We start from the raw sequence: 71,027 nt of genomic DNA, 5'->3' as shown, positions 1-71,027 counted from the left end.
GGTTGTTGTAGAAATTGTAATTTTAATCCGCGGCGAATTTCACGGTCTGTCAGCCATGAAGTTATATCTTGTAGATCTAAATGTATGCTAATCGTCCAAGGCGTTATCACTTTGGAACGTTTCTTTCATCGGCGCGTTGCACAGCACACTGTACATGATGTGGAAGGATAAACGGCCGTACATTGTTATCCTTTGCTGTATGTACTTTCTTGATCACAACAATTTAATAGGTCGGAGAAAATTTTTATCAGTATATTTCTATAGCCGTAATAAAAAGACTCTACATCTGATACAAAATGATCGTGTTCTACCTGTCTTGCACGCGCCAGTTCTTGGCCATCACTCAAAAAACGCCGCTGTCCCTTTAAAATGCCTGGATACGATCTAAACTATTAAACTGTCCATTTTAAAAGTGTCATCTCCATCAGATGAAGAGATGTACGTATGATGATCGGGACAGAACAATTGTTACGATCACAATACCTGACAATTGTCTTGACGATAAGTCGGCCGATTGGACCCGATACACATCTATTGCGTTAGGATTTGAAAACGAGCCAAAAAGAACATTTCAAGAAAAAAATATAGTTCTAAGATATATGCAAATTTGTTCAGATAAAAACGTCTTCCCTTTTTGCTCGTGGTGTAGATAATTTGAAAAAATGCCAAAGCAAAACGTCTTTTGGTACAAAATTAGACAAAAACGGCCGCCTGTTGCTAGATTCATGCGTCCTGATACACTTTTTATCAGCATTAACACCTGACGGACTGGCCATCGACAGACAACGTCAGGCCTTGATCATATAATCTTATTCTAAATTATAAAAAAAATAAATCTCTGAGAACTGCTTAAGTGGAAACCAGGTAGATTAAGCTTGTCAGCGTTAGAAGTAGTGAAAAGACTTTGAATGACTGATGTTAAAAATGATATTGGAAATGTGAAATGTCTTCTGTCTAAATATTATATCTGTTAGCTAAACATTTCATGTGTACGTATTTTTTAATTGATTTGGAAAAAGTCCTTTTCATACATTGATATGCTTTTGTTATGAAAGAAAAACAAAGAAAAATTAACATAAGAAAATTTTTTGAGAATCCTCAGACGTTAAAAGGTTTTTAAACACCAACATTATGACGTGTCATATGCGTGCCCGCATTGGGTTGTAGGGTTTCACATAAGCTTCCTGCTGGGAATCGATCTGTGGAAATAAAGGGGTGCTACCCCAGCTGAGGAGGAAAATGGATACGACTCTCGTCACTAGAAGCATCCACTGTTCAAATAACAGCATCTGTCGGTAGCTGGAATCCCCGACCCCAAGACGAGCTGTCGGATGGCAGAGGGGGTGCTGAAGGGAACCTTACGAGTAATACGAAATAAGGTTAACAGACGGATATGATAGGATATCTGACGGATACTAACCGGATATCGACCGGGTATATACAGTATAGCTGACGGGTACTTATCAAATATCCGAAGAGTATCTACAGGATATCTGATGGATACAAAGTGGGAATCTGACGGGAACATAAGACTATCAGACGGACACAAACATGATACCTGATGGGTACTTACTGGGTATCTTACAACTACTAAACGGATATCCGACGAGTTCTAACAGGGATATCTAAAAGGTACTAATAGAATATGCGACTGTTACTTATAGGATATTTGACGGGTTTTAACAGGATGTCTGACGGGACGAATGGGATATCTGACGGATACTAACCAGATATTTGTCGGGTATTCACATGATACCAAACGGGACAATTGGGATATCTGACGGATACTAACTAGATATTTGTCGGGTATTCACATGATAATAGACGGGACGAATGGGATATCTGACGGATACTAACTAGATATTTGTCGGGTATTCACATGATACCAGACAGGACGAATGGGATATCTGACGGATACTAACTAGATATTTGTCAGGTATTCACATGATACCAGACAGGACGAATGGGATATCTGACGGATACTAGCTAGATATTTGTCGGGTATTCACAAGATACCAGACGGGACTATTGGGATATCTGACGGATACTAACTAGATATTTGTCGGGTATTCACATGATACCAGACAGGACGAATGGGATATCTGACGGATACTAGCTAGATATTTGTCGGGTATTCACATGATACCAGACAGGACGAATGGGATATCTGACGGATACTAACTAGATATTTGTCGGGTATTCACATGATACCAGACAGGACGAATGGGATATCTGACGGATACTAGCTAGATATTTGTCGGGTATTCACATGATACCAGACAGGACGAATGGGATATCTGACGGATACTAGCTAGATATTTGTCGGGTATTCACAAGATACCAGACGGGACTATAGGGATATCTGACGGATACTAACTAGATATTTGTCGGGTATTCACATGATACCAGACGGAACGAATCGGATATCTGACGTGTACTTAGAGGATATGAAATATTCGCTCACCGAATATCTAAAGGGGACATGTTATTTCACGGATGCTAATAAGATATCAGACGAATACTTGCTGGTTATCTGATTTGTATTAACATAATATCTGACGGGTTCTGACATGATAAAGACGGATACTTAAAGGATATATGATGGATGCTAACAGGCTATCCGACAGGTACTTACACATCTGAGGTGTAATGACAGGATAACTGATGTGTGATGACAGGATATCTGACGTGTGATGACAAAATATCATGATGAGGTGTCTGATGACAGATATCTGATACAGACGGGACTATAGGTGATATGACATGATATCTTACGTGTGATGACAGGAAATCTGACGTGTGATGACAGGAAATCTAACGTGTGATGACAGGAAATCTGACGTGTGATGGCAGGATATCTGACGGGTGATGACATGACAATATCTGACGTATGACAGGATATATGATGTGATGCAGTATATTTGAGGGTGATGTGACAGACAGAGGTGTAATGACAGGATATCTGACGTGTGATGGCAGGATATCTGACATGAGATGACAGGGTATCTGACGTGTGATGACAAGATATCTGACGTGTGATGACAGGATATCTGACGGGTGATATCTGGCGTGTGATGACAGGATATCTGACGTTTGATGACAAAATATCTGACGTGTGATGACAGGATATCTGACGTGTGATGACAAAATATCTGAGGTGTGATGACAGGATATCTGACGTGAGATAACAGGATATCTGACGTGTGATGGCAAAATATCTGACGTGTGATGACAGGATATCTGACGTGTGATGACAGGATATCTGGCGTGTGATGACAGGATATCTGACGTTTGATGACAAAATATCTGACGTATGACAGGATATCTGACGTGTGAAGTCAGGGTATCTGACGTGAGATGACAGGGTACCTGACGTGTGATGAAAGGATATCTGACGTGTAATGACAAGATATCTGACGTGAGATGGCAGGTTATCTGATCTGTGAAGTCAGGGTATCTGACGTGAGATGACAGGGTACCTGACGTGTGATGAAAGGATATCTGACGTGTGATGACAAGATATCTGACGTGTGATGACAGGATATCTGACGGGTGATGACATGATATCTTACGTGTGATGACAGGAAATCTGACGTGTGATGGCAGGATATCTGACGGGTGATGACATGATATCTTACGTGTGATGACAGGAAATCTAACGTGTGATGACAGGATATATTTGACGTGTGATGACAGGAAATCTAACGTGTGATGACAGGAAATCTAACGTGTGATGACAGTATATTTGACGGGTGATGACATGATATCTTACGTGTGATGACAGGAAATCTAACGTGTGATGACAGTATATTTGACGGGTGATGACATGATATCTTACGTGTGATGACAGGAAATCTAACGTGTGATGACAGTATATTTGACGTGCTATTTACGGGATATTAGTAAGTATTCAATATGTTATTACAATATCTAACAGAATACTTTACATATATGAAAGGTTCTTTGACATGTACTTTACAACAAATTGCTTCCAGCGACGGTCGCTGTACCAATGTATCTGGTAATATACTTCAAATGAAAAGGTTGGAGGTTTTAACATGTGATATATATCATGCAGTAGAGTTATGCGGCCGTGTAATGGCTGCATCACTGTAAATTTGGTGGTAATATGATAATAGCGATATCTGGCGATGTTAGTACAATGCGTGACTCTCATAGATACCCGTATCTAAAATACCCCAACTGGAACCTCGTGGAAATAGTACGTAAATTATATCAATATTGATTATCTTCTAGGAATACCATTGTTAAACGGGCGCTACTTTCTTGTGCATTTATTTAAACAAACCATTAAGTATTGGCCGATAAGAATTCTCCAGTCCTGGTTGTGTTTACAGTTAAATGGTCCTAATTGCATACTGGAACTGTCGGTCCCACAAGAACAGCTCTTCAACTCGATTATCTCGCCACAATGGCCAACCGTGTCGAATGTGTCCCGTACATATAGGTGTCTATGGAAAATCGTACACCTGATAAAGTCGCTAATGGCTTCTATTAATTACAGGTAGTGATTTATATTGGTTCAGGTGACCGTTTCCGTTGACGGATACACCTGTATCATTTCAAGAGGGCCAGTGACTGCATGGAATGTATCAGGTATCGATTGGACAGGTATTTTGCTATTTACAGGTAAAACTAATACCGGTATTCAATCCTCGTTGAAGGCTGCGGTCCCGCATATTGATACAGTTACCAATGTCCTATTTAGAGCGTCATTGTTTCTGATCTAACGCCAGACTCGAACGATCTCTGCCTCCGGAAGTGAGATGAACACAAGAACTGTCGGTCTAAAATAAAATTCTTAGTAATGTCAATATACGTTTGTGCTTAGGTATGTCTGTAAGCATTAACAGCGTGACAATGTACATACCTTTCCTTACCACTGGGTGCTTATATCTCCATCTAAACATATATATCGATAATAATTTAGCTTGATCAAACCTCAGATAAACCCAGCTACAAAGATATACATCCCTTGACAGGAAATCCGCCGTACTAAGGTCTCAAGGATATGGTCTTCAGTTCGTTTGACAATATTCGCCTAATCTCAATATCGAAATAAGTTTCCAGAAAATCTTTAAGGAAATGGCAGGTCGTTTGCCAACGTGTTAACTCCATTTATCGACGGGAAACCGTGCTGACGTCTTGTTGCTGTAGACGGTATGAAAACCGGAAATGGTCGCATAATTATAGACTTCTTACCTGATGAATATAAGTATAAAACTGAACACCAGTTTATTGACCGAGGCGGATCCACAACAGTTTATAAAGAATAGAATCTAACAATTTAATCTCATTCTCTGTCCGTTTCTGTGTATGAGAACCAGAATGCGGGTATTCCAGTTTTATTGTTTTAGCACTAATGATTATCACAAAGTATTCAATTAACACTAAACTAGAAATATAGTATAAGGTCCCATAAGGTTCACATCCCTAACCAGTTTGGGCATCCGTACATCGAACTACTGGACTGTTGTAATGTGACATTTCTGCCATACCAAGACGGTTCAGTGATTATATCTGCATTCACTTCCCAATTTATTGTGTTGTACCGATTATATCTTGATTTACACAAAAATACATGACACATAATCAACTATATAATCCGTCAGCCATTTGGTGCTTAACAGTCCCTGTTTCCATATCTGACGTTATTGTCATAGTGGTCGCTCGCTGGATGGCATTTATCGTACCATGAACAACACTTTTTTCTGGTTGCTACACTATGCAGGTCTAGAAATCATATTCAGTCTTTCTGAAGTGACCAATGTCCGAATTAGGGATAACTTATGTACATGTATAAGCAGAGATTCGACATGATAAAGGGGTAAACCTGTACCCCAACCACCAAAATGTCTGTCAGTGATCTAGCTCGGCGTTAAACATGAATTCATCGAGATAGCAATTGATCTTGAAAAAAGATCGACTATGAAAATGAAGATCATGAAAGATATAAGAAAATTTTCGTTGAGAAAATGTCGAACATATATGCGAGAGAAAACAAATAAAAACTGATTTCCACTTATAAGGAAATAGTGATTCGCATTTTTTATATTAACATTCTACTTTCATGTGTTTATTTTATTGGAAAATGTCAAAATTAAGATTTATGATTGATATTATTCTATAACATGCATGTTACGTTTAAATTAATTAGAAAATCACTCGATATTTGTACTGTATAGTGCACCTTCCCATCGAGATTTTGTCCTTCCTCGCCAATTTCGATTTTCTGCATTCTCCTCCTAAATTTCAACACGCCATGCTATTGGACGAGTTCTTGAATGAGAAGAGTATTTGGCTCTTCAATTTGTACCCGTTACATAGTCCTGAATATGCACTGATGTATGACATTTTCACCCGGAGCATTGGAAGTCAATCATGTGTCAAGACCGAATGTAACTTTTAAAAGTAGCTAATTATTGTGATTTTATAGTGAAATAACGAGACGGCAAAATCAACCGTATTGGTTTCTATGCCAATTGGTCTCATTTGATACCGGTCAAAGTTCAACGTTTCTTAAATGACGTAGCCTGTCGCGGTAAATCATATTTTACTTGGCATTCTGGGCGAAACATTGTGTTGACTACAAAAGTATTGGCGTTTGTTTAACATAATTTAAATATCAGTCTTCAGTCTTACGTTTAATATGTTAGAGTCGCGCGCGCGAGATCAAAGCCTACATCAGATTGAGGATACGGGCTGCACGGATCATATCAGCACCAAGTACCAAGACTAATCAACCGTTCATTACAGCGCAAATTCAACATATTGGTTGATGTAAAATTTTAATAAATTCATATTTGATATTTCAAAGTGAAATTCGAACGTTGATGAGCAATCTTTCTTTGAAATAAAAACTCTTTTTAAGCGGAACATTATTTATGGCGAGTGTGGTAGAACCGATGCTTTAATACCGGGTAGAGGGTCCCAGTGGACTCTACTTAATTGTCATAGTCCTGTCTATCTCTTTCCAATAAAATGGCGGTCTAATGAAAGGGATGCCTCTTGTTCTTTTTCTTTTTTTACTTTTGGCAATAAAAAAATGAACATAAAAAGCATCTCTCCTGATTTAAGAGGAACACATCTGTGTACGTGATCACTATAACAGATGTACAGATGATATCGAACGACTGCTATGTCCTGTTGGCTGTCCTCTCCTATATGGTCCAAGTGGGAAATCAACATTTATGTTCATCATGATGTGCTTGCATGTCATATAGCCTATTATTATTAAAGATTTATTGTCCGTTTATAACACAATTTGAGAGTACCATTAAAGCATGGATTAGCTATGTTAATTATTTTACCTTACAAAGTGACACACGTTAATCCATTTAGTTACAAATAGTAATTATAAAAGAAATGGCCGATGCACCTGCAAACTATCACCGTACACCGTGAAATAATGGACAGTTCTTCTATCGACCTATTCAGGAGTTTGGAAATGTAGTTATCAACCTTCGCCAATTTGTTATTTGTTTCTATATCACGTACTATACCTGAACGACTTTCAGAGGGATAAACAAAGGGCGCGTATTACAGACTTTATGTTTTATAAGGTAAATTTTTACGTGATTTTTATTATCATATTTTTGCCGTTTGTGTGACTGAGCTATGCGGGCTGGTTTTTATGACCTCTCCGATAACAATCGACAACTCTTAGACATGCGGGTTGCATCAAAGTTGGAATATCAATCACAATTTGAAAGAAAGGAATTAAATGATTCCTAGATCTCAAAAAGTTACAATAAAATAAAAATACTAATTGAAGTAGACGCTTTGGTAACAAATCACGCCACCTGCGGCGGTTAATCAGACTCTGAGCTGAACGACATTACCGTTTAATTGTATCTTCTGTCAGTCCATCAACGTCGCGAGTTTGTCATATTTTATCAAGTGATGCTACACTGATACCGAGGAGCTGTCGGACCGATTCAGTCTCTTGATTTCTTTCTCTTTTTTTTTGCGATACAAAGGTTTTGTGGTATCCTTTAGATGAATAGAAAATCACTTATTTTTCACGCTATCGTTTTCAATTAAAGGCGAAGTGAACCGGAACTGTATCCCGAGGCGACGTGGCTCACCACACACCGTTTATCGGAACATTGCTCTCTTTTATGCCGAACAGAAGCAACCATGAACTGTTAACGAGAACCGTGCTATTTCCCCCCTTCCAAATACATATGATTGCATTTATTGATAGTTCGTCACGGAGTGTGGTTACGTCAATACAAGTACAGTCTACAATCTCAGGTCTTGTCAATCGTATCATCACTCAATTATTTGTGTTTGATCGTTACGCTTTTCATTTGCAATGTAACAACGTCTTTTTAAAATGAGATCACTATCTGTTTTCAACATAACTCAAGTAAAATACTACATCTGGATAATTACCCATACACCGATGTGATAGCCATTTAAAATGTTTTTACTTTCATTCCAGAATTTAAATTTGAAGTCAGTATGTACAGGAGATGTACTCACTAACGATTTCATACCTGAGTTCAGTATTGGAGTTTTTACCCTTTTTCAGCTTAATAAAAGATTTTTAAAAAATGACTTTTTTAGCTTAATAAAAGATTTAAAAACTAACTTTTTCAGTTTAATTTTTTTTAAATGACTTGGTTATATATAATTTGCATTTTAAATCATACAAATAAAATCATTTTATCAAGAAATTAATTAGTCTTGGTAGTACGTTCGTAGTGTTGAGTGAGATGAAGCTTAAGGTACGAATGATGACGTACCACCCGATAGTGAGAAAAACCAAATCAGTATCAATATTTCAGCCGAAGTTCCTTTTGATGTCAGTTATGTGTAAGGATGTTGATCAACAACTGACCAAACGTGCTATTACCTCCGACCACGATACAAGGTAGAAGTCTTACAGAGAATAGGATTCGCAATGCTGGCTGAATCTTCAGAGTTCAAATATACTTTTAATACGTGTATTGATACTTCATTGGACATTTACACAACATTTATTTTACCAATTATTAAATATGGCCTTTACTTATGAGATTTATCTACTTTTATCTTGAAAACTTGAAAAGGCTCAAAGAGAAGAGTTCCGTATCGTTACTGGTCTTCCATCACAGGGAACAACACTAATTTGTATATCAAAGCAGGGTAAGGAAATAAAGAAAGTGCAGTTCTTATTCGAGATTAAATACATATATATAACCCCCTATTTTCTAAACGATCTTTTACCGCCTATAGTAATTTTTAATTATTCACTAAGAAACAGAAGGTGCTATCGTTCCATAACATAGGCTTTCCTCGATCTTTGTTTTTATCACTAACAGTACTTTTTTGGAACATGCTAGACGTAGAAATAAGATCTTCCCTTGCAAAGTTTTAAAACGCCATTTTCACAACTAATTTATAAACAAAAACATGTGTATTCTAAGCTTTTGAGAAAGAAATATATATATTATGTAAACTTTGTTTGTTTTACAACAATTGATAAACAAGCTCCAAGATTATTCCAAGTACGCTTGTTGGCTCAGACGGAAGCGCGCGAGGGGTCTTACTGTAAGGGGAGACCGGAGCACCTGGGGAAAACATTCGTCTCAGACAGGTGACCATTTTCACGTCCGCACCGGGAATCGAACCCCGGACGACTAAGTGAAAAGCGAGTTCATTATCACTGCGCCAGCCGACCACCCAAAATGAAATTTTGCATACTAAGTACAGGTACAAACACCGTCCGTTAAAGTACGACCTTTTCAGACTAAATCTGAATGATAATACTATATGTACTTGTGGGGATCATTGTTAAAATGCCTATTTATTCATATGCTTTCTTTATAATGTGCACAGATGTACTGTGAAATAAATCTGCATGGTGTTATTGATTTAACTTTACTATACCGAGAGAATGAAAATCTGTCAGTAGATACAAACATCACAATTTGTAGAAATGTGTAAAGTACATAAAATCCAGCCAAAGGTATAGTTAAATCTTCTGCATTGTTATACTTATTGTAAGATGAAATGGATTTGTTGTGATCTGATAATACTATTTCACAGTTGTTATACAATGTGTAGTGGAGAGGTCTCTGTAATGATAAATGATCTAGAACCTAATCCGTTTGCTACAACACTTGTTTAATACGACCAATCAACTCCTGCTTATGTACTGTGGCAATCATGCTTTTTCGCCGATCGCTTAGTTTGCGTGGAAAATCGAAAAAAAGCAAGTTATATATAAGTTATAAAGAACATTTGTTGCGGTAAAAACTCTTCACAAAAAATATTTTGTTTTTTTCCGGTACACATGGTCTAATCTGTCTCCTGTAGAAGCAGTGTGTGTCTCTAGAAAATCTTTCTTTTGTTCCTATGTTACTCAGTTGGAACTTGAATTAAGATTCGGTTGAAATTTTGGTACTTTTTCCTGTTTTATTTTTATTATTTATTTCTTCATTTTGTTTTATATCGTTTTTTAACACTTGGAATCTATTCATTCTTTTACGACCTTAAACTTATTTTCTTTGTCAAAGTACATACGGAAACCGACCCTACTAAAACCATCAGTAGCGGCAGTATATGCCATCAATTTGATACGTATAGATATCGTACACTAGAACTATCATATCACACTATCAATAGCGATGTCACGAAGTTGAATCTGTAATGTTAATTAAACGTAAAGTGAACCCTAAGTGCAGATGCTTGAACGATTTTCACTGTTCCCTGCTTTGTCTACAAGTGTTTGGTTACGACAGATACTTTTATACTGATTGGACATTCCGTGTCTTGATAATGTCTCCCAGATCGAAGTAGACAGCGAATTTTTTTGGTAGTGTGCCATTTAAATCGGTTGTAGTAGGAGTATAAAGTCTATTCTCCATAACTTTCAAAATGTACCATTTCTTCATTCGAATTTTGAATAGCTCTTTTTCCATTTGAAGTGTGTAGAAAATATGTATTCGTGCTATTAAACAATGCAAAATATTATATTTCATTGTTATAATTGTGACTTTAACTAAATACACTTTAAAAGTACTACAATTTAGTCAGACTCGTCAATATCCCAGCTAGTCACTAAAAGACCCAACCATGCGGGCAGACGATGCTTTCACTCGCCAAGCGTGGAGACATTTTTCATGTGGACATTTATTACCCTTTATTACCATTATGCTTTGATTATTGCACTTTTAATGCGATATTTACCAATATTGCTACATAGACAGTTACTTGAAGGCACTTAACATTACAGACAACAAGAGTTATTCGCCGATAATTTGCCACAAACGGCCGGGCTGTCGCCAGTAAGTAGTGCCATTAAGGAATCAGCTTTAATACAAATAAATCTCCAGAATGTACAAATTAGATCAGTCTGATAGTTGTCACTCTCTTTTTTTTTATCAGATCATGGAAATATGACGAAGTATCAAATTCGATATCGACAGTCCTGCTAGATAATAAGGATATTGTGTTTCCATAGCCTCTCTTTGACAGGTATAAACAATTTTTGTGAAGAGAATAACTCTAGATATATAATAAGGTCGTATATCAGTTCGTAGTCACGTGAACACAGAGGAATCGGGTCTATCAAACATTTCATTTCATTTATTTAATATTTTTGTCTGATATCGATTTATTACAATTTAACTGCTGTCCAGTATCATAACAGAGAATCGAGAAGTGACTTTATACTACGCAATATACCATCGTGAGGTATTTCTTTTTCCGTCAAGGTATTGATCGCCTTAATATGGATATAGGTGGTTGTTTAGTCAGGTAGTCAAAGAACGCTATGCTTTAACATTCAGCTGAACTCGTCACAGACAACATCTTCAAATATAAATGGCATGGAGTCATCACTACACATACGTCTGGCATTAGTTGTTTTCCTTTATGTTCCTTGTGCATTGTGTGATTGAAATCATTTTTGACAGTGTTGATCTAAAACCAATCCATAAGTAAGATGATCCTTTAATGAATATTATCACTGCTTACGCCCTGTGACGTTATCACTTCACCGAATTTCGTCATAAATATTTAATGAATTGCCAAATCTTATCATCCAGAAAGCCTAATAGTGTCACCTACCAGGCTCTGTACTTCAATTAGATACACATTCAGATGCCCAGCAATGGTCGTTTTGAATAATGTTTGATGTCTGAATGATGTCAGAGGATTGTATAACAAGTGTACATTGTTTTATTTACAGAGATACCGAAGGGAATGTATTCTGATAGACTGACCACCTCAGGAGGGTAAGGATTTCTGTATGTATCAGAGAAAAGGAAAATCTAGGATTAACATGAAGAATGATTACGTAGCGGATGTAACAATCTACACTAATCAGAAATCACTTCCTCCATTATTTCAACAATCTGATTCCAGTGTTGTAGAAACTGCTGTAAGATTAACAGAAACATATAACTACAATACAAATACTTAGAAATATGGATAGTTAAGTACAGAGCCTACAATATAACACCTTTTTTCAAAACCACGCACTTGATACTAAAAACTGATGTTTTTTCCGAGATTACGTAAATGATTGATTTTATAACCTGTTTTACTAAAATGATATGATATAGTTAAATCTATCAATATTTGTAACATTTTACAATAACATGAAATAAAACTGTTTGCCCGCTATTATTTTGCTTGTGTTTATTTTCTCTCGTTTTCTTGTTTCCTCCAAAAATATATTTTGTAAAAATATCGCATTCTCATACTCTGCGTGGAAATATTCTATTTTATACTCTCTCGGGTAAGTGCTGGTTTTTTTTATTAACCTTACTTGTAAATTCAAGTATTATCTATCCTGATAAAAATCATATAGTTATTACCATATACATATGTATATATGATACATATATCATTAGGTAAATGGCATCTCAGTTTGTGATTTGAGTCACCCAGATTTAAATATTCATCGATTTATAAATCTATTGAACAAGAGAATGAAAATTGATTTTTAATGTAATCGGATCGGAAGATCGAGGGAGATTGTTTTTGTTTTCTGTTTGTCTGTTGTCAACTTTAATCTGGTCCATAACTATCGCACCGTAAGATAAATGACTTTCATATTTGGTATGTGTGTTCCTTGGGACAAGACCTTCCTGGTGGTACCAAAATATTTAATCCTGTAATTCTAAGTTTGTTGCAACCGGGGAAATAGTGTTTCCTAACCACATCTTTTTTTTTTGCGTTGTTATTATTTGCTATGTATGCATGATATATGTATTCAACAGTAGGACAAAAACAAACATACTGATTCGGACAGGAAATTCCATCTCTACCGACAATTTTATCTGCATATACACAATATGCAGGTATCAAGTGCCTTAAAAACAGAGAGCTCGAATTCGGCCATCATTCCATAAATTAGAACATAGTACACCTGTTGTGGGAGTGGGTGGAACGTCGATAAAATGTCAAACATACACAAAATCGATTGATTGAAATCCACTAAATTTACGGAATGGTAAGCTATTGACAAATGGCAGAAGAAAAAAATGTTTCACGTATAGTTCACATTTCTCAGAAGACAAGGCAATTACCTACTTACAAGAGAAAGGGGTGGTTATTGTTAAGCGCCATTATTATGGCCTGTTTAAATTTTTCGCCAATTTTGTGAACAGTGCAGCCCCTTTCTCTGTAGTAGATCCTTATAATGATTAAATAAATTAAAAACTGCACGGACATCGTTGATTTTACTGCACTCTTGACATCAGAGTACAGCTGGTGGAAATACACGATTTCAATTCATTGTCCAGGACATTAAATGATTTCTTTCGGAAGGTCAAAAGTTTAATGACAATATTAACAATGTCCTGTCTATTTAAACGGACGTTACCAGACATACTGAATTATTCCCATCGCTTTCATACGTTTTTGATATCGATTAACTGGGGAAAAAATGGAGCATTATTCGCTGAGAAATAACTTCAAATATGTCCGTTTTCAAATTTTTTATTCTGTATGAGTTAAAGAAGAGATGACTGGTGTATTTAAAATGTGATGAGTGAAACCTCTGTCAAAATTCGTCGGAAACTTGTACGATAAACGCGTGTTCCAGTCAACTCTACTACCACGAAGTTTTCTTTGTGTGCTTATATATATATATATATAACACTATTAGTTTTCTGTACTATAATTGACAAAGTAATTCGTTATGTTAAGATCCTATACATTTCCATTTTGACATGAACGCTATCGGTCTATACAATCCACAGAAATGTTGTATTCTGTTGATTTCTTTGAACGAAATCATTGGAGGTCAACTTATTGTATATGTATCACTGTATGTGATAATGGGGAGGGGGTTACTGTTTGGGCCATCAGCTGACAATGGACGGGTGTTGAGATGTAATATTTAGATTAGCACAGAGCTGACCCTTCGCCGGTTGTACAATATTTGTATAGGCGGACGGTGCCGTATCATGTGGTCGACAGACAATACCTCGCCGGAGGTCACGCCAGATGATCAGTAGCCATTTTGACCGTAGGTGACATCTTTTCATATTCCGTATCGAACGGTATCGCTTTGTGTTACTGGACCTCAACCTTATCTAAACACGAAAACGTCATCGGACCAGCTGGCCTATCGCCAATTTGGGCGGGCAGGACAAAACGCGCGCAATTCACCAATAGTATGCAGGTGCGCAGACGACAAACTCTCGAGACAAACGCGTGCTGTATGAATCGCGTGCGCTCATTATTTTTAGCTCGGCTCCGCTTTGTGAAGGCCTCCAATAGCAGTTTTCTCAGACATTTTACAAATATAGAAAATACACGGTGGCTGACGGAACCCATGAAGGCAGGTGTCGAGAGGAAAGGAAAACAATGGAGTTTCCATAGAAACGTATCATCTTTCTAAATTTTAGCGGAGGCTGGTACTCATTTGACAGTTAACGTAAAAATGATTACATGAAGCCCAAATTCACTAAACCCTATCAAGTTTCTGAAAATCTTTCTCTGGCATTGTTATTAGCTTAATCCCGTTGAATACATCTCTGATTTTAAGTCACAAAAATCGATATGTGCTATTTAGAAATGCTGACACAAAAGTAAACGTTTTCGTCTATTAGACGACTCAACTTTTACCGAATCGATTTTTCTCTCACATTTCCATAAAGACACGGTGAAAAGGAAAATATGCGCCTCTGTGAGCATAACGCTACAAGGGGTTTATTCTTTATTTTATTGTAAAATCACGTGACAATTGGATCGTGTTACCTGCTTTGGTTGTACGTGTTCAGAAGCAGTACAATGTACAACATAATCGATTTTAATTCAATATAGCTTAGGTAAGTAAAGACAAAAAGTCGGAAAGTTGATTATCATATCTTCATTGACTTTGTGCCGAAATTATGAAATAGACTCAATAAGAAATTATGTATATTAAATAATATAGTAACTTAGAACTGAGTGGTAAGACATGTTAAGTAATTTTCACATTGTCCGGTTTAAAACATTTTTTTAAAAAGTAAACAAACGACGAAGTCTTCTTTAAGTATTAGCACTTTCAGTGTCCATATGCTCGACAATAAATACATAGTAACTAGGGGAAAATGACGTCATAGATTTTGTGACGTAACAGTATACAAATGGAGGTGAATCTCATTCAAGACTATTTAGCTTGGGTAGCTACATTTTTTAAATGCCAGAATAGATCACAGAGAAAAAGACGAACGTCAGAATTTAAATACCAACAGGATAGACCATAGCGAAATTGACCTACGTCAGAATATAAATACCGTCAGTATAGATCACAGAGAAATTGACCTACGTCAGAACATAAATACCAACAGGATAGACCATAGCGAAATCGACCTACGTCAGAACATAAATACCGTCAGTATAGACCATAGCGAAATCGACCTACGTCAGAACATAAATACCGTCAGTATAGACCATAGCGAAATCGACCTACGTCAGAACATAAATACCGTCAGTATAGACCATAGCGAAATCGACCTACGTCAGAACATAAATACCGTCAGTATAGACCATAGCGAAATCTACAAACGTCAGAACATAAATACCGTCAGGATAGATAACAGAGAAAAAGACCTACGTCAGAACATAAATACCGTCAGTATAGACCATAGCGAAATCTACAAACGTCAGAACATAAATACCGTCAGTATAGATCACAGAGAAATTGACCTACGTCAGAACATAAATACCGCCAGTATAGACCATAGCAAAATCTACAAACGTCAGAATTTAAATACCGTCAGTATTGATCACAGAGAAATTGACCTACGTCAGAACATAAATACTGTCAGTATTGATCACAGAGAAATTGACCTACGTCAGAACATAAATACTGTCAGTATTGATCACAGAGAAATTGACCTACGTCAGAACATAAATACCGTCAGTATTGATCACAGAGAAATTGACCTACGTCAGAACATAAATACTGTCAGAAAAGGTAACAGAGAAAAAGACCTACGTCAGAACATAAATACCGTCAGAATAGATCACAGAGGAAAAGACCTACGTCAGAACATAAATACCGTCAGGATAGATCACAGCGAAATCTACAAACGTCAGAATTTAAATACCGTCAGTATTGATCACAGAGAAATTGACCTACGTCAGAACATAAATACTGTCAGAAAAGGTAACAGAGAAAAAGACCTACGTCAGAACATAAATACCGTCAGTCAGTCAGTATTAGATCACAGAGAACCTACGTCAGAACATAAATACCGTCAGAATAGATCACAGAGAAATTGACCTACGTCAGAACATAAATACTGTCAGAAAAGGTAACAGAGAAAAAGACCTACGTCAGAACATAAATACCGTCAGGATAGATAACAGAGAAAAAGACCTACGTCAGAACATAAATACCGTCAGGATAGATAACAGAGAAAAAGACCTACGTCAGAACATAAATACCGTCAGGATAGATAACAGAGAAAAAGACCTACGTCAGAACATAAATACCGTCAGTATAGATCACAGCGAAATCTACAAACGTCAGAATTTAAATACTGTCGGAAAGAACACGTCAGAAAAAAATACTGTCAGACCGCAGCAATGATGAGTATAAAAACAGTCGGAAAACACAGCAAATAAGATATTGATAAGTCCATAGAGTCTTAATCTAAACTCGAATTCGAGAGCAACATATGAACAAAGGTGGAGATTCTCTGAAAAGAGCTAGGCGAATAAGACCGTTGTCCAGAAAGGTTCTGCTGCTCTATCAACGTCACCAGCCATTGATCACAGTGAAAACAATCAACGCCAAAAATAAATATCACATCAAGATATAAAAATAGTCATGGACGATTCACCGTTAGAAAATCAAAGCTGAAAAATATCTGTCGCCAGACAATTATACAATTATATCATGCCCCTGAAACTCACACCCCGTTCACGATATCGTTCCCTTGTCCAGCATCAACTTCTGTGTTAAATGAACTGCCGTTGTATATTCACATGCGTATAATATAACTGATCACCGGCGTGGATATGAAATAATTAAAGTACCGGAACTGATTGGTGTCCTTACGGTATCAAGTAAGAAGGAATTCCGTGCATTCTGTTCAATTGATTATAAAACATGGTAACAGTTGGACGAGTTGACGATAGTACAGAGTAGTTCATTGTGTATATGTGATACTATGATGTGTAGTAGGATTTTATTTTCAGTACACTTACTAAGATATCTAGTGGTATTTTTTGTTATATTATTTGAATAAAGAAAATATTTGTAAGGTGATTTTTCATATTTGATTTGAAAGGTTGCCATTCCAATCGCAGATTTGATATCATTGTTTAAATCCCGTATTTTTAAAAATATAACTGATGGTAATGTGGTTTGTAGATAAATCCAAATCACAGATGAATATGTCAATAGCGTTACCAGACCAATATATTTCTTTTTATTTCATCAGTTGGAAGACATTAACCATTAAAATATACGTATTTTTTACTGTGAGTGTATGTATAAAAGAGAAATTAATTTTCCTGGGCTTAATTTAACACCTTTTCATGGGAATACTGTAGTCTCTACATTTTCCAGACCTGGTGATTGTCGTGTGTACGAACGACTGGGTGACGTATAACTAGTTTACTATGACCACAAGGCCGCTTTGATGTGATAAATACCGACAGAATGTGTGTATTTTGACATGTTTGTAAATATTTTATGAGGTTGTGGAGTTTCTCATGGGAGTCGGTGGGGATTGAAGATCGCATACCAATGTACTCGGATGTTAATTCAATCAGAACTACAATGGCAAACTTTCATGGCATGGTATTTGTTCGCGCAATAATCAAATGGACATAGTTGAGACGAAATCGTTTGGTCCTAGGTACTATCACTTCCCAATTGGAAATTATTTTACGTGGAATTAAAACATCGCACGCAATAACTGGTGGATATTTAATTACAGGCAAGATGACATTAAACCTGTATAGTCTTGGGGATAGCAACACTGGGTTGGTCCAAAGGTTTTCCTGTGGGAAAATCTAATATTTTCAGTAGCTCGCCTGTCACGAATAGTCGACATGAATACGAATGTACGATGGGCGCGCGCCGAGCACGCGACCCTGTTCCCGCTCGACCAATCAATGGCGGTTTTGTTTAGGCATTGTCGGAACCTGGGTCTACACAAATACGGTCACATCAACCGTTCTGCTTGAATAATTCAATATCTCAATCCATTTGGAAGAAATTCAATTACTTCTTTGGAATCAAAGAATTTGGGATTTTAAAATATTGTAATTACCTAAATATAACACATGTCGCAGGGGAAAATCTCTGATAATGACCAGATTTATCCAATATCGTTCAAATGTAACGATTTCGCACATTCATAATCTAAATCATGTGGAAGTCAATGTGATGAAAAACAGCGTAATTTTGGACACAGTTGACCGAGTGAAACTGTAGTGCGTCAGATCACAGGGGCTATACAGACGCTAACACTGCCAGATTCGGTACCGCACGTGCCTTCTTTAACCAATAAATTCGAAAATAGGAAGCACACCTGCTTATTTCGACTAAGTTAAGAAAAAAAGTATTAGACCACGCCCACACACACGCCAGTATCGTCAAAGCAGGTGAAAGTATGTTCATTAATTTGTCAAAAGCGCCCCATTATTTCAAGTTATCTACTTTAGAATATTTGTACATATTGGTCCTGTTTGTAGCGATATTTTCCGATACTTTGTACTAGATTTCGCGTTGAACATACCTCATAGCTCTATTTGATGTGAAGACTTTTCAGTATAAAGAAATTGCTAATATATGAAAATAATCACATATATTTTATACGAGCTTAAGTTTCTCTTTTAATGATATAGAGAAATATAAATTATACATTGTTTTCTTAGTAAGTATTTTATTAAAACAAATCTGGCGATACCGAGACAACTAATAATGTTGGCATTTAATAATCATATGTTGTCATAGCGACACATCTGATACCAATATATTTTTTTTGTATTTCAATCCATTCTCGTAGATTAACAAAAATTCAGCGATAAAAAGCTGTTTCTCGATATGACATGTGAAAACGATCATTTTTCATTTCGGTGTCCTAAATTAATTATATTATTGATTTAATAATATTTATTGAAATATGATAATAATAATAACATTGGTTGGCAAAACGGCATTGTAAAATGAAATAATACACATGGATTTGAAATGTTTTTGATGCTTGATATATGTGCGTTCACTTTCTCGTTAACTAGGTTAGGAGGTTGATCTAGGTGTAAACAAATAATGTTTATTTCTTAAACTGTAATTGACATTGATTCACGTGATTAACGTAGCTGTTATTTGCATAGTAACTGTTGATACAAAATCAACTGTCTGGTTAAAAACTATGAATTGTATAATGGCGAGTAACAAATGTGGAATAATCGTATCCACGTGATTTAAAATTTAATCACTATTACCGTAAATACTCCAATAATTGCGATGACTGTAATTACTTTTAAAATAACGACATGTAGTTACACCAGTTAATTAAAATTACTATTATTAGCTGTAAGAGAACGGTGATCTACGTGACAATAATTAAGTCTGTGTAAATAAGTGTTTCTGTATACGGAAACCTGCACCATCTCATGATTCTGTAGCTATCTTAAAATGATAGAATGCTGCTGTCGTAGTGTTGGCATTTTATAGTCACTTAATCAAATTAGCTAATAAAGAAGATTGGATAGTGGAATCGATATTCATATATCTTGTTATTAGATAATTTACCATAAATATCATAACACACTGAAACAATAGTCTAAAGATACGCTTATAATTACACAGGAATCATTTCATCTCGAAAAGAGAATAACATAATTGACAGGTAATTCATATCTACAATAAACTAGTCGCGGGATCTATTGTCGTCTGCGCCAAGCACGCGCTTCCCGCCTGTTTGTTATCGACCGCTGCCGTTTCATGAGAATTTGAAGGATAGCACTACATGGTGTTTTCCCTTGTATGCCTGCCCGACTAGAATTATTTCCGCCCATAAGATTAATTGTCGCATCTGTCATATAATAAAGCCCTAATAAAGCCCGCACAGCCAACAAGTGACTGTTCGGCTGTTATTAATTTTCACAATGTCGGATAATATGCAATAATTTGTATGACTTGGGGGATAGCGACAAAGGCTTCGGTGGCACTGCTGTGATTTCACCGGCAATAGCCTTGCAATCGTGCATTAAGTTTCCCGTTTAATCTCTTAGAGTGTAAACGAATGCCGAACAAGTCTTGTGTTATACTGATGCTCCAGAAACAGTACACACTACATTTGACATTTAAGTGCGAGCAATCAGGATAAGCTTAACACGGCTTTTACTGGGATGAATCACCCGGACCCCCGCTGTACCCGAACAATGGCCGGCCATCCGGCACCAGACTATTGTTTTGTCTCTCACATCTTCGCTTCGTGTTAGTAAATTGGACACATTGTTTAACACAACACATCGGCTATTCCCATACCGATTGCCATTCTATAAGGAAAAATAACGATGAATGCCAGTTTTGCAAAGTGCACAATTTAGTATGAATAGAAAAGATATCTCCTTTATTTCAATTTTTGCTGGGTATATCTTTTGATAAAAGGAGCAAGAAAATTATTGATGAAAAGCTACTGAACGGATCACAGCATCCTAAAAACGTTATTAAATGGAGCATATATAAAAACGACTCGCGGTTGACAAAATTTACATATTCAAAGAAAGTGTAACACTTGATGTAATGATACTTGTATTTAAATACGTTGTAATTGTTTAGGTGTGACTAAAGACAGTGGTATCAAGGTGTGCAATGTGTGTTTCTGTTTATATTTGATATGTCTAATTTAAATCTTATATAGGAAAACAATACAGAACAATATTTCTTATTCAAAGAAAGTATATCAAACGAAGAAAATTGAAGAAAGCCTAAAAAATGAGTCTATAAACGCCTTTAAAATCAAAATGGGACGACTGGGCCGTTATTCCTAGGAACTTTAAGAGTTTACAATTGTGACTATTGTGATTCAGAATTTAATTTGAAAGTATGTTGCATTTCATTTTGTTACAAGTAATTGAAATACTTGAAACATCTGGGAACTAATTATTCAATATTATTTATGGATCAATGAACAAAAAACTTTGACAATTTGCGTATGGAAATCTATTGAACTAAACTTGAGGATTACTAAATGCATGATGGGCAGCATGTTATATCACATTAATTGTATTTCTATCAAATGCGCCTACTGCTTAAAGGTTTTTGTTATATGATAAATAGCTACGTTATATAAAACAGGTGAAAAGGAAAAAAAAGAGAAAGAAAAAAAAACATGCATAGCGGGTTTCTATGTTAGGTTTTTTTTTGTGTCATTTCAGCTTTGAATGAAACATCAGAGCGTAAAAAAGATCCGATTTTCTTTCGATTATAGTAACAAAAAACAACTCGCCTGGCTTGATATATGCTCGTCTATAACGTTTGACAGTCGTAAAACCACACAAAGAAAAAATATATAAAAACAGTCCTATCATTTCAAATTTTCCCATTTTGTTCCAACACCACGCGTGTCACCTTGTCTTTGACATGCGCACTGACTATGCTGGCGCGTGCCAGAATAGAGGGGCAAGGTTAAAGTTGACGTGAGGACAAACACTCTGTCATGTGGACACGGATTTGCCGAACTGTTGCCAGGCGCGGGCTACAACGGTTAATCGTATGTACCGGATTTACCGGTAAACATTTACAGCGAGCTGAGGTGTCGACTAGGTGTGGGACAATCACACAAAGGGACCCGGCTCTCTTTCTAAATACAACTTTAATGATTGGGAATACAATCATTCAGCATGTATCAAATTAGATTATAAGTTTGAAATATACATAAAACTATTAAATGTTTATATCTATGTTTACATAAATTTATGATAAAAACTATATCATATCGACCGGTCGCTGTAATAGATAGGCGTTTACGAGCTGATAATTGAGTTTTTAATTCGGAGCTAAAATTGATAAATTAAGAATTCGAGACACTGGAGAGCATTTTGTCACTAACATATTAAGTTAATTTGTAAGAATCGATAAGGACGTTGATTATGGAGAATTTGAAACAGAAGCCTGATAACATTGGAACAAGTGTTGGGTTTAAAAATGTTAAACGGTATTCTAGTGCCGATAATTGATTGTTTTAATTGAAATCCTATACACGTAGGATAAGCATTTTAACAGATCCCATCCCGTCTTTGTGCTAGACCAGGAAGGATGGATGGGGTGAATTATGAATATTTCAGAAGGCTGATCATGTTGACACGTCTGGCCGCCAGTGTCCTCAGGCCAGCACCTGTCCGGGTATCTCACCGCTCGTGGCTGGCACGCGCCGATCAGTCCTATATTTAGATGTAATTAACCGGCCAAGTGTACACCGAGTGCACTTAATTACTCACGAGCAACTAGTTCCATAGTCACCATCTTGTCATTGCGAGATCAGTATGAATGTCTGAGTGCTCGAATCGAGACAGCTATTCCCTAAAATGACATTATATATCTTGATTGAAAAGATAAACCAATGAATTAATACAAATGTACAGAGAAAAACATGCTGATCTTTAATCATACACGTTAAAGAACAAAATGGTTGTTTCTGTGAGTATATGTTCAGTGTATAATTTACTTTATCATCAAGTCGGTGTATCGTTATAAGTCTTTATGTATTATCAGTAAACACATTGCTTTGACAAATCATCAGTTTTATACCAGTAATTATGATACACGTATGTGGTTCTCGTATGTTTTGTCTCTTGAAACATTTTTTCTTCAACACAAAACGTCATATTGTAAAATAATGTCGGGTAGTTCAAAAGTTATCTTAAAGTCCTTTCGACAATGTAGAAAGTCGACTCATTTCATAGGAAATGAATTAGTTCTGTTTTCAGTTCATTCAAGTTCATATAGTTCGCTTTCTTTAGTTATTCAATAGCGTTATATTTGCTTGTTTTCTTTATTGTTCTTGAAGGCAGATATTCAGCAGTGCCTTTTCCATAAAGCCACAGATATTCTGTTTGAGGAACCAGATGTCGTAGGGAACAGGTGACGGCAACACACGTGTGTAAGATAGGTAAGTCGCCCGCCCGTTATTGAATGTATTCATACCGTTACAAATCCGTTGCATGAAATACTTAATAATGGCAGACATCGGTGCGTATTGTTGATCACCGGGATAGGTGCGCTTAAAGACATCGCGCGACCACGGCCAATAAAACGCGCGCGCGACCGTTTGTGGACATCTGCTGTACTAACATGCGTGTAACGATAGAACTGTCCTGTAAAACAGATATAATCCTATCTAGTTAGTTCTTTATGCAATTACTGTACTTTTTACTTTATAATATACACACAAATGGTGAATTGTCATTCCCAAAAGCAGTGTGTGGTTACTCATCAAACAGAAACATTTAAGGAAACTTCTTTTTTTTTACTGTAATTTGAAGGTTAGCACGTCTGTTCTGTTTGTAGTATACATCAAATTTTACCCGTTATGCTCATTAATTTGGATTAAAATCAGAAATCTTAATCCAGGTCTGTGGTTTAAACTATTGGTTAGTGTAAAAAGATTAAAGTTCTTCATTTTGTGTCAAAAGACCAAATTTTTAGATTAAAATAATTTTTTATTGCCCGAATCCATTAACTGTTGGTATGAACAGTTTATTTTAACTCTTAACTAAGCAGAGTTGATATTGGTGTAAATATTGTATAAACACTGAATACGTTAATGCTAAAGTTATTAATGACCGGTGATGATATTGGTAGAATGGAGGACTACATAGTTTTAACAGGATTAAAATCAAACGCAATTACACCCACTCAACAATATCAGTAAGATGGAAAATTACGGCGATATTAAATAAAATAAATTTATCTCGATTTTGTTTGTTCTTTTTTACCTCTGATTACAGCTCTGTCTGCCGGTAACGGAATTTCAGTTACAATATAAATGATTCAAATAATTGTTATATCACTTATATTTATCATTTGCTCATTTTGATATGATTATTTTACAAAATGTAAATAATCTAACAGACATAATGTATGATAAACATTGCTTAGTAAGCTTTTTTTTTTAAAAAAAAAGAATATACTCGTGTGGCTAGATATGTGAAATGTTATCAGAAAGTATTTTGAAGGTGCATGAGTGTTTCCCAATATTCTTTTGTCATGCATCTATAAAACTTTTTCTTCGTCATCATATCATTGATTTTCATAATGGGTGTAATTACTTATCGTTGTCATTCAGATCAATATCGTCTCAATATTTCATCACAGTATAAACATGACAACAATAATTAAATGATTTAAACTATCGGCTGAAATGACCAAAAATTAATATGACATATTCGCTTTAACACGCATCAGTGACATCGACTGCTCAGTCATTAAAATGACAAAGGCGGTCGCGTGCATTCTGTCCCATTTGCACGATCACCTCGCAATTTTCAGCTGTATGCAAATTAGCACACGCGCACAAACGAACATCCAAACGCATATGAGATATATTGAGATACCAGCGGAAGCGAACATATTATCCATCAACAGTGACTCCACGTGTGATACATGACAACCCCTATATCATTGTTTTGGTAAACTGCTGTTCGTACCGCATGGACGATTTCTATGTTCAAATATCATCACAGCCTCAGCTGCTGTATCGTTATGTGCTGTCAGTGGAACTATTAGTACACTCATTTCCTCAAAGTCAGGATATAGTTTTTACAACCTGTTTCCTGCTAAAAAGTCGCTTCACAGCTGTTATCCGGAAGAAATAAAAAAAAATTATCGAGTATCAGACCTTTTTTCGATTTAAATAAGTGTCGGTATTTTTGTGTTAGGACAAACTATTAAATATTGAGAAAATAACACGGTTATAAATATGACATACATTTAAGGAAAATACAGATATCATTTTGAACTTGGAAGCAATAATTTAATTTAATATGTTATATCCTTCTAATAATTTTGACTTAATCCTTTATGTAGTTTGGAATTTGTTATATCCGTATTTCATATGGGTTATATCCGCTAAAACACACATTTTCTCGAGAATTACATGATTAACATGATAATTACTTAGTAACGACTGCGATTCAGATTCAATGTGTTTGAAATGTAGTATTTTTATCTGTTTGAGGAACATAGTTTATGTCAAATAAAAAAAAAAAAAACAAATTGAAATATTCCTATCTAAATGAAAACAATTGCCGTTACTTATAAGTATATATAAGATCACAACAGGCTTCAAATGTTTATCTATTTTTTTTATTTAGTCTGATTTCATTGTGGCAAAAATATAATAAATAACAGATACCGGGACAAAAGAATGTATGTGTATTAGCAAGACCATACAAGATTACATTCTATTGGTTTACAATAAAGAGTGATATATACAGTGTATGGATGTTTGTTTTATATAAAGCGTATTGAACGCTACCGACAAAGTCGAATGAGGAGAGGAAACCCATGGAAATACCGATGGCGATAATAACAGCCATATTCTGCGAGAAATTCAAATAGCAATACAAAATCGAATTATTAACGTCACTAAGGTAAGCGAAACAAAGAGACGACCAGTCAGCCTGCTGAAACTGATTGTGACACAGAGGGGGCGGAGTAACGGCGCGCGACACCCTTTGAATCCTTATGCATATTCATCAAATAAAAAATCCAACGGTCTTCACAGACGCGTGCCTATATAAGGATACGCATGGCGACATTTGGACGGATTTGGTCAATTCTCACACACCATGCTGCTGAAGACTTTAATACTAAGAAATGTCATATGTGGAAACAACGCGACCAATAGTTTGCTGTTACACGTGAAAGAAATCATAGCATCATCTAGACTCAATATTTAATGCTGTCACGAACCATTGGCCAAATCCCGACTTTCGGAACTTTTCGTTTTGAGTACGACTCTATGTTGACGTAAAGTGTAATTCCATGTAGATTGTGGATGTCCAGTCACCGTTAGTGCCTTATTTACTGTTAGGAGTCCTATACCACCGGTGTCACCATGCCTAGAGGATTCCTAGTCAAGAGAACAAAACATTCTAACGCTATATCATATAGACAGCGTCGAAACTCCGAAGAAGATGCTGAGCGTTATGAAAGTGGCTCAGATCACGAAGCTCCCGTAATTACTAAATTTGGATCTCCGGATTCGGGGTACTCCGTGAGTCCAGTAAACCTCATCATCCGGGAAAATCCGGATAACATCCAGGTTAATATCAAAGACGAGGAAAACAACAATAATATTAATAACAATAAGAAAAACGTCAACGAGAAGGATTTTGTGAGTTTCTCGCCAGCATCGTCACCACTGACTGTAAGTACCACCGCCTCATCTTACCCATCGCCATTTTATTATGCCACATTTGACAAGCTGAGTGTGTCAAACTTTTCGCCAAATAATCAAAACTGGAACTTGAATGTTAATCAGAGGGAATCGCAAGTGGCGTCTTCATCCCAACAAAATAGTCCAAACAAACGCAGAGGAAATAATGATAACGATGCTAAGGTGCCCAAGAAATCCAAAGCCATAAGGAAGATAAACTTTGACGAGGACAAGTCGTCGCCCGTCTCTGGTTGTATCATCAAGGACATTTCTGACGGAGAGGAGGAGGGAAAGGTTGTATACGGAGACATTGACAGCAGCTTCAACTATGTGGAGGCTACACCGGAGGCGCGTGCAGAATTGGACAAAATCGTTAACAAAATTGGTGACTATGTTTGTCAACTCTGTAAAGAATTTTACTCCGATGCCTTTAAGCTCGCACAACATAGATGTTCTCGTATCGTGCACGTGGAATACAGGTGCCCTGAATGTGACAAGGTATTTAGCTGCCCTGCCAATTTAGCGTCCCACCGCCGTTGGCACAAACCCAGGCCCGTCAACAACAACAAACCCAACTATCAGGCACCGATTCTCCCAGCGAAACCAGATTTGAGTAACGTGAACGACAACGCTGACATTAACAATTTGTCTGAAAGTGTTGAAAATGGTAACGTATTGTCAATGACAGTTGGTGACCTTCGCGCCTCGCCTTCTATTGACGGACAGTATGAGTGCGAAACGTGTGGGAAGAAGTTTCGTCGCCAGGCCTATCTTCGGAAGCACGTGCTCAACCACGCCAACGACCGACAAACAAACTGTAAGTTCTGCCAAAAATCATTTCCTAATGATGCGCTAAAAACCAAACATGAACTTTTACATTTGAATAACAATAACAACAAAGAACTGTGCTGCAATGTATGTAAGATGTTTTTTCCTAATAAGGTAATGCTAGAGAAACACGTACGCACGCACACGTGTGAAGTGTTTAACTGTAAATATTGTTCCAGCACTTTTTACAGTTCTCCAGGACTGACTCGTCACATTAACAAATGTCATCCCTCCGAGAACAGGCAAGTTATTCTACTTCAGTTTCCACCTTCAGTAAATCGTCCAAATTAATGTATCTCTGTAGGGGTGAGCCGCATCTAGTATGTGTGTATCCCCGGGCTCAACCCACGTGCCTTTGACCACTTTATGTTATACACTGTTGCCTTGGTATTAAGTATACGTGTGTAGATTTGGTGCCTTATGCTTCAAGATTTCACATTAGTTCCCATATGTATCATATTTATACTATACAGTTAAAAAACCTTCATTATTTCGCAATATTTTGAAAGACTTACCACCGATGACTGTAAACAATTGGATATTAATTAGTTCATGGTTAAAAGAAAATATTAAATCAAAAAGGGCTGAATATGACGTGTATGTATGACGTATTCAAATGGCAGGTTGCCAGGTGTTTGTAAATATTAATATATAATTTATGCTGTAGTTACATTTTGTTATTTTTTTGTTGAATCATAATTTTGATTTAATTTAAATTATTTATTTATATTTATGTGGTTATGTTTAGTTTTTACATTAATTATTCATAATATAACAGAGATGATAATATATTCCCTCAGATATAAGTTTTTTATTGATAGTAGATTGAAAGATAGTTTTACTTTACATAGTATATTTATACACATTTGAGTATATCACGATTATCTTGAAATCCAATTATCATATTTTATATACTTATATCGTTGATATTTGAATTTAAAAGTTTAATATATAGTGGGAATAAAGTTTCAGATTATTTAACAAAGCACTCAGTGCTGTAATTTTGTGCATATCCTTTGTGTGGCTCACTCCACACAAGCAGGCCGTTCGTTATTGCAATAATCGATATACGTAGTTAGATTACACATATTTGGTAATGAGGTACCTCAAAGGGATAACTAACTTTCCTTTACTCTTGTCTTCTGAGAATTTCTTTATTTTTTTTATTTTCCAATATATAAATTCTTTTAAATCGTCAAATGACACTCTTTGATCAAATGATATTTTCTTATTTGTAATACAGAACATCTTTTTTCCTAAATAGTGCTGTTTTATTTCGATATAACTTAAGAATTTTTCATTGAAAATGATGATCCGTTAAAATTCCCCCTTACGAGCCTTAATCAAGGTAATACCAGATGGTGACGACAATAGTGAGCCCGTTAGATGACAGTAGAAATAGCGGTAAGCCGAAAGGCAGATAATAAGGTAATAAGATTCGTTACCTGTTAAATGGCCTTTGTAAATCCAGGTAGATGGCCAGCTGATTAAACTTGGCGACAGTCGCGAGCCTGAAGTGTGTCATGCTCATAGAGCGTGGCCAGGTAGATAAAGGAACATCTATTTTCTGTCGTACCTGAATATTTTAACTGCAGATTGCTCATATCTAAATATTTGATAGCCGATAAAATCTGTAGAAAAAAGAAATTCAATGGCAGTTGTTTCACGGGCTTGTAACGTTAAAAGACATAGTCGAGTAGTTTTGTAATTGAAATCTATTGAGGTGCCTCCTTACACGGATAATCATTAACCATTAGAGTAGCGCTAGGGCTGGGGTGACAGTGAAGTGTATCATAGCTAGATAGATTTAGTTAGATCATTGTCAGCCTCACGACCTGCTTTTAAACATTAGGTAGTAGTAACATGATGACCATTGGTATGTCGTGTTGGTATTATCAACAACAACTATTGAAACAAACACGTGTGACTATGATTTGGTCTCGGTTTAACAACACGATGTACATGTATGAAATCTAATATATGCCAATGGTCAGCATGGACAAGTACATATATATCAATAGGTATGTGATATTTTATTTGAAAAGTCAGGACACATTATAGTCACGCACTTTTCAACAGAGAACGTAGTTTGTAGTAAGGGCTGCAATAATTCCCCGTGTCTAGTAATAATTAATTATTGATACAATGTCTTTCCTTACTCAAAACTACCTGAATAATCTACCAATTATAATCCCGTTCATGTCACAAACTAATCACCATGTGTTTGGCTAAATCAAGTGAACCTAGGATGTTTTAAGTGGTCCTGTTAGATTTGGCTGGTCGTAAACGTCTGCACATGTGCCTGACATCTCTGGTTTTTGTTTTATTTTCTAAGTTACAGGAACAATAGATTTTATTCGGTTTTCTTATGATTGTTGATTTCTTGCATGAGTTGAAAATATAATCAGTCGACTAATCATATTGTGTGTTGTTTGCATGATTCTACAAACTGTCAAATATTTGTGCCATTTTGATGCCTTATTGATTTTGTATGATAATATAATGTATCCCATTTGTAATGTTGATAACAACTTTTTAATGAAATTATGTTGTCCTATTCCAATTATGACAATGTATTGAGTGTTTATGACATTTTAAAACTCATTCCAGCTGTTTAGTATTTGCAAAATCATACTCACTGCAAACGATTTTTGTGAACAAAGGTATGATAATTTTCCCGGTGCCTAAACAACTTAATCAATACAAGAAAATAAACTGAAAATAAGTTTTTTAAAAACATATCAATACTGTAAGCAATTTCGAAATAATATCTTTTGTCATCAGTTAAATTTTGATTTATGTTTTAACAAATTTAGTGGTTTAACCGTTATCATTGTTAAACAGCTGGATTGCGTGAAATGAGTGTATACTGTTGATAACATGTGACAACAACCAGCAGAAGTCTGGGTAATGTTTCTGGTAAAATGCCAAATATATTTTTCCGATATTGTTACAATGATGCTATGTATGATTAGAAATGAATTAAAAATAAAGTCTTTGTTTTCAATTAAATACCACTGTGTTGTACATCTTTCTTGTTTATGTGAGTTTTCGCCACACTACAGGGAATCAAGAGGTGACTCCAGGTGAACAGAAAGGCTGTGAGGTGAAACGATGTACCGAATATCAACAATGGGGCTTCATAACACATGGCCCTTTCTATTGAAGTCAATATTTTAACAGTTTGTGTCTAGGGCTGACAGCGGGCACGTGCCAGTGTTCCATTGTTTACCTGTACACTTAACGGTAAGAGGACAGGAGAAACCGCTAGATATTATTATCCTTATCTATTTGCAAGCTGTGAAAACAACTCTGTCAATGGAACCCATAGAAACGAGATCTCTTCATTTAAAAGCGCCAAAATTTATGTCTTCTGTTATTTAACATTCATGTAAGATTGTAAAGAGTAAAGAGTCATTCCAAGTGACAGAATTGTTTTTACAGAAGAGCAGTGAAGCATGACGATCCCTCCCCTCTGTACTGCATTACAAAGACATGGGGAAGCAGGTGTGTTACCGTGACATGGTCCCGTTAGGCTGGTCTTTATGGGCACAGCGAGACGAGCGCCATAAAGGCCTAGTGATTTCAAAGCTGTGAGGGGTAACATGTTTAGATCGAATTTAAATACGGTGAGGACAAGATCTTTGTTCCCTCACATCTGTGCACCAGATCACTGCTAAGATGAAGTAAACAGCGGTGTAAGCTTTGCTTGCAGGCGTACCTAATCTCTTCTGGGTATAGAAGACACCTTGCATAACAGTGGGTGTAACAGTATCACAAAACATCAAACGAATAGCTCGGGATCGTTAGATTGGTTTTATACAGCAAGCCAGAAATGATAATGAATAAAAAGAAATCGAAATATCGAACTGGGTGAAAATAGAGATGAAAAATAAATACATAAAAATGACGAAACAGCTCATGAAGACATAATTTCCTTAATCTAGTAATACCGTAAACCCATTAATTATCTCGACACAGGAATACAAATTATCATAAATAGAGTTATTAGAATGCATTAATACTTCGTTCATTGAAAACAGTGATATTAAAATAATTATTCCGTGTCTCTTTAGTTGGTAGGACAGTAACTGAAACGTGTAAGCCAGTGACTTAAGGGACACAAACATGTAATATCGGAAACACAGATATGTAACTATTGAAACACTCACCTGTGACTAACCTGTGACTATTGAAACACTCATCTGTGACTAACCTGTGACTATTGAAACCCTCATCTGTGACTATTCAAACAATCACATGTGACTATTTAAACACTAACCTGCGACCATTTAAACACTTACCTGTGACTATTTAAACACTCATCTGTGACTATTGAAACACTAACCAGTGACTATTGAAACCCTCACCGGTGACTATTGAAACACTAACCCGTGACTATTGAAACACTAACCTGTGACTGTTGAAACACTAACCTGTGACTATTGAAACACTAACCAGTGACTATTGAAACCCTCACCTGTGACTATTTAAACACTAACCAGTGACTATTGAAACATTAATCTCTGACTATTGAAACACTAACCTGTGACTATTGAAACACTAACCTGTGACTATTGAAACACTAACCAGTGACTATTGAAACACTAACCTGTGACTATTGAAACACTAACCAGTGACTATTGAAACACTAACCTATGACTATTGAAACACTCATCTGTGACTATTGAAACACTAACCAGTGACTATTGAAACACTAACCTGTGACTATTAGAACCCTCACCTGTGACTATTGAAACACTCATCTGTGACTGTGACTATTGAAACACTAACCTATGTGACTATTGAAACACTAACCACTGTGACTATTGAAACACTAACCTATGACTGAAACACTCAAAACACTAACCAGTGACTATTGAAACACTCATCTGTGACTATTGAAACACTAACCCGTGACTATTAGAACACTAACCTGTGACTATTGAAACACTAACCAGTGACTATTGAAACACTAACCTGTGACTATTGAAACACTCATCTGTGACTATTGAAACACTAACCAGTGACTATTGAAACACTAACCAGTGACTATTGAAACACTAACCAGTGACTATTGAAACCCTCACCTGTGACTATTGAAACACTAACCCGTGACTATTGAAACACTAACCTGTGACTATTGAAACACTGACCTATGACTATTGAAACACTTACCTGTGACTATTGAAACACTCGTCTGTGACTATTGAAACACTAACCAGTGACTATTGAAACACTAACCAGTGACTATTGAAACCCTCACCTGTGACTATTTAAACACTAACCAGTGACTATTGAAACACTAACCTGTGACTATTGAAACACTCATCTGTGACTATTGAAACACTAACCTGTGACTATTGAAACACTAACCTATGACTATTGAAACACTAACCTGTGACTATTGAAACACTAACCAGTGACTATTGAAACACTCATCTGTGACTATTGAAACACTAACCCGTGACTATTGAAACACTAACCAGTGACTATTGAAACACTAACCAGTGACTATTGAAACCCTCACCTGTGACTATTGAAACACTAACCCGTGACTATTGAAACCCTAACCTGTGACTATTGAAACCCTCACCTGTGACTATTGAAACACTAACCTGTGACTATTGAAACATTAATCTCTGACTATTGAAACACTCATCTGTGACTATTGAAACACTAACCAGTGACTATTGAAACACTAACCAGTGACTATTGAAACCCTCACCTGTGACTATTGAAACACTAACCCGTGACTATTGAAACACTAACCCGTGACTATTGAAATACTAACCTGTGACTATTAGAACACTAACCTGTGACTGTTAAAACACATATCTGTGACTATTGAAACACTCACCTGTGACTATTGAAACACTAACCTGTGACTATTGAAACACTAACCTATGACTATTGAAACACTTACCTATGACTATTGAAACACTTACCTGTGACTATTTAAACACTAACCCGTGACTATTGAAACACTAACCCGTGACTATTGAAATACTAACCTGTGACTATTAGAACACTAACCTGTGACTGTTAAAACACATATCTGTGACTATTGAAACACTCATCTGTGACTATTGAAACACTGACCAGTGACTACTGAAACACTCATCTGTGACTATTGAAACACTAACCAGTGACTATTGAAACACTCACCTGTGACTATTGAAACACTAACCAGTGACTATTGAAACCCTCACCTGTGACTATTTAAACACTAACCAGTGACTATTGAAACACTCATCTGTGACTATTGAAACACTAACTAGTGACTATTGAAACACTCACCTGTGACTATTGAAACACTAACCCGTGACTGTTGAAACACTCACCTGTGATTATTGAAACACTCACCTGTGACTATTTAAACACTAACCAGTGACTATTGAAACACTCATCTGTGACTATTGAAACACTAACTAGTGACTATTGAAACACTCACCTGTGACTATTGAAACACTAACCCGTGACTATTGAAACACTAACCTGTGACTATTGAAACACTAACCCGTGACTATTGAAACACTAACCCGTGACTGTTGAAACACTCACCTGTGATTATTGAAACACTAACCTGTGACTATTGAAACACTAACCCGTGACTATTGAAAAACTCACCTGTGACTATTGAAACCCTCACCGGTGACTATTAAAACACTAACCTGTGACTGTTGAAACACTAACCTGTGACTATTGAAACACTAACCTGTGACTATTGAAACACTCACCTGTGACTATTGAAACACTAACCTGTGACTATTGAAACACTGACCCCTGACTATTGAAAAACTCACCTGTGACTATTGAAATATAAACCTGTGACTATTGAAAAACTCACCTGTGACTATTGAAACCCTCACCGGTGACTATTGAAACACTAACCTGTGACTGTTGAAACACTAACCTGTGACTATTGAAACACTAACCTGTGACTATTGAAACACTAACCTGTGACTATTAGAACACTAACCTGTGACTATTGAAACACTAACATGTGACTATTGAAACACTAACCTGTGACTATTGAAACACTAACCTGTGACTATTGAAACACTAACCCGTGACTATTGAAAAACTCACCTGTGACTATTGAAACCCTCACCGGTGACTATTAAAACACTAACCTGTGACTGTTGAAACACTAACCTGTGACTATTGAAACACTAACCTGTGACTATTGAAACACTCACCTGTGACTATTGAAACACTAACCTGTGACTATTGAAACACTGACCCCTGACTATTGAAAAACTCACCTGTGACTATTGAAATATAAACCTGTGACTATTGAAACACTAACCTGTGACTATTGGAACACTAACCAGTGACTATTGAAACACTAACCAGTGACTATTGAAACACTTACCAGTGACTATTGAAACATAAACCTGAGACTATTGAAACACTAACCTGTGAGTATGGAGACACTCACCTGTGACTATTGAAGCACTAACCTGTGACTATTTAAACACTAACCAGTGACCATTGAAACACTAACCTATGACTATTGAAAAACTCATCTGTGACTATTGAAACACTAACCTGTGACTATTGAAACACTAACCTGTGACTATTAGAACACTAACCTGTGACTATTAAAACACTAACATGTGACTATTGAAACACTAACCTGTGACTATTGAAACACTAACCTGTGACTATTGAAACACTAACCCGTGACTATTGAAAAACTCACCTGTGACTATTGAAACCCTCACCGGTGACTATTGAAACACTAACCTGTGACTGTTGAAACACTAACCTGTGACTATTAGAACACTAACCAGTGACTATTGAAACACTCACCTGTGACTATTGAAACACTAACCTGTGACTATTGAAACACTAACCCGTGACTATTGAAAAACTCACCTGTGACTATTGAAATATAAACCTGTGACTATTGAAACACTAACCTGTGACTATTGGAACACTAACCAGTGACTATTGAAACACTAACCAGTGACTATTGAAACACTTACCAGTGACTATTGAAACACTTACCAGTGACTATTGAAACATAAACCTGAGACTATTGAAACACTAACCTGTGAGTATGGAGACACTCACCTGTGACTATTGAAGCACAAACATTTAACTATGGAAACGCAAAAAGGAACATGTGATTATGGAAACATAAAACTGGACTATGAAAACACAAACATGTGTCTAAAGAAACACAAACCTGTGATTTTGAACACACAGACTTGTGACGACAAAAACACAAATCTGTGACTAAGGACCCAAACCTAGAACTACGTAGACACAAATCTGTCACCAAAGAAACACCAACATGTGACTATGGCAACATAAGATTTTGGTTATGGGGACACAAATCTGTGGCCATGGAAACACAAACTTACAAACACATAGATACACTTACCTGTGACTATAGAAAAGGAACCTGTGACTGTAGAGACACAACCCTGTGACTATATAAACATAAACCTGTGACTATGGGGATCCAAACCTGTGACTATGGAGATCCAAACCTGTGACTATAGAAACATAAAACTGTGACTATGGAGACACAAACCTGTGACTATGGAGACACAAACACGTGAGTATAGAAGCACAAATATGTGATTAGAGAAACACAAATCTGTGTCTAAGGATTGATATATTGATTACAGTGCCCTATGTTATCATGTTTTCCCAATTCAATTTTGTGGCGATATAAATCTCACATTTAAATGCCCGTCCATTTTATCGATTTGTTTATTTACTCTTTTCTGGTTAAATTATAATACAAAAAAAGCATAGTTCATATTTGTATCTACACGATAAAGAGTGAATCAATTATGTATTATTTGCTTTCATAAAATTAAGTAATACATTTGAAACTAATTCTAGTCATACATCATGTGTATTCAAATGATAAAATGATTTTCATATGTTGCAGTTTTAATATAAGCTAGTTTGATGTTAAATTCCAATGTGATTATAGACACGAACTTCCTGGATTATACTATATGCAAAATAAAATTACCATTGGATTTCGGCAAAGTTCAACGAGAATCACATCATGCGTGGTAGCTGTTTAAAATGGCGCGAAGCACGCAAGGCATCCTATCATAAATCGACGTGTTATTATTTCCCTCTATATATAGCAGCATACGCGAACGTCTGGACTAATGTGTGATGTTGTTTCTGTTTCCAAATCAATCATTGTGTTCAAGATCAGAACTTGAGGTTTTGAGAAAATTGTCTGTACAGCAAAACCAGCACATGCATTAAACCTCTTTGATAAGAATATCGGTCTATCAAATGAACTTAAAATATCGTTATTATGAATGCACGTGCGACGCGCCGAACGCGTGTCCAGTGAAGGGTATCAAATGAATGCAGACCACTTTGGAAGTTTAATTCGTGTCTTTATCAAAGTCAATCATCCTTGACTTTTTCAAAGACTTAGAATCCAGTATTCAGCAGGAAATGTGACAATGACTTCTATTTAGTTTCTGTCAGATGTGTGTGAGCGGGAGCCATAAAGTATATTGAGCTTTGCACCTGTAATTCTAGGCAATGATTTAGAGTGCCGCGCGCGCGGGCGCGCGCGTTTACATTTGCATATTTTCTAGGAAAATTGGGCATTTTTGTTTCCTCGGGCATTTTGGCATAACAACATGAAACTATGCGCTTAAAAGTTTGTGATTGACAATGATAAGAAAACATTAAGTCTCGCTCGGTGAAACACTTTCGAATACAATGCACTTCAATGGTTTTAGGAATTCAAACGATATCAAATGTGTAGAAATAATTAGACTATTATTTCGAGATGTCAACAACGTTGAGCAAAGTGATGGATGACATTATACAATTAATTTATTGATCTTTAAAATATGACGCATAAGGTTTTAGTAGTACAAGGTAATTTCTATAGCAATTACTAAATAATCGATCTGCGTCGAACGGCACTAAAATTAATTCAGGTTACAGTACTTTTGGTTTCTGAGAGGTTTGTTTCAGTAGAAAAAGGGATTTAATTATCACCATCCTAGTAATGATAGAATATTTAATAATGATTGGTCATACTGAAACTCATCACAGTACGAAAACGAAACTTACATTTTGAGTCTTATCTTACCAGTATCACGTGACAAATCACTTACAATATTTACTTTCTTCAACTCGAGAATTAATCTCTCATCATAAGTCTTACGTCATGAGTGGTAAATTATAAGTCGTTTAGTATGATTTTAACCACTAACATGTTCTACATTACAAGTCTTAAACAAAGGGTTTTATATTAATATGTCCTACATTACAGGATTTACACATAGGGTTTTATATTAATATGTCCTACATTACAGGATTAACACATAGGGTTTTATATTAATGTGTCCTACATTACAGGATTAACACATAGGGTTTTATATTAATATGTCCTACATTACAGGATTAACACATAGGGTTTTATATTAATGTGTCCTACATTACAGGATTTACCTACATTACAGGATTAACACTTAGGGTTTTATAATAATGTGTCCTACATTACAGGATTTACACATAGGTATTGATATTAATATGTCCTACATTACAGGATTTACACATAGGGTTTTATAATTGTGTCCTAATTACAGGATTAACACTTAGTTTTATATCCTACATTACAGGATTTACACATAGGTATTGATATTAATATGTTTAACACTATTTTATAATAATGTGTCCTACATTACAGGATTTACACATAGGTATTGATATTAATATGTCCTACATTACAGGATTTACACATAGGGTTTTATAATAATGTGTCCTACATTACAGGATTAACACTTAGGGTTTTATATCAAAGTGTCCTACATTACAGGATTTACACATAGGTATTGATATTAATATGTCCTACATTACAGGATTTACACATAGGGTTTTATAATAATGTGTCCTACATTACAGGATTTACACATAGGGTTTTATAATAATGTGTCCTACATTACAGGATTTACACATAGGTATTATATTAATATGTCCTACATTACAGGATTAACACATAGGGTTTTATATTAAACATGCCACTTAATCCATTTATAGTTAAGAATTAATCATCTTTTATTTTCGGAATCATTTATTTTCATAAATCGATTTAACTATCAATTTGTTGTTACCCATTCGAATTATTGTTATCACTAAATGTAAAGTTTATCAGATTATATTAATATATGTACAATGATATGATTAATTTATTTAAGGATTTAATTGGATTTGGTGATGCCACAGTAAATTTTGTAGACAAATGTCATACCAGCACCCTTGATTTATTCTGAAAGTGCATTTCTCTGACTACAAAGAAATTCGTTTTTGAAAGTGTTCGAAGACATACATTTCAATGTTTGTCCGACCTTTTTTGAAAGCCGACTTTCACCGTTACTTTTTACTGACAATATCGATTCATTGGAAAAAACATATATATGTTTATTTCCCATCGTTTACGGCAATTTTATCAGTCGATCGCCTGTAACTTGTGGGCCAATGTTCTGATAGTGACCGATGCTGATATTTAGGACTATAATTATCATTCTAAACACCACGTATGATTTATAGAATGGTATCGACAATCGCACTGGCCTTTGTTTTATGCGATCTTTATCTTAAAACCGTTCCGGCAGTTTGCCGGTAAATGATTAATCAATATCAAAGTCTAGCAGTCATTACTGCTGGAATGTCCCTCCACATATTCATACAGCCACTTTATACATTTATTAGCATTTAACTCCAGCTCTTTCAAATAATTTTTTACCTGTAAACTACTATTATTGCTGAACGACAAACTGGAAATTCGCATGATAAACACTTATGTAAATAACTGTATGTCTATTTACATGGGCCAGGACAGATTTCAACAATGCCTTGCATCCGGGTATACGCGATCAAACTACATTTCACCTATTCTAGCTCATAAAAACGCTGGAAAACGAGCACTTAGTCGCAGTCATGACCATTTAATGGTTGTCCTACGTACGAGAAGTCGGGTGATAGTCGGGAATCTAGATAATTTTCAGTTAATCGTGAACACTTCTTGCAAAGCATTTATGACACATTGAGGCCGAACAGAAATGACACAGCAATGTCAGAAAATAAATCTTATCAGATACCAAATATGATCGGCATAGTGTATGTACATTTCACGTGTCAAAATATAAATAAAATATATACAAGGTGTTGATAAATCTTAACAAATGTTGTTTACAAGTTTGTCTGATCTATTTATCTGTTACTGATAACAAAATATGTTTAAATCAGACATGCTGTTTAACGATAATAACAATCTTTAATTTGAATGGACATCTGAACAATTCCCGTTTTCATTTTTGTTATCAATTAAAATAAATGAAAAATGATAAATAAATGGCGATATTTGTGTTTATATAGGAAGTGGTATATGTCAATGATTACATTCATGAGTCACTGTGTTTTTGTTGATCCGTGTATATTCTATGACAGTCTGTAGTATAGACACTAGAAGGCATCATCAGATTCTTCTCTATGTTACGTCAGTCATCTTATGATTGCTATATGCATTTGGTTTATTCTGAGAGATGGGTATTTGGTTCCGTTCTGGGGGAAGAGGGGGTTGGAGACACGATATAACTAAATTAGCTATGTGTGGAAGCACATGATCTGATAAAAAAAAACATTTGTTGGATGTGTGACACTTAAATATGAAATATTATCCGGTGAATTATTGTATCATATTTTACTAAAATTCAAAAGGTCCCTTCATACAGACACAGATAAAAACACCAGAGACAATACGGGAAAAATAACGACTGTATGTCTCCTAGGGACCAGTCTCAAATCAAGCGGAGATACAACTTGTGGGTTAAAATTAACAGTGATTTCAGTCATCAATTTCGCGTTAACTCTGATATTGGATTTTGAATAATATCAGACTGCAGACTGGCGAAAGCAGTAAATGCTTTACATCAGGAAATTTGTCTGTACATTTTCCCGTTGACTGTATATATGTTTTATGTTCTGACTTACAAGACTCTCACTTTCCGTGAAGAAATGTCAGAATGCCTCGAATTTAACAGAAATATTTGTTTGTACTGTCGCCTTTACTTGTTGGTATAGATTACAATACCTATATATATGAAGGAAGAAAAATGAACAAACAACTAACCCTCTAGATCAGTGAATCTTTATATATAAATAATCCCTCTCGATATTCCAATTAAAACTGGGTTCTAATTAATCAGTAAACTGTAATGTCTCGTCATGTGCCTAGAGACGGATACAATGTACATATTGTCGCGGACTTAAACACGGTCCAGTCTAGTCAAGTTACTTTTCATTTACATAGTATATAGTGATCACAATCATAATACAACGACTTTGTGTAAACATGTTTGTAAAGAAAGGTATGATATAGACATGTATTACCTGTTGGTATCGCAGACAACGTGTCCCTATTGTATGGTATTGTATTGGTATTTTTTCTTTTACTTTCGTTCTGTCAAATTCTCTATCGATCTAAACATGATCAGCCTGCAAATGTAATTTATTTTTCTTTCATGAGACTTGATGAGACGTTTAGCGGTTTCATACAAATATGCCCGGAGTACGGTTCCCACGTTGGTAACATCCCGCGCGCATGTTGCCAATTCTTTTTCGTACACCTGCCTAGCCCACAACACGCGATTCCCCTGTCTTTGTTGTAAAAGGTACAACGCTCATTAACCATTGGCTGCTACCCCCATATGCCACGTGCGTTAACAAAGAACATGGCACGCGACTAGAATGATAAGGAGAGATTAAATTTCAAAAGCTGCATAGAGATGCATATTCATATGATAGCACCCAAACCGTATTGTACCGCCGGCCGTCCGCGGCTCACTGCTTGACTGTCCAGGTATTCCTAGAGTGTCTAAGCCTGCCATTCGGCGAACGCGCGCGCGGGATGTTAAGAGTCACTGGTTTACCTTACCTGGTCGAGTTGCTTCGAGGACCACCGCCCTACACTTCTTGACACTCATTGTAATCCACGTGCGCTGTAGACCTGGCTAACACGGCCCCAATTATCCTCTTTAGTACTCATCTGAATTATTCCTGACTTTTACGATGTCATCAGATACTAGAAAGAAAAAAACCTGAAGGAATTAAAGTAATGAAAAGGCACATTTGTATTAGCGCCGTCAAATGGAGTAACATTAATATCAGTTTTTCACTACAGTACAAAAAAGTCTTGCAACTAAATCCGATCATTTTTGCATTGCTCATTCAGTATTTATATATAATGTCAAACCCTTTAAAACGAAATCGAAGGCAAACTAATTAGTTGGAACTAATGTTTAATAGGATATTAATCAGCATTAGAATGGATTATGCTCCTTACTGAACACAACATGCTAATTTGCTTAAAAAACATTTACACACAAACTCTCAGTGCAGTTTCGGTATTTTTTATTCGAGTATGATTCACTTTTACTACATAATATTGAGAAACAAATGAAAGTTAGAGGACAAATGTGGATTAAAAAAATATTAGTGATCATCAATTTCGTTTTCATTACAGTTATTACGGAAACTTGTTTTAAACATTATGCAGATATATAATAAAAAAAGTCAAGTACATACAAGAGATGTTCAATTAAGGCGAAGAGTTTTTAATGTAAGATCTGTGCTATGTCAGAATCTCTAATTTAGAAAGGAATTGATTTATTTTTTAGATTTTTAAAGATTGTTAAAAATTGGGACATATTAATTCCAGTCTATAGTTTAAACTAGATACAAGACTTACTTATCTCCACGTGATATAGATGACCAAGGCACGTTATCAATCAGGAACGTAACGCTATTCACTTTCGACTCTGAGTAAATATTATTCATTATCGATTGTATATTGAAAAATCACTGAGAACTATTATTTCAGATAACGATTTAATAAGGAAACAAGCACACACACGCACACACACCCTCACACGCACCCTCACACACCACGCACACACACACACACACACACACACACACACACACACACACACACACACACACACACACACACACACACAACCACACCCACACACCACACACACACAATGTAGTAAACGTCACGCAATATCTAAAGTAGGACTATTCATTTTTTTCTTCGTTTTTTTTTTTGTATGATGCGAAATATCCACCTTCTTTTCAGTCTATTTTATTTCTTTATAACCTGCTATTGAATATTCTAGGTTAAATCGGTAAGTTAATCAGAAATTTGAATTCTTTCATTGCATAAACATTGTGAGGGAGTTACCAGTGTTTACAGATGTGTTTAGTGTCCGAGGTAGGAATAATGACGTTAGTGATGTAGATAAAAGAATTCTCATATCTAAAGAACCATATCATGTTATGGCGTGGAAATCATCTGGTGATTTTTATAATTCAAGTCAAATTTTATTACACAATTCTAACTTCATTAATAATTTGATGGCAACGCATTACAAACATGCATAATGTGGTGTGGTGATGGCTATGATATGTTTCTAATATGTATTTTCGGAAAAATATTTTTTGAATGCCGACATTTTATTGAAAGCTAATTTGAAAGCGTAAAAGTTATTTTATACAATTGATGTGGTGTTAGACTACTAATGTACAGATTTAACACACTTGTCCCATTAAGGGGGCAGATAATGCTTTACAACATTAAATTCGATTCCAGTGTGCACAACTAGAGAACACTATAAAATGATCCAGCGAGGCCAGACCCAACGACTGTCGGGTCATTAACTTCCGGCGATTGAAATATGTGATAGGTGGTCTTCGCGTAGGATAGCTAAACAGTGCTGATAATTCAACCAATTATACTCTACTCTATCAGCACGCGCGACGAGATAAACTTTTCAAGGAAATTTCAAGTTGTCAAATTAAACAAAAAGGTGTAAAAACTGAAATTGGAAATCAATATTTATAAAAGTTCCTGTTTAACTGATAACAACGTGTAATGAATTTTAATATTTCAAACAATGTCTATCTATGAGATGGCGATCGACCGAGGAAGATGGAGAACGACCTATTGGGCTGAACAATGGCTGTCCTTGCTATTGACCAGGATCTGTTTCCTATCAAATGTTCCTAGTCAACAAGTACATGACTGAAGTGTGAGTCTAATGGCAAATCTTTCATCTCGATAACCCATGCAATCAGGACGGCATCGTGAGATAAGGAATACATACACGTCACCAGCATCACGTTTAAGTTATATGGAAGTCCCCGGCGAACAGCCATATCTTTCTACTAAGTAGCCACGTATCTAAAAATTTTCCTGATCTTGGTGATGCTTCTGTAGCATTTAAAAATCGATATCAGTTTAAGCGGTCGACAAGAATGTTTGATAAAATTCAAAACTTCGGGTTAATCACATAATGCATTTGATACCAACACAGAGACGAAATATTTAATAAGTCCGGAAACTTTATTTTTCAATCCCTCGCATACATATATTGATTATATTATATTTTAACTAAATATGCATGTAACACGATATCAAAACGGATCGATAAAAGCAGTGTACTAAGTGACGTGGTTAGATATGGCGACATGACCACAAATCACGAAAAATATCATTGTTAATTTATTTTTGCGTTGACATTTTGGGTAAGTGTTTTTCAAACAAGATAATATCCCTTAAGGTGACTTGTAATAAGGTCAAAATGGCTGTCATAATTTATACTGAAATCATGACCTGTGCTGGATAGATAGTGATGTGCAGTGGATTGCTATAGCTAAATTGTTAATTTTTTTTATCCCTATAGTTTGTTGTTGGGGTTTCGTAACATAATACCATTTTGGGATTTAAAAAGTGTCATAAATATCACACGTGTAAGGTTTGATTTAACAAAATATTGATTTCTAAAATTAGCATACTTGAGTGAAATATGTGAAAAGAATGGACATCAAATACTGTTCCAAGTAATTGTGGCTGTTATTTAGTATCTTACCTATGTATATTTATAAAACATCTTAATTAAAAGATGTCCATACCGTCCGAAAAATATGAATAACATTAGTAAGATAATTTAAATTATTCAATCAATTTACAGGATTTACTGTCAAGGACATATTCAGGAAACTACACTGAAGTTAAAATGCAGAGAAAAAAATAAAGATTTACAAGATGTGGCAATCACAAAACAAATAGCGATACAAAAGAAAAAAAAAACTATGGGTCTATAGTGGCATGGTACATAACGACAATTATACATATGGTAGGTAACTTGGTATTATAAGAAATGCACACACACACACCACACACACACACACACACACCCCCCCCCCCTCTCTCTCTCTCTCTCTCTCTCTCTCTCTCTCTCTCTCTCTCTCTCTCTCCCTCACACACACACACACACACACACACTTACACACACACATATATATAATGAAAATACCTTGATAAATCTTTGTGTATATTAGGTCATGACTTTCTTCTCAGAAGTTCCACCACATTGATGCCATACGTCTGAATTTTATTAGTACCGTCGTGATGTTTAGAATACGTATCAATTCATTATATTTGTTATTATTACATATATTACACGATGGTATTTTCTTGTTATACACTCGTATAGAAGAGGTTTTGTATAAACTTACACTTGATTATTCAGTGGAACGATCATAAAATAACCATACAAAAATAACAACAATAATATTTATTGAAATAACAGTAACGCTATCAGCCTCCATACTTTTAGATCTGGTCAGAAGTGGCCATTGACAGGTGAAATGCAGTAGTCATGTCTAGATAAAAACCTTATCATTAAACACTATCATAGAACAAATGGTACAAGTCGCCATGATAACGACCTGTCCTGCTACATGTTAGACACGTAAACGGTCTGGTGTGTCGGTTCAATAGTCTTTATCCTGAAAACGTTAATGAACACCTTGCGGGCATGTTGCATCCTTCAGCCAGTATTCTCCGATGTTTGGTTTGTATTTTCATCCATCGGCCGCGTAAAGATCAAATTTGTTTGATAAGGTTTATGCAAACTTAATTATCAAGATTTGACACGCGAGCGAGTGATTTCGCTATTGTCATGGTATGTGCCTAACACAGGATTGCTAGGTTTTTATTGATGCAATACGTGCGGATGTTTCTAGATCATTTCAGAGAATCTAATCTCATAGATGTGCTAGAATTCTCAGTTGAATACCTCGAACAGATTTTTGACCGTTATTTAATTATTCAATTAATTATTTATAACTACCGTTCAAAGATTTGATTGAAGTCAAACGTCCGACACGTGATGTAACAAAAAATTTGTGTCAATAGTTTGGTTTGAACAAACGATTGCATTTGTTCCGCTCATGCTTATGATCCGTTTTAAAACAATTGTGAATGTAAAACATTTGCTTGAATGGGCGTCCAACAGTTGGTTAGAAAATCCCACATGTACTTGGTAAATTAGAGTTTCCTTTTAAGGGTAAAATCAACTGAATGCCGTTATGTCACGATCCATTTGTCGGATTCGTAAAGCCCCGATACTATCTTGCAGTGGCACGCGTATACAATAGCGTACCCTGAAGTAACACGCACGTTCACGCCTCATGTATTAACGCTACTATAATCAAATAAATACGCCTGTTATGTAATAAAAGTTTAGTTAGGGATAAACGGAATACTGAAAGTGGCAGTGTTGTTTATTTCACAGCTTCATTGTATTACAATCCATGTCCGATCCATGCATAATTTCTTTAACTTTTATCTAAGATGGTTTTCCTAGAACTGATTGGAAGAGAAACATACTTTCAGATATTTAATAGGTTATTCTTAACAGTATGAATTTACTTCCCTATAAAGATTTTCATATTTCTCTCGACCGTTAGCGATTTCCTCCGACGCCTCCTAGGTTTCAACTCCAAATGCCCTCAGCATCACTGACGAGCCCTAGAAAGACAAATCAGCTGTATGATGCAATTTAATTTCCGCTCTTCCTACCTAATTCTAAATTTGCACTGAAAAGCGTAATTCACATGTGTGCTTTTTGTACCTGGTAAGGGAAAGCGCTAATAGATGTACGCGCTGTCACTCGTTATCTACCAAAAACATTCTCGGTCATTGTTTTCATACGATCGGTATACGATATGTAAATAAAAAGGTAACATTTAAGATAAGGAAATAAATAGTTATTCAGAACCTAGGTAAGATAACAGTAACCTAACATTTAGCTATCAACGTTAATTCATCACTATGGGTGCTAAAATTTCACACGAGGCCCGGAAATGTATACATTTCAAAGTATCTACCGGTTCCTCCGCCGTTGGGATTAAGAAATATTTTTCTCGTCTTCTCTAATGTTGTCATATGTAATTTATTTCATGGCGTACTGCAAAACGTATCTTTTCTACTTCTTTAATCTCGTAAACAAACAACGAGATAGTAACAGAATATTGAAGTTGTTTTATGATCCTGGTATGTGTTACCCAAATTAGACGTATTTGATCCAGACATGCGCACACCCTTATGATGACTAATCTACGAGTCCTCTTTCCTTTTTCATGTCCTTTTAAATAATCTATATGAAAGTGTAAAGAAAATGAGTTGAAGTGCACCGAAAAGAACGAAAGGACAACAAGAACCGCGGAAACATAAAAGCGGAAAACCGCAAAAAGTTCGTAAACAAACGGAAGGACAAATACGGAACATAGAAAATTTCAACTCACAAAAAAGAAGAAAAGCACGGACAAAGGGAATGTCAGAACAACCAGAAGGAAACTCAGCAAAACGAAAAGAAGAAAAATCACCAGAAGAAACAGAGACTTTGTGCAAATACCAAGTAAACTTGTAAAACTGTATCCAGGAACTCCGGAACTTTAAGAGCAAATGGCGTGGAGTGAGTAGGAGACTAAGAAACATCAAAGTAACGAAAAGACAACATCGGGAGGAAATATCAAAATAAACCAAAGGCCGCTTGATTTATACAGAATCCAGCTTATCCCTGGTTCATGGAGCGGTAATTTGTTGTCCTTCTTGACAGGTGTTTCATTAATTCCTACAGTATATGAAGGTCACATACGATTTCAGAAAGCTGTTTGTGAGTTATCTCTCTGTGATATCAATTCTTATTACGCTGTTTGTAAACATTAAATTCGATAAAGTTTTATTAAGAGATTTTTCACACTGTTGCGCCACTGTGACTGTTTTCTATCTAAGATTTCTAATTGAAATGTCATAACTAACGTTTTATCATATCAAATTTCGCTTTTAGTCAGTTTCTTTTCCACGGAAAAAATAATTCAATGTTATCTTCAAGTGAAATTACACTTCAGGTAAAAGACACATTATCTGATTGATATTCAATCTAAGGATGTATAAAACGCGGACGCCAAAACTTTAAAAAGTTCACTTTTGGTCTCGTGATAAATTTTTAAAATGTTACATGACAGAAGGTAAATGAATTTGTACTTCTTTTACCGCTACAGGCGTTAGAATATGTGTCTAAGGAAATATACATTTTTACCTATCCCCTCCCCGCCTCATTTTTCGTTAATTACAATATTTCATAGTTATTTTCCAGACTGACAATGTATCCAGTTAATTTCGTTTTTTTCTTTAAAATGTTATAGAATGATACTGGATAATAAACAAAAATGTTAATTTTTAATTCGATTTGAGCAAATCTCCATCACACAAAAAAAAATGTAAATATTGAAAGAAATGCTCTAATCTTTTATTTCACAATGTTCTAAAATCTAACCTTTTCAAGTGTTTATACTTTGATGGAAATATGTTTGTAAATAGTTTTCATCATAAAAAACATATTTCAAATGTATATTTAATGGTGATAACTCAAGCTAAATTTTGTTGAATTCTGCCGACAACTTCCAGAATTAAATTCAAGAGAAATAGCAACGAAAACGTGGAAATCATTGACGCTGACAACCGTATCACGACGTCAACACCACCGTAATAAAAGTAGCTCAAACGAAAAAATCTAGAAAATACAAAATCAATTTTTGTAACAAAGTGTATAAAAAATAATACACTTTAAAAAGTCACTGGTTTTCGTGTAGTTTTTCATTAATATGTCCTTGTTGATTGTTTACTGAAAAAAGGTCGTCTCATTTCTCTTGATTTGCGATGTTCATAAAGTCATTTATTGTAATTATGAACACTCGATAGCGTGCTTGAAAAGACAAAGATAGCGATATTCGGTAAACTGTCTTATCGTAAAGCACTTACTATTACCCACAATGCACCTCGGCACCTGGCACTAAACCATACAAAAGTCCCTGGGGAGTCGTAAACACCGAACCCCGATAATATCCTGACGCTTTATCGCTGATAAATTGTCATCAAAACAGTTTTACTAATTATATCGATGTTACATATATGTTTTGCATTTTATTTCAATCAAGTTTCGCCACGGGACTAACTAATGACGTTCCACGCGAATGACTAACTAAATAAGTGCGAAAGTGAAGTCTTTGTTGTTTGGAGGCGAGTTTTGTCCTGTATTATTCATGATCAGCAATTAGAACGAAGCGTGGAATGGTTGACTTTTCATTGGAATAATTTGCGTAACTCTTATATTGAAAGATTTTACACAGGAAAGGCTCTTGTGCGGAAGTAACAGAACCATTATCGTCAAGGGATCTGCCAATTGTTTGAAAATCAGACAGTGGTTGATTTAAATCTCATCATCAGTTAAAGTGAAATGTATTTTGATGTTATCACTGTTCAGTTTCCTGGAATAGCATTATTGGACACGACATCATTGTTTCCTGTGTGGAAACATGTTTCCATAGCGGAGCCCGTTGCGTTGTTCTACCTTGCCTCGCTATTTCCATAGGAATACGACAGAGATTTAGTAAACATTATTATACAAAGGAAACAATGTTTTTAATTTCCTTTTTTATGGCTAAAACAGTACGGGCGCCGGCGCGGAGGCCGATACAAGACTATACAAAGCCGGGGTAGCTAACAAGCCCCCGGCGAGTGCTTGATTAGTGTAGCTCGAACACGCGCCGGCGTTGGTTGAATGGCAGACTGCACATCCATGAAAATGCGCGGGCACATAAATGGAAAATGGCTCGGTGTGTAATTATTCCAAGATCAATTAATTCCCGTCATTAAATCATTTTGACAAGACCGTATCATCTTTTCAGCTGGTGCGTTTGCACAAAGTCACTAGGCCATCAATATCTTATAGAATATAAAGCTAGAATTGTGTAAAAATCAAAAACGGACATCGATGTCCGCCGATTTTGACGCGTATCAACGGGAGCGAGTGTTAGAACGGATAAAGCCGATAGACATGTAGTGTTAGTCAAACAGATCCGGATACGTCCACACCGATCCTCGATAGTCCTTCAAAATCCATCCGCGGCTGAGGATGCTGCGAGGTACATGGATTATGGCGTGTCCTCCGACAAAATTTAATAAAGTCTTTGTACCATAGCTGGTGCGATCGTCGCCATTCACGCACTGCTCACGATTACAACATCCATCTAAACGAATGCACGCTCATCTGATAGCGATTTATCTGACTAAGTGGCCTGGTGAAACCCAGTGAAGTGGTCAATTGGAATAGGGCCACTCGTTTATATCTGCCATGTCAACTTAATTTGTGGCCAAATACCAGTAACGGGCTCAGCAAATAAGGCTATAATTGGCATGTTTAGTATTGTTGATTTCTCGTGTGATTTATCACCGTTCTTTACACTTCCCGTTTTTATGACTAAACACTGTATGATTTTTTTGTTTTAATCGGCGTGAGTTCGATAATGCGTATTAAATAGTTGACACAATATTTGTGTATAAGTGATTTTCTATGTCTGACTGGACACAGAATTAATACATTTTAGCCTTTTCGTATTGCTAATTTCATGATGGTCAATTTTAATCTTAAAATATGAAACGAAGCAGTCGTGCAATCAAGTCCCTGCAAGTTCTCATTTTGTTGCAATTTAGTTCTTAAAACTAAGTACCATTTGAAGCCGGTATACCAAATATCGGAGCACACCATGAGAGTTAAGCATGCACAACATGAAAATATATTAAATGTTGGAAAAATAGGATGCGTTACTACAGACAACACTAAGGAAGGCTTTTTATTATTAAACAAACTGAACTACAAATATATATTCTACAAACATTCTAAAAAAAAGGAAGTTCTACGTTGAAAGGAGACATTGACAGTTGAGTTCGTTGTAACGCAATAGCCAAGTCGTTTTCGTATGAAATAAAGACTCTCCGTTATCCCATTTTGAGTCGCGCCTGTTCAATTGTGGGGCATTATGAAACATGATGTAATTAAAAGAAGCAAATAAAAACAAAACGAACAAAAACAAAAAATGGCCGACAGTCAGCCATCTTTGCTTGTGACAATTTAAGTTTGTTATCGCTGCATCGCGGAAAGAACCAGAGTGACGTTTCTCAAATTTCCTTTACAAATTTCCTTGTTGAATCTTATCGCCAGACGATGAATTGAACACAGAACAAAAAATAAGCGGAAAAGGGAGAAAAGATCAAAGTTAAGTAGAACAACCAGACATTGAACTAAGATAACTCTGAGATCTCCCGTAATTAATCTCTTTGATGTAAATCATTATTTCGCTTGCCATAAATTTGCTTTTTGCAGTGCGGCAAAGATGATATTATGATATGAACAAAATGTGAAACTCGTTTCCATTCTATTTATGAAACATGGGTATTTCATGAAAAAAGAGGCAAACAAAACAACGGCGATAAGCGTTTAAAGTCTCCTTCGTGATACTTCTCCGTATGCGAATATTAAAGTTATTATAACAGGACCAGTAGAAGAAGGATGAAGCGCACTAAGCACTTATGTACGTAGTGTACGAGATGGTAAGGAATCGACCAACCTTTTTTCGGCTGTACTATATAGTGTGACGAGATGTTAATAAGATTATAGCAAAAATACACAAGATGGTAACAACGCACTGTTGTCGATTTGATACTTTGTTATAAATGTATGAGAGTCTGTGGCCCCCCTCGTCCCTGTTTAGCACCGGTTACCTGCTCATTATACTATTTACCTAACTTTGTTTCCAGTATGCATTGCAAAATGACACCAACTGTTCAGGAACAAGTTTGCAAACATTTTAAGCTGGTGTATTCAATTCATCTAGATGTATCTTTATTATCTTTTTTTTTTGCGAAGTATACCAACAAGAACGAGTTTGGCAACTTAGAAAGATTTTTGTAACATGTTTCGAGGTGACAGTGCTTCATGACAGAAAATAGACATCTTATAATGAACTATTGGTTTGCCTGTAACCGTTGGTTTACCCCGGCTAATGGGAACACCACTCTAGTTACCTACTTTCTTAATATCAATACACAATTAAACATAGGGATGGAACAATTTACATTCACACCCTATAAGTCATTGTGAAGACTTGTGCTTATCTTCCTCAGACACACGGGCAGTGATTATTGTCAAAAAAATACATACAGCTGTTTCGTCTAACTCTTCCGGGATGTTATCATACAGGTGTTTCGTCCCACTCGTCAGGGATGCTATCATACAGCTGTTCCATCTGACTCGTCAGGGATGCTATTATACAGCTGTGTTGTCTGACTCCATCGGGATGCTGTCATATAGCTGTTTCATCTGACACTCCCGGGATGTTATCATACAGGTGTTTCGTCCCACTCGTCAGGGATGCTTTCATACAGATGTTCCAACTGACTCGTCAGGGATACTATCATACAGCTGTTTCATCTGACTCTCCCGGGATGCTATCATACAGCTGTTTCGCCTGACTCGTCAGGTATGCTATCATACAGCTGTTTCGCCTGACTCGTCAGGTATGCTATCATACAGTTGTGTTGTCTGACTCCCTCAGGATGCTATCATACAGCTTTTTCATCTGACTCTCCCGGGATGCTATCATACAGCTGTTTCGCCTGACTCGTCAGGTATGCTATCATAGAGTTGTGTTGTCTGACTCCCTCGGGATGCTATCATATAGCTGTTTCGTCTGACTCGCCTGGGATGCTATCATACAACTTTTCCATCTGACTCGTCAGGGATGCTATCATACAGCTGTTTCATCTGACTCGTATCATACAGGTTTCGCCTGCTATGCTATCATACAGTTGTGTTTCTGACTCCCTCGGCTATCATACAGCTTTTTCATCTGACTCTCCCGGGATGCTATCATATAGCTGTTTCGCCTGACTCGTCAGATATGCTATCATAGAGTTGTGTTGTCTGACTCCCTCGGGATGCTATCATATAGCTGTTTCGTCTGACTCGCCTGGGATGCTATCATACAACTTTTCCATCTGACTCGTCAGGGATGCTATCATACAGCTGTTTCGCCTGACTCGTCAGGTATGCTATCATACAGTTGTGTTGTCTGACTCCCTCGGGATGCTATCATACAGCTGTTTCATCTGACTCTCCCGGGATGCTATCATACAGCTGTATGCTATCATACAGTTGTGTTGTCTGACTCCCTCGGGATGCTATCATACAGCTGTTTCGTCTGACTCGCCTGGGATGCTATCATACAGGTGTTTCATCTGACACGTCAGGGATGCTATCATACAGGTGTTTCATCTGACTCTCCCGGGATGCTATCATACAGGTGTTTCATCTGACTCTCCCGGGATGCTATCATACAGGTGCCTGGGACTCGTCAGCTATGCTATCATACAGCTGTTTCGCCTGACTCGTCAGGTATGCTATCATAGAGTTGTGTTGTCTGATTCCCTCGGGATGCTATCATACAGGTGTTTCATCTGACTCTCCCGGGATGCTATCATACAGGTGTTTCATCTGACTCGTCAGGGATGCTATCATACAGCTGTTTCATCTGCCTCGTCAGGGATGCTATCATACAACTTTTCCATCTGACTCGTCAGGGATGCTATCATACAGCTGTTTCATCTGACTCTCCCGGGATGCTATCATACAGCTGTTTCGCCTGACTCGTCAGGTATGCTATCATACAGTTGTGTTGTCTGACTCCCTCGGGATGCTATCATACAGCTTTTTCATCTGACTCTCCCGGGATGCTATCATATAGCTGTTTCGCCTGACTCGTCAGGGATGCTATCATACAGCTGTTTCGTCTGACTCGTCAGGTATGCTATCATAGAGTTGTGTTGTCTGACTCCCTCGGGATGCTATCATACAGTTGTGTTGTCTGACTCCCTCGGGATGCTATCATATAGCTGTTTCGTCTGACTCGCCTGGGATGCTATCATACAACTTTTCCATCTGACTCGTCAGGGATGCTATTATACAGCTGTTTCATCTGACTTGTCAGGGATGCTATCATACAGCTGTTTCATCTGACTCGTCAGGGATGCTATCATACAGGTGTTTCATCTGACATGTCAGGGATGCTATCATACAGTTGTTTCATCTCCCGGGATGCTGTTTCGCCTGACTCATATACAGCTGTTTCGCTTTTTCTGACTCGCTGTTTCAGTCATATGCTATCATAGAGTTGTGTTGTCTGACTCCCTCGGGATGCTATCATATAGCTGTTTCATCTGACTCTCCTTTTCCATCTGGGATGCTATCATACAGATGTTTCTGATCTGACTGTTTCGTCTGACTCAGGGATGCTATCATACAGGGATGCTGTTTCGCCATCACACAGCTGTTTCGCCTGACTCGTCAGGTATGCTATCTACAGTTGTGTTGTCTGACACTCATATAGTCAGGGATGCTATCATACAGGTGTTTCATCTATCATATGCAGCTGTTTCATCTGACTCTCATACACTCTCTTTATCCATCTGATGTCTATCATACAGCTGTTTCATCTGACTCTCCCGGGATGCTATCATACAGCTGTTTCGCCTGACTCGTCGGGTATGCTATCATACAGTTGTGTTGTCTGACTCCCTCGGGATGCTATCATACAGCTTTTTCATCTGACTCTCCCGGGATGCTATCATACAGCTGTTTCGCCTGACTCGTCAGGTATGCTATCATAGAGTTGTGTTGTCTGACTCCCTCGGGATGCTATCATATAGCTGTTTCGTCTGACTCGTCAGGGATGCTATTATACAGATGTTTCATCTGACTTGTCAGGGATGCTATCACACAGCTGTTTCGTCTGACTCGCCTGGGATGCTATCATACAGGTGTTTCATCTGACACGTCAGGGATGCTATCATACAGGTGTTTCATCTGACTCGTCAGGGATGCTATCATACAGCTGTTTCATCTGACTCGTCAGGGATGCTATCATACAGGTGTTTCATCTGACTCTCCCGGGATGCTATCATACAGCTGTTTCGCCTGACTCGTCAGGTATGCTATCATACAGTTGTGTTGTCTGACTCCCTCGGGATGCTATCATATAGCTGTTTCGTCTGACTCGCCTGGGATGCTATCATACAACTTTTCCATCTGACTCGTCAGGGATGCTATTATACAGATGTTTCATCTGACTTGTCAGGGATGCTATCACACAGCTGTTTCGTCTTACTTGCCTGGGATGCTATCATACAGTTGTTTCGTCAGACACGTTAGGGATGCTACGAGATTCAAATTTTTTTTTCGAGAAAAGATTGTCATCAATGTTTGACCTGTACGACAAATATTCAAGACTTCCTACGTCAAAAATTAAGGCTTTAGTACAATAAACACCATAACTGAAATGTCAGTCCGACTTGATGTGTTTTTTGTCAAAGCTTAGTACTATGTAGCTAGCGTGCTGTTTTTTCAGTTCGACATATTGCTGAAATATGATAACGGCAAGGGTTGGCACTTTCAAAAAAAGTAAACACACCAACGATAACATGACTCAAAGTAAAAAAAAACAATAGGAACAAGGTTGAATGAAATGTAATGAATGTATGTCTTTTTTAAATACGTCCCAATGCGTCCTAATTATCTAGTATGATCGTCTGATAACACATTCACATTCTATGTTGAAGTAGAATCTTTGATGTGTTATAAATCAATAACACCTATCAATGCAGGTCAATGTGATATACAGTAACCCTTCCAACTTGTTGGCTACTCTCTACAAACAACAAAAAGTGGAAAAACTTACATATAAAGCATGTTTATGAGCACAGAAACTTTGTTTCGAAAGAAGAAGCAGAAATGTTCATCCTAGAAGTTTTACGTTGACAACCGGACGTGCAGTCTAATGGTCTGGCTAGTTTGGTCTTGTCTGATCAATTACAAATACGATAGTGAACGATCGTTATGCAATATTATAGCTCAGAATAAACGATTAAGTGATCAGCAGATAGGATCAGAGCATGTACAGGTAATGAGGAACGACGAATACTCCCACAGCTGGCCCATATCAGTATACAAGGTCGACATATTGGATTTTACTACGGAAGTGGAGACTGAAAAATTGCAACTATCATTTAATGGAATCGACAAATCAATGGGTATTGATTGATACAGAATTGAGCACCTGTTATATGTCAATAACTCTTCTAAGAGCGAATGAACCATGATTGAAACAGATATATTTTACAGATATATCAACTCAAATCAAAATCACTATGTATTATTACTACTTATCGATGTATGAGATCAGATTACCAATAAAAGTGTATTACGAACAACATGTCAATGACAGTTTTTTATTTTTATTTTTTTTTGTTAACCGTAATATGCGCCACTTTTCTTTACCGATTACCGACCACGAAAAGTTACGAAGAAGTTGAATACCGAAAAACATTTTTATAGAAACTATGGACCGCCATTTTGTCAACAATTATCTGGCAACGAAAATTCAACACCCTGCATTGTATGACCGCACAGTGATAATATATACATGTACATCAATTAGAAAAATAATGTTTTCACATCTGCGTTGCATAGCCATTAGATGAAGCTTTTCAACCACAACGTGTCTTTATCAATATTTACGCAAAACATGGAATAAATGCAAAGAGGCATGTAAGGCATCCATATATTATTTCACGATTCATGTAAGGCATCTAGATATTATTTCACGGGACATGTAAGGCATCCAGATATTATTTAACGAGACATATAAGGCATCCAAATATTATTTAACGGGACATGTAAGGCATCCAGATATTATTTAACGAGACATGTAAGGCATCCAGATATTATTTAACGGGACATGTAAGGCATCCAGATATTATTTCACGGGACATGTAAGGCATCCAGATATTATTTAACGAGACATGTAAAGCATCTAGATATTATTTAACGAGACATGTAAAGCATCCAGATATTATTTCACGAGACATGTAAGGCATCTAGATGTTATTTCACGAGACATGTAAGGCATCCAGATATCATTTCACGAGACATGTAAGGCATCCAGATATCATTTCACGATTCATGTAAGGCATCCAGATATCATTTCACGATTCATGTAAGGGCATCTAGATATTATTTCACGATTTATGTAAGGCATCTAGATGTTATTTCACGAGACATGTAAGGCATCCAGATATCATTTCACGATTCATGTAAGGGCATCTAGATATTATTTCACGATTTATGTAAGGCATCCAGATATCATTTCACGAGACATGTAAGGCATCCAGATATCATTTCACGATTCATGTAAGGCATCCAGATATCATTTCACGATTCATGTAAGGGCATCTAGATATTATTTCACGATTTATTTAAGGCATCTAGATGTTATTTCACGAGACATGTAAGGCATCTAGATGTTATTTCACGAGACATGTAAGGCATCTAGATGTTATTTCACGAGACTTGTAAGGCATCTAGATGTTATTTCAAGAGCATCTAAGGCATCTAGATGTTATGTCACATGGTATATGTATTTTCAACAAGGAAGTAGAAACAGAATTTTAATCATTTGTTCTTATAACGATTTTGTTGCCAATGACACTCAAGTGGCGCACATTCTTCTTCCGCTAGTTCAGTTGAACTCGAATTTTTCTATCGATTTCTTAACACGTTTTCAAATGTTTTACGAAAAAATGTGATTATTGAATATAAATATAACGATTGCTATTTAAACATCTGTATGTGCGAAGAAGTCTTCTATGTATGTATATTGGGTAACTACATATTTAACTTGATAGACTAAGAGAAACCAAGCAATACGTCGTTAACCCAATGTTTGTATAAAACTATACTTCGAATCTCTCCTTGCGATAAGGAATTATCCGATCAAATCGAATTGATTTGTTTATTTTGATTTTTTATTATGTTATTGTTAATCACAGTATCCTTATATCACAATTTCTGTGATAGAAATCGTCTACTGTCGGACAAGCTCGAGAAAATGAAGTTCGAGAGTTGAAGGCTGTAGTACTCTATGCGGAACCTCTCTGTCTTATCGTGAGTAATTGTATTTCCTTCTACAGTGTAATTTTAACGCTCTTTGGAATATCTGTTGGCCTTTCCTCTCTACTACGTTTGCTTTTTCTGAAAACACGACATTATTTTAATAGACATATTTTTGAAAGGAGGTATCTTTGAATCAAAAGACATAACCCTTTCTGTGACAAATGTTCATCTCGTCTTAAGACTTTCTCAAACGTCTCTTTTTGTCTTGTCTAATATTTTGTCCATACATTTATAAATTTAGCCCGGCTCATTCATCAAATGTCCATCCGGATACAGGGACATAAATTCGTTACAAAAACAACAAATAAAATACAGACATCAATTCAATCTCGAATTCAATAAAACTAGGGCAAAATCTAAACAGAAGAAAGATTTACACGGAGACTCATGAAAATCTACAAATGGAAATAAACCAAGGTGTTACGGAAAAGTAAGCGTCTTCTGCTTCACCGACGGCACCCGTCATATAGATCAATCCAGGCAAGTAATGTAACGTTCCGAAATAAGAAGAAAGGAAACAATAAACCATCAGACATGCTAACAAGTATCAAAGATGTCCAACTTCATATCGCACAGGTAAATAAAATCTTTCCCAAAGATATCACTATGACGGTCGAAAAACTTCATCTTGATCAACTTCCACCATAATACATCAGGTAATATGATAATACGTTATGAACTTTTTGAGAGAGACGATGGGACCGTACAGTATAGATCATACTATCATACGACACACTAGTAACGAAGAGTACATGTCATTCAGTCATCACGTGACGCTGGGACAGTAGAGTACAGTTAATTCTGTCATCACGTGACGCTGGGACGGTAAAGTATAGGTCACTATGTCATCACGAGGCACTGTGACCGTACATTTCAGGTCATTCTGTCATCAGGAGACACTGGGACCGTAGAGTTCAGGCCATTCTGTCATCACGAAACACTTGCACGACAGAGACTTGACCTGTCATCACGAGACACTAGGGCAACTGAGTCTTAACCTGTCATGACGAGACACTTGGACAACTGAGTCCTGACCTGTCATCACGAGACACTGGGACAACTGAGACCTGACCTGTCATCACGAGACATTGGGACAACTGAGACCTGACCTGTCATCACGAGACACTGGGACAACTGAGACCTGACCTGCAATCACGTGAGACTTCGACTGGTTATTGCGGTCATTAAAATATCATCACTGATAAACCATCGAGTCTGCCTCTTGATTCTGTTATCATTTTAGATTTAGATCATCGGGATCGAGTTATTTTATCCCTCATCACGAGATTTCAAAACATCATGACCGAGAAATTCTGTCATCACGTGACGTGTCTGATCAGGAAGTCATATAACTACAGAACTGATGCAGTGATATGGTGTCTCTAGAGTACCTCTAGATTTGCCGTCCAGTCACGAAATACTGTTATGTTCTGTTTGAGTGTCGCTGTATATAGAAAAGATTACGCTTTGTCCCACTTGATCCAAATCACAAGCAGTAGAAAAGTAATAAAACTAATACAGTAATCATATCTGAACAGACTGTTAACCGGAACTCTCATCTGCCTGGTGACATTATCACCTTCAAACATTTTGATATTTGAAAGCAGAAAAAGATTTAATGTTTTTTATATTGTCCATTGTCTAGAGCGCGGAACCACCCTTATTTCGCATAGATACCGCGATAGTAACTAATTCCATTTAGTCAAACTTCCATTAATTGGAATTAAGTCTTAATTACTAATGGCAAACGTGTTTGTAAAATTGAGGATGATTAAGTAATTACTCCGGTCTTTTCTAACATTAAGAAACCCCTCGCGTATTACGTCTCCGGATTGCGCGTGCGATTATACACGAGCGTCAGCCAAGATGGCCGTCCGTGATAGCTTGGCGGACACACAATTAGCTGTGCAATCTTTGAAAAATAGCAATCCTGGATTCCCAACCCTTTCATTAAATTATAGTTCGGTGACAGTAATGCAATATTAAAATATCAGATTTCATACTTCATAATCAAGTCTTTGGTGAGATGGGCGCACGCTCGGACGGGATCGATCGGCGCCTCATCACTCATCGCGACAATTCAGTAGCACATCATCCGCATGCTGTGATTGGACACCCATTCGTGACGGGACAAAAGTGTTTTATTTTAGTCCGACTATTGCACTTCCGGCAAGGTTAAAACTCTCCTTTCTATTTTTCTTATTTATGTACTATGACAGATTTTAAATACTAATTTTAAAGTTTCTCTCTCAAAGTGCAGTAAGTCATTGTAGAAAGGAAATCCTTTACTAGGTCGTAAGGACATTTCACTGGTAATAGTGTTGAAATATTCATTTCTGATATATAGTGAAAAGGATTGAAAGTGAAAGTGATTCTGTAAAAAGCGAATTCCCAATTTATAAAAACAACAGACATTTCATTCTTAGCAATCACTGAAAAATGTTTTCTCCTCTGCTGAATCGCATAGAGAAATAACCGCGAAGACATCAAACAAGCGGAAAGAAACCAGGAAGATCCTGCTCAATTTATTCTTGTCCCATATATGGTGTCTCGACCAACCAAGTAAATCGTAAATCTGAAACTCGGGATCCTAGAACGGTAGATACTAAAGCTATAATTGCATATTTTTAACAACTGAAATGAATACCCTTCCTTTGACGATACTAAATCACGAAAGCTGGTTTGCGCAAATTGCGAGAGCATAGCACTCTCTTGTTAAGCTAGCCGTCAGCCAAGCATGGCCTAACATTGATATTAAATGTTGGTGGTTTTGGAATGTTATCTCTTAATCATTTTTTCATCATTAAACATGCATGTTGGTCTTTGGTCTAAACTGTTAGTGGTAATTCAGTGTTAGTGTTTTATGTATTTCCGCCGGTGTGACGGTCGACGTGTGATAGAGGTCAACGCTAGGGGACATCTTTTATTGGTCGGACGGTAGGTCAACGCACTGTGGCATCACGGGATGAAACAAATGGCGGTAAGGTCGGCATGATTCGGTTCCACCAGGGGGCAGGTCTCCTGTGAAATGTCGTAAGCAAGAGACGTGTATTTTTAGAAAAAAATGAGTATTGAATAATGATACCGATATATAATTGCTGTACTTGAACATCACATTCAAGGGAGCACAACACCAAAAACAACGATAAAGGAAGTATTGGAAGATCTAGGTATGACGAAGGAGTACTTGGAAGTAATTAAATTCAGATGTTTATGTGTGCTGCGATTAATATGGTGATCTTTTAAATTTATTATCTATTATAATTTACTACAATGTACGTACTTCATTTGTTTGCATGACAGAATTCACATGTGATCCACAGTTCGGCAAAATGAATGTTTTTAAAAAATATTTTGGCACCGAAAAATTCATCTCAAGCTTAAATTATCGTTCAGATCAGATAAAAACCAAAGCAAAGTGGTGATTTACTCTCGATTATCTGAAGGATACATGTAAGATGAACATACTATATGCTCTCAGACGACTCATAGCTCGAGTGAGACGTTAGACGGTTGTTGTGTTCTGTTGTATAGTTCTAATTCTAAGCAGTGCTCTGTAATAGTTTGCTTTACTTTATAGAGTACATCCGGGCTGTTCGTTAGTGTTAAGGTGAAACACTACTTCATTATGACAGAGATCAAAATATCAACGATTAATGAACTGTCTAGAAATATCAATGTAAAAATAAATTTGAAACAGAACTCTCATATATAATAAGTACGAAACTGTAAACCTCTTTTAATTGTTTTCTTTATTTCAACACTTTTATCTATCAGAGGTTCGTGGTTCGATGCTTTCTACCTGTGGCGGTTTGTGTTTCTCAGGAAGCTGAGAAGCGGTACGAATGTGATAACGTCAACGTCCACTTTACCACAAATGTTCTGAATGGTATACGGCGGCCCTCTCGTATGTTGTTCGTTGAAGTAACTACCAGTTACTACAAGAAGAGCCTGCCTAATAAGTGGCTAGAAACAAAACAAACACAAATAATAACTATTGAAATATGATTCCTGGAAATAGCAGCATAAACTCCATTCTAATCTTAAAATCAAATAAGGATTAATTTATTCCGGAGGAGCAAGCGTCGACGGATTCAATGTAACTAATGTAACCACAGGTCAAATAAATGAGATGATAATAGTATCAAAGTATGGGCAATGACAATAAAACCACTAACCATGTTTATAGAAAAAAGAAAGAATTGAAATAGGGACATGTAACTAAAACCTCTTGACTTATTGGCCACAGTAAAGATCTGAGTACTAAACTAATGTAAGGTAGTGGTTACAGTAAATATCTGAGTACTAAACTAATGTAAGGTAGTGGTTACAGTAAAGATCTGAGTACTAAACTAATGTAAGGTAGTGGTTACAGTAAATATCTGAGTACTAAACTAATGTAAGGTAGTGGTTACAGTAAAGATCTGAGTACTAAACTTATGTAAGGTAGTGGTTACAGTAAATATCTGAGTACTAAACTAATGTAAGGTAGTGGTTACAGTAAAGATCTGAGTACTAAACTTATGTAAGGTAGTGGTTACATTAAAGATCTGAGTACTAAACTTCTGTAAGGTAGTGGTTACAGTAAAGATCTGAGAACTAATGTAAGGTAGTGGTTACCGTAAAGATCTGAGTATTAAACTAATGTAAGGTAGTGGTTACAGTAAAGATCTGAGTACTAAACTTATGTAAGGTAGGGGTTACAGTAAAGATCTGAGTACTAATGTAAGGTAGTGGTTACAGTAAAGATCTGAGAACTAATGTAAGGTAGTGGTTACAGTAAAGATCTGAGATCTAAACTAATGTAAGGTAGTGGTCACAGTAAAGATCTGAGTACTACACTAATGTAAGGTAGTGGTTACAGTAAAGATCTGAGAACTAATGTAAGGTAGTGGTTACAGTAAAGATCTGAGTACTAATGTAAGGTAGAGGTTACAGTAAAGATCTGAGTACTACACTAATGTAAGGTAGTGGTTACAGTAAAGATCTGAGAACTAATGTAAGGTAGTGGTTACAGTAAAGATCTGAGAACTAATGTAAGGTAGTGGTTACAGTAAAGATCTGAGAACTAATGTAAGGTAGTGGTTACAGTAAAGATCTGAGTACTAATGTAAGGTAGAGGTTACAGTAAAGATCTGAGTACTACACTAATGTAAGGTAGTGGTTACAGTAAAGATCTGAGAACTAATGTAAAGTAGTGGTTACAGTAAAGATCTGAGTACTTATCTAATGTAAGGTAGTGGTTACAGTAAAGATCTGAGTACTACACTAATGTAAGGTAGTGGTTACAGTAAAGATGAGAACTAATGTAAGGTAGTGGTTACAGTAAAGATCTGAGTACTAATGTAAGGTAGAGGTTACAGTAAAGATCTGAGTACTACACTAATGTAAGGTAGAGGTTACAGTAAAGATCTGAGTACTAAACTAATGTAAGGTAGTGGTTACAGTAAAGATCTGAGTACTTATCTAATGTAAGGTAGTGGTTACAGTAAAGATCTGAGTACTAAACTAATGTAAGGTAGTGGTTACAGTAAAGATCTGAGTACTAAACTAATGTTAGGTAGTGGTTACAGTAAAGATCTGAGTACTAAAGTAATGTAAGGTAGTGGTTACAGTAAAGATCTGAGTACAACTAATGTAAAGTAGTGGTTACAGTAAAGATCTGAGTACTAAACTAATGTAAGGTAGTGGTTACAGTAAAGATCTGAGTACTAAACTAATGTTAGGTAGTGGTTACAGTAAAGATCTGAGTACTAAACTAATGTAAGGTAGTGGTTACCGTAAAGATCTGAGTACTAAACTAATGTAAAGTAGTGGTTACAGTAAAGATCAAAGTACTAAACTAATGTAAGGTAGTGGTTACAGTAAAGATCTGAGTACTAAACTAATGTAAGGTAGTGGTTACAGTAAAGATCAAAGTACTAAACTAATGTAAGGTAGTGGTTACAGTAAAGATCTGAATGTAAGGTAGTGGTTACAGTAAAGATCTAATGTAAGGTACAGTAAAGATCTAATGTAAGGTAGTGGTTACAGTAAAGATCTGAGTACTAATGTAAGGTTACAGTAAAGATCTAAGTACTAAACTAATGTAAGTGGTTACCGTAAAGTAGTGGTTACAGTAAAGATCTGAGTACTAAACTTATGTAAGGTAGTGGTTACAGTAAAGATCTGAGTACTAATGTAAGGTAGTGGTTACAGTAAAGATCTAAGTACTAAACTAATGTAAGGTAGTGGTTACAGTAAAGATCTGAGTACTAAACTAATGTTAGGTAGTGGTTACAGTAAAGATCTGAGTACTAATGTAAGGTAGAGGTTACAGTAAAGATGTGATCTGAGGTAGTGGTTACTAAAGATGTAAGGTAGAACAGTAAAGATCTAATGTAAGGTAGTGGTTACAGTAAAGATCTGAGTACTAAACTAATGTAAGGTAGTGGTTACAGTAAAGATGTGAGTACTACACTAATGTAAAGTAGTGGTTACAGTAAAGATCTGAGTACTAAACTAATGTAAGGTAGTGGTTACAGTAAAGATCTGAGTACTAAACTTATGTAAGGTAGTGGTTACAGTAAAGATCTGAGTACTAAACTAATGTAAGGTAGTGGTTACAGTAAAGATCTGAGTACTAAACTAATGTAAGGTAGTGGTTACAGTAAAGATCTGAGTACTAATGTAAGGTAGAGGTTACAGTAAAGATCTGAGTACTAAACTAATGTTAGGTAGTGGTTACAGTAAAGATCTGAGTAGTGGTTACAGTAAAGATCTGAGTACTAAACTAATGCAAGGTAGAGGTTACAGTAAAGTACTGAGAACTAATGTAAGGTAGTGGTTACAGTAAAGATCTGAGAACTAATGTAAGGTAGTGGTTACAGTAAAGATATGAGTACTAATGTAAGGTAGTGGTTACAGTAAAGATCTGAGTACTAAACTAATGTAAGGTAGTGATTACAGTAAATGTGTGAAAACTAAATTGATCTACGAAGTAAACCAACATAAGGATATTGGCATTCATGTAATTCATTTCTGAGTACTAAACTTAGCTTTCTTTTTTTTGTATTCTTAACAAACTCTTTGATGATTTACTTCAGAAAAAAATTGATAATTTTCTTCACCAAATTCTGTCATTAGTTATTTCACCAAACTTTACTAATCAACTTAACCTTTTTAATTCTTTACTCCACCGGACTTTTTCCTGCTTTATTTCTCCAAACTTTTGGAAAACTACACCAAATTCTTAAGTAATCCACTTCACCAAATTCTTAAGTAATCTACTTCACCAAACTGTTTGATAATTTACTTCCTCAAACAGTTATATATATTCACTAGAACTGGAAATCAAAGACACGACAGACTCTTCTACATCGGCTGCTTATCTCGATCTTTTCCTGCAACGAAACCAACATGGACAGCTTTCCATTAAGTTGTATGATAAACGTGATGATTTGAAATTCCATTTTGTGAATTTTACCATTTCTGTATAGCAATATCCATGCAACTTCCCTATGGTATTTGCATGTCACAGCTGATTCGATATGCAAGGGCCTGTTCTCATTATCACGATTTTCGTGCAAGAAGTCGTCATTGACTGACAAACTCGTAACACAAGGGTTCAGATGATGAAGGTTGATGCAAATTATGAGGAAGTTTTATCGTAGCCATAGTGATCTCACTGAGAAATATTCTTCAGTATTTCTTTGTGTGACATGAGGCTGGACGTGTTTAATGCTCGTTAACTCTCCTATTTGTTCCGTTGTTGTATACCTTGCTCTCATTTGAGAACGTGACATTACTTACTTGGATTTACCGAGATTTACATGGTGGGTGTCGTCAATGAAGCAGAAGACGCACGTTATTCTTCCGGAACACCTGGTCTTATTCTCCTTATACTTTAAAATCTTTCTTTTGTTCATATTTTGCCCTAGTTTTATAGAATTTGAGTCTGAATTATTATTATGTTGCCATGTTGGTATATATATATATATATATATATATATATATTCTACCAAACTCTGATAATTTTCACATATAGAGTTGTAACGTGTCACGGTCGATACATTATTCTACAAATAAGCATAGTATTACCTGAGGGATTTTTTCTACTTGAGACCATCTTCAACTTCTACACCCATGTTTATATGATGATAAGTGGATGGTGTCTAGCATGTCAGGGGTTGTTTGTAGGTGTAACCTAGATCGCTGTATACTTAGAAATGTCTGGGTCCATTTCTGTTGTTTTTATTGAGTTTCATATTTCATTAGCGTCTTCTTATGATATCGCTTTCTTTTACTTTAATGCTATGGTATGCGGTCCTTGTATCTACGGTATGATATAATTGGTGATTCCCCATTATGATGACCGGAATGTCATTACTTCCAGATACGGTTACTATTGCGAAGTCATAAAGAAATGATGAGATCAAGTATTTCGATGTGGAAGATAACACTTTCTAGGGCACGAACTAAATCAAGATATCTCGAACGTTTTGTTGGCGTTGTCTGGGGTAAAACGACAACAAGAAATATGTACTGTATTATTGAGGTCATATCACCGTTCATGTGTTTTTCTTCTAAGATAAATCTCTTTATTGAAGACTAATTTGAATACTTGTCTCGTATTCAAAATTTGGATCCAAAATTAATTTCATTATTGTAATTCAATACCTAGCTCATTTCGGTGATGACATACCGTTGGCCACTAGAAACATATCCTGTAAGGCGGGTGGCTATCGATGTTGTCAATTTCCGCAGGCTGATTGATAGATAGTCGGTCCCTATCAGCATTCCTTGATGTCAATTCCATCTTTTATAAGTTCTACCTAAATTATGCATGGCAGCGGACAATGAGTCCGGAAAACAGTGTTTGGATTGAGTCATAAGTACACGTCACATCGTTACCTGAGGCGTTTTCTGTTTTGTGTCCATTACACACACATTACATGGCTTATATGCATTTATTGATTCAGTGTATTAATACATTTTGTAATGTTTTAGATCGATACTGAAGATTGTAAATCATAATTATAATTTAAAATCCATTGAATGCAGAGGGTGTGATCTTATGTACCTTTATAGTATAAATATTTACGAACTCTTTCAATTCACATCTCATTGCAGTCTAAAGTGGAAAACGGCTTCCCTTAATTAAGCTAGCTGTTCGATGAACTTGTTATGTCAAACATAAAACTAAAACCTAGAGCACGTCCATGGATATAAAATGTATAGATTGGAAATTACAAGTAGACAAAGTAATTTGGAAACAAACTATCTATAAAAATGTGAGTAGTGATATTTTAGAAAAAATATATACAGACTCTTGTTTTTTTAACAATTATCCTTATTGTTATTATTTTATTAATAATCGAAGCAAAATGGTAAGTGAGCTCATATCCGACATTTATGCAAATTAACTGCTCGAAACACCATGTCACTCGAACTGTTCCGGAAAGCACTTCGACATATGTATTCAAGCGACTCGCTGCAGTGATTTTAATTGAAGGAAGTGGTATTTCAAATTTCAGTCCATCAATTAAATTACTATACACGTAAGTATATCGGTGCTGTCAAATTATGGCGCATTTTGTGTGGCAATTGGAACCGTGATTAGTTTACGCATCCATAATGAATGATATTGCGTTATCAGTTTTACGATAAACTTTTACCACATAAAAAAAGATGACCAATAGATAAGGCACGTTGACAGGAAACTTCTTTGTTATACAAAAAGTTTGTCTAATCAGTCAGACTTGATCGGTCGTGTTGGCCAAGATGGTAACATGCAGCGGAAGGAAGGCTCAGTATCGCTGATCGGAGAAATGAACCCATGACATTGTCATATTTCTGTGCACTATCCACTGCGCCACCCTAATATTTAATCTCTCAGTTGTCAATATTAAATAAACTAAATGCATTATTTGACAAACGCTTGAACTTGATATGTGTGTATTTTTTAACCAATGTAAGCTAACTTCATTTTAATACTTCCAGGAGCAAAAACACGAAGACTAAAAGACTTCAAAGTCATTACATCAACATATCTATGTATTATTAACTTTCATGGCGATACTGAGGAATAAAATCGTGAGATGGTCTGATTTATCAATTAAAATGAAATAATTAAATGTCAATAGTATGTATATGACCCGAATAAATTACAGGTACTACTAAGATGAAGGTTAACACAGAAGTTAGATATTCAGTTAAATATCGTAACGGAACCAGTTATTGCTCCGTAACTGGCCCCGTCTTCCCGCTAGTATTATGTTCTATTAATCGAAACGGGCATTCACTGTCTAGAGAGTTCTGTAACCATTTCACCAAACTGCCCTCGCCTTGTGGCTGGTTAATACAATATTAATACAACCTGACCTTATATGGTCATTTGGTCAAATCGTGTTGTCATTAACATCATTATTGTCTGTTTCCCCGACCTGGCGACGTGACGGAGAGGTATTAATGTGACGAGACATTAATACTAAGCTCTCAGCCATCCCTCGCCCCTTTAACAGCTCCAGAGACAGGCATTGATTAGTGGAGACGTTGCAATACAAGGCATTGGAGGAATTGTGTTATCTCGGCTGGCCATCTATACATTGGTAGCTGGAAATTAAAACAAACAAAACACCAGCCCATTCTTCTAGTCAATGATCAATGACTTCAGGTAAATTCCAGCATACATTATTATTTGCTTGTTTAGAGTTTTGAAATATTATTTAAACCCTAATTTAAATCTGTTTTGAAATTTGATTTTTTTATCAACATTGTGTTTATAATTATTGACCCATACGGAAGACCAATCTGTGCCTTTCATCTGTGTTGTTCATCCTCAATATATGCCCGTTAGTCTCTTTCACTTTTAATTCATTATAGTACACGAAATTCAATAAATGCTACTACACTTGATTGAAGTTAAAAAAAACTTTTTTCACTTTGTTTGAAATCACCAACAGAAGTGGCGTCTTTTTTTTCCATAATTCAAAATTACTGGCGATCAAATTCTGAGATGTTTTGATGTGTGGAGATTATACTATGAACTATATCGTATTTAACACGCTTTTAGACTAACATCAGTTCATGGTATCACTACATGAAAGAGTTTAATTTAGCCCGGAGCAACACGAAATGGGCAGCTAACAAATGTTTCCATGTTCTGCAGATGCTTATCTCCCTTATCTTGAATTCCTCATAAACATTATACATTTGGGACAAAGAAGAAGGGGAGGTGACAAAATTGGCAAACGTTATATCATTGGGGACTTATCAACCATGGGTCCTTTGGTGAAAAAAGACGTTTGGAGCCGAGGAACAGATGTATGGCATTCCAATGGCGCTATGTTACCTAATTAGTCCCGTATTCCCCTAAGAGACCTTATCCACTCACTGTGATATTGCGTCGACATACAAAGTTAGGTTTATGCGCACAGACAGGCAATATCTTGTGTGAATGAATGCGTCCGAGTTGAAACTATGGCCTCCGTGTCATCAGGGTCCTAATTTTGGTAGGAAAGGTATTACAAATTGTGAAAAGAGTGTGAAGTTCCCACGACGGGCCACACTGCAGCGGTTCGTTGCACACCTGGGTGTGTCAAAATATAATTAGTTATTAAAGCACGCGCTACCTCTGTCATGTCATGGAAAAGGTCAAAATGGCCGCGACATTTCCATGTCCCGTTTCAGAAGGATTTTCTCCACTACACTACTATTGCTTGACGGAAAAGGCGAATCCCATGTTCTGAAATTGTCACTTCCAATTAGATGATGATAGTTCTACTTTCTTAACGTTAACACACTTATGAATTAAATTGATTTTATTATTAATCTGTTATGAGATTAAAAGGAACAGGAATATTATAAATGATAAACGAGCTGCTTCTAGAGGACGTTTGTACTCAATATCACTTCGAACGAATGCAAACAGCTACCTGATGTAAAGTTGATTACCTGCAATAAAGTGTGGAAGAATCTTTAATCTATGTGAATTTTAACGATTGCCAAGTCCACAAGTTCCATTATGAGTATCGGTAAGCGTTAGGTACACAAGTTCGAGTATAAACATTGAGGTATAACTAGGTGGGTAATGTAGGACATAGTTTTGTAGACTGTTAGTTTTGTAGACTGTTAATTTTGAAGACTGTTGGTTTTGTTAGTTTTGTAGACTGTTAGTTTTGTTAGTTTTGTAGACTGTAAGTTTTGTAGATTGTTGGTTTCAATAGTTTTGTAGACTGTTGGTTTTGTAGACTGTTGGTTTTGTAGACTGTTAGCTTTGTAGACTGTTAGTTTTGTAGACTGTATGTTTCAATAGTTTTGTAGACTGTTAGTTTTGTAGACTATTGGTTTTGTAGACTGTTGGTTTCGTTAGTTTTGTAGACTGTTAGTTTTGTTAGTTTTGTAGACTGTTAGTTTCGTTAGTTTTGTAGACTGTTAGTTTTGTAGACTGTTGGTTTTGTAGACTGTTGGTTTTGAAGACTGTTAGTTTTGTAGACTGTTGGTTTTGTTAGTTTTGTAGACTGTTAGTTTTGTAGACTGTATGTTTCAATAGTTTTGTAGACTGTTAGTTTTGTAGACTATTGGTTTTGTAGACTGTTAGTTTTGTAGACTGTTAGTTTTGTTAGTTTTGTAGACTGTTAGTTTCGTTAGTTTTGTAGACTGTTAGTTTTGTAGACTGTTGGTTTTGTAGACTGTTGGTTTTGAAGACTGTTAGTTTTGTAGACTGTTGGTTTTGTTAGTTTTGTAGACTGTTAGTTTTGTAGACTGTTGGTTTCGTTAGTTTTGTAGACTGTTAGTTTTGTAGACTATTGGTTTTGTTAGTTTTGTAGACTGTTAGTTTTGTAGACTGTTAGCTTTGTAGACTGTTGGTTTCGTTAGTTTTGTAGACTGTTAGTTTCGTTAGTTTTGTAGACTGTTAGTTTTGTTGGGTTTGTAGACTGTTGGTTTTGAAGACTGTTAGTTTTGTAGACTGTTGGTTTCGTTAGTTTTGTAGACTGTTAGTTTTGTTAGTTTTGTAGACTGTTAGTTTTGTTAGTTTTGTAGACTGTTAGTTTCGTTAGTTTTGTAGACTGTTAGTTTTGTAAACTGTTAG

The 71,027-nt window shown here is 36.3% G+C and overlaps 1 protein-coding gene across 1 annotated transcript; it reads left to right on the top strand.

Moving 5' to 3' along the window:
- The first annotated feature begins 26,540 nt into the window (after positions 1 to 26,540).
- LOC132558977 (insulinoma-associated protein 1a-like) lies at positions 26,541 to 27,987 on the top strand. The gene has a single exon (XM_060223602.1). The coding sequence runs from the start codon at positions 26,541 to 26,543 to the stop codon at positions 27,978 to 27,980; it is 1,440 nt and encodes a 479-aa protein (XP_060079585.1). The 3' UTR covers positions 27,981 to 27,987.
- Positions 27,988 to 71,027: the final 43,040 nt, after the last annotated feature.

This window comes from Ylistrum balloti, unplaced genomic scaffold, assembly GCF_031769215.1.
Source record: "Ylistrum balloti isolate Yb309-2 unplaced genomic scaffold, AGI_CSIRO_Ybal_v1 Utg370840, whole genome shotgun sequence".
NCBI lineage: Eukaryota > Metazoa > Mollusca > Bivalvia > Pectinida > Pectinidae > Ylistrum > Ylistrum balloti.
Note: the sequence above shows the minus strand (reverse complement) of the source record. Positions and strands in the feature narration are given on the sequence as shown.

What these genes read in the sequence shown, in the direction of transcription:
- LOC132558977 (XM_060223602.1), top strand. Translation starts at nt 26,541, where the DNA reads ATGCCTAGAGGATTCCTAGTCAAGAGAACAAAACATTCTAACGCTATA.